This window comes from Leopardus geoffroyi, chromosome B1, assembly GCF_018350155.1.
Source record: "Leopardus geoffroyi isolate Oge1 chromosome B1, O.geoffroyi_Oge1_pat1.0, whole genome shotgun sequence".
NCBI lineage: Eukaryota > Metazoa > Chordata > Mammalia > Carnivora > Felidae > Leopardus > Leopardus geoffroyi.
This window is the reverse complement of record NC_059327.1, coordinates 6,744,031-6,815,465: the sequence shown is the minus strand read 5'-3', so window position 1 is coordinate 6,815,465 and position 71,435 is coordinate 6,744,031. Positions and strand designations below refer to the sequence as shown.

Here is a 71,435-nt window from a genome sequence, read left to right as displayed (position 1 = left end):
AGGTTCCTCCATGGTATTGAAAATATATGGATAAATCTTCATGCTGTACACCTTAAATATATAAATCTACACTTGTCAATCATACCTCAAAAAAGCTGGGAAAAACTTGTAAAAATAGCCTTGATGACCTTATTTTAGTTCCAGCTTTACCAAATCTTTGGGTGGCATGTGACTTCTTGAAAGTCTTGTTGCTGTTAGTCGACATGGTTTGATGTTCACCAGCTCAATATTTTAAATTCACTGACAGGCTCCTAGCAACTTTTCTCCATTTGCTCAGTCTCTGTGGTGTTTTTTCTGGTTGTTTAAATGGTATTCTCTTCCTTTCTCTTCTCCGATTCTGTCTTATTCTCTCATGTCCTTACTTCCATTTTCTTATCTTCTCTATCTTGTCTTCTCTTTTCATGCTACTGGCTTCCCCTAAGCATTACCACATACTCCTGAAGATTTAGACACATATTACAGAACAGTGACATGACTCATGCAGGGATTTCACATCTGAATATCAGGCCCATGTCTTCAAGGTTATATGCTTCTACCTGGAAGATGCCTAGGTTCCTGAAACTCAAGATGTTGAATCTGGTCCTCATTCTGTCCTTGTCTGAGCCTCAAAAATGAAGACACATGAAAATATCCTCCTCACTGTATTTTCTTTCTGGATTAACACCCTTTGACTTTATCCAGGAATCCAAGAATGATCATTCCAGAGCATTCATTTATTCATTAACTATAATCAATGACAGCTCGTTCACGTTCCCTTCACGTGTCCCTTCTCTTCATCCAGAGTTATTGCTCAGTTGTATTCTCTTACAGGTAAAGTCCCATGATCATTCCCTTTTAGGCTGCCCCTTCCTGTTCATCTTCTTCATTTCTTAAAGAGATGTTTCTAAGGGTAAATGAGTCTGTCCATTCCATTATCAGAGCCTCACAGTACATGGCAAGCCCCTCCTGCCCCAGCACGTGGCGCTCTGTAGGCTGCCTCTGATTCTCTTTGCCAGCCTTCAGGCACAGTCACTTTGCCTCAACATCCCTGCATGCTGAACCTGTAGTACACTGTGACCATCACATCTTGGTGTCTTTACTCGTATCCATTCATGTGTCTGAAGCCCCCTGCAGTCCTCAAATTCACTTTGCAAATCATCTTTCATTTGCAAGCGTATACAATCGTGATTTCTTGTTAAATCAATGTGGGCTTTTTTTGTACTTTGACTAATCTCACAAAAATAATTCATTCACTTCCTGTCTAACCTCGTGTTCCGAAACGTCTATGCTTTAGCTTTTCACTTATTTTGTAATATTTTTTTTTACATTTTTATTTATTTTTGAGAGACAGAGCACAAGTGGGGGAGGAGCAGAGGGAGAATGAGACACAGAATCAGAAGCAGGTTCCAGGCTCTGAGCTGTAAGCACAGACCCCGATGCAGAGCTCAAACTCACAAACTGTGAGATCATGACCTGAGCCGAAGTCGGGCGCTTCACCGACTGAGCCACCCAGGCGCCCCATGGAGGCACTCTTCTTGATTCAGCCTATCCTTAGAGTTGTCAACAAATTTAGCAAAGGATAAAAAGAGCAGCGTGTGGACAACATGGGAGATTAACATTGGAAACTCCATCAAAGCAGGAAATATGTCCCTATTTTTGTCACAGTATAGTTCCTCAGTGGACACGATAGTCCACTTGATATATTACTACCTAATATGAAATTTAGAGCAGTGCCTGGCAGTTAATATACCCTAAACAAATCCTCCTTTAATGTCAGAAGAAAGTATTTCCAAGTGCAAACATACTGATTATTTTGTCTGATATGTGTTTTCTTTTTTTTTTTTTTTAAACATTTATTTATTTTTGAGACAGAGAGAGACAGAGCATGAACGGGGGAGGGTCAGAGAGAGAGGGAGACACAGAATCTCAAACAGGCTTCAGGCTCTGAGCTGTCAGCACAGAGCCTGACGTGGGGCTCGAACTCACAGACCGTGAGATCATGACCTGAGCTGAAGTCGGCCGCTTAATTGACTGAGCCACCCAGGTTCCCCTGATATGTGTTTTCTTAACATGCTTGGTCCAATTGATAGCAGCTCATCTTGTATGACATACAAATTATTTAAACTCTTTCCACATAGTTGATTATCAGCCTCTGCAACTCTGACATATTCTTTTCAGATGCATGTATGAATACTTAAATTATAGAATTGTGAAGTATTTCTATGGACCTCAGTCATCTCATCTGAAAATGATGAGTTTGAACCTGATAACCTAAAAAAATTTTTTTTAATGTTTTATTTTTGAGAGAGAGACAGAGAGAGCAAGCACGAGTGACAGACGGGCAGAGAGGAGGGAGACACAGAATCTGAAGCAGGCTCCAAGCTCCGAGCTGTCAGCACAGAGACTGACACAGGGCTCGAACCCATAAACCACAAGATCATGAACTGAGCCGAAGTTGGATCCTTAACCGACGGAGCCACCCAGCCACCCCTGAACCTGAAAACTTTTAATTACCATCTTAGCATTAAGGATTTATGATAGCAGAGCATCTCCTTTGGTGTTACTGTCTCCATTTCCCAGCTCAACACTTTCTTCCACACAGCTTGTGGATGAGCACTCCAAAGGATATGCTCCTCCTACTTGCTTCATTTTGGGGACCAGATATATGCTTTGGCACCTATATGCTTTGGCAGATATAGGCTTTGGCAGACCAGTATTCGGTCTTCCCAGTAACCCTTCCCTGGGGACTGTAATCCTCTTTCTAAAACCCTATTCTGGGTCTATGCCATTTATGCAGAATGACCCTGTGGCCAGTTTGGCTGGGACAGTTCTAATTTCTGTCTGCTCTTGTGATACAGTTATAACAGTGCTCCATTTACTTTATTTTCCAAAAGTGTCTGTTTTGGATGAGAAAAAAAAAAAAGACATAAGATCAACCTAACCCTACTTTTACAACTATGAACATACCTCTCCCATAATGAGAGCTGTGTATCATTACTTCATTTTGACTCTGAATTCTTTTGGGAGCCAAATACTTACATGACAGATTCCCCCAAGAAACACCCTTAGCTCTAGATCTCATTGATGGGATTCCATCCTTCTCTTCCTCTGACCTCGTGAGTAGATCTAATGGTAGATGCCTCTGAAATCCAATCCTTTTAGATCTGCCTGTCTATGAATCAATTGTCATGCCTCACCAGGGTGTCCTAAGTACAGAGTAAGGATAAACAGAATGTGACTCCATCAGGCAAAGGAATTGTCTCTTTCCTATTTCACCGCATTATAATCATACTAACGAAGCTGTTGATACCAGGTTTATGAATCTTGTCTGACCTGCCAGATAGCTTTCTAGATAGCAGACCCGAGCAATTAGCCACCACCTTACCTGGGGATAAGAGTGTCAAAAAGAGGAGTGTGAAGAGAAACACATGAATTCTCGTGGCTGAACGACCAGTGAAGAAAAGAGGCATCGGCATGCTTAGAGCCTGGGGTTGCTGAGCCGGGCAGATCCATGGCTATTTATGATGCTTCCTGGGCCTGTGGTTTGTTCTTGGTTAGTAGAGCTAACAAAAAGGGAATAAGTCAGGCTCCCACAGGAAATCTCCAGGGCCAAAGTACACAAAGGTGGTGAAACTCATGGACGAGAAAGCAGAAGGTCATACTGTCCATTTCCCACACACTGAGGACATCCTCATTGTCAGCTCTGTTCTCCAGTAGGCTCCATGCATGCATGCATGTACAATCATCGATCATGCCTTATGTATCTGTGATGCATCAGGCGGTACAGCAAAACCCAGGGCTACACCAAATCCATCACAATCAGATAATGGGAGATGGAAAGTTAAGTGAGTGTGGGCAGTAGTCTAGGTAAAGGGCACAACCCAGAAGAGACGGTGGTTATTTTATATAAATCAATAGTATTAGTTTCTACCAAAGGGTAGGAGAGGGGAGGGGTAACGAGAATGTCAGGAAAGGCTTCGTAACAAAGGTGATACGGAGCATGCTTCAAAAGAGTTCTGTGTTTCATCTTCACAGCGACACTGTTATGTTGAAAGCATAACCCAAACTCTTTTTATATGTTATATCCTTTTAACTTGATTTTTAGTATGTATTTAAGTATTTGTATTCTAATTAAAACCTGGAATTGAATCTAGAAAACACGGAAGAGCATAAAAACATTAAATTGCTTGGAATTCCACTACTGAAATTCAATCATAGCTTAAGATTTTAGGAAATTTCTCCCAGTATAGGTACCCTTCGCTATCTTGGCAGAATAATCACTATGATAATTGTACTTCATTTTAAACTACATTGCACTCTGTAGATAAAAATCTACTCTGTTGGATACTATGATTTTCAGCTCCTCTGATGGTGCCCAGTGACCCCTGCCTCCTTTTCTTCATGCCTTTGTGCAATGTCCTTTCCTCAGAGGAGGCTGGACATGGGAACAGGATACCGCAGAATGGATGGGATATTGCTTTCTAGATTGGGTTACATTTTTTCCATCTTGGTTACCCTCTCTAACCCTTATTCTGGCTGATTCAGTTGCTCTGAGTAAAGCGGCTGCCATATTCTGAGCTGCCTTATGAAAAGACCCTTGTGGCAAGGGACTGATGACTCTAGCAATTAGCTAATGAAGACCTGGGGCCTGTCAACAATGACATAGGTGAGCTTGGATGCAGATTCCTCCCATGCACTCACAGTCCATCCTCCGGGTGAACCCCCAATCCGGGCCAAAAGCTGGACTGTGGGTGCATGGGGGCCTCATCAGAGCCCTTGAGCCAGAGGCACTCACCTGAGCCTCACCACATAAATAGTTTACATAGTAAATTCTTGTTTTTTCAGGCTTCTAAGTTTGGGGTAATATGTTGTGCGACAATAGATAGCTAATAATACAACAGTGCATCTGTCCTCTGGCAAAAATGCTTTCATAGGGCATGAGTTCAGGTGTGAGGATGCCATACATGTCACAGTTGTGTTTTAGGTCTTTTCCAGCCACGTGTTAAAGAGGGGGAACGTATAAAAATATGTAAAATCACCACGCAAATGACCCTATCAACCTTGTGTACAATTAGGCATCTGAGTGTGTGTGTGTGTGTGTGTGTGTGTGAGAGAGAGAGCGAGAGAGCGAGAGAGCGATGGGATGGGAGAGAGAGAGAATAAAGAAATACCACAAGGAAAAAATGATGGGTTCAGGAGTATTCCCTGTGATAAACAAGCATTGCTGTTTCTTTTTCAACTTTATGTTCGTTGTTGAAAGAAGGAAGAACAATGAATACTCCATGATAAAACTGTAAGAGACATTTTAGATCCTGCTGAAAAAAAATCATTGCTATTGGTAATAACCATAATGAGGAGGTGAGCAGAGACAATGACAGTGGTCAGTTACAAAGTCCATTTCATGTCACCAGGAGCTATACAATCACAGGGAAAGAAAGCGCACAAATACCCATTTACAGCTTTTGCTTCTTTGTTTCTTCTCTTTGCTTCATTCAGAGATTCAGACAGATCAGCGCTTATGGCCAACTGATTCTGAGCCAGCAAGAGCTATGAGTGCCAAATCCACCACATTTTTGGATTTGAACCTGGCGAATCTCACACATTTTCTGATTCCCTCCCAGTGTGGCCATTTCACTTTTGCTCGACTCCCCCTCCCTTAATCCAACCATGACTACTGTCTCACCCCCCTTCTCCCAGCACCAAACCTCACTGAGCCACTGACTATTTAAAAATATTGTCTTGTTTATTTTTTATCTTGCTAAATATTATTTTCATTCGTTCTGTACCTTTACTGCACTGCTTTATTCTTCATGTACGCCCCAGCACATACTGATTGCGGTGTAGAAGGAAACACAATTCCTGTAAGATTTTGTTGTGTTCTGTTACATATATGGACCTACCAGTGTGTCATATGTTAAATAATGGGGAAATTGACGTTTTAAGTGCTTGAAATTGTACTAAAACCCTTGGCGGATGTTTAAGTAGATATCGAAGAGGATTTTAGTGATGCGCTTCCGCTAGTGGAGAAGCAAGAAACACGAAAATTATGTTTCAGTGGATACACTGCAGAGCACAGCCGCCGTCAGAATTGTTATCACATTCAGTTGAATAACATTTTACACTCTACATTATTTTGCATCATAATCCGGTATAGTATGTAGAAATGTTGGCTTCTCTGCTAGGTAAACCAGTATAAGGAAGATTTTCATTATCATTTCCTTTCTGGTTATTAAGAAGGCTTTTAAATTATTTTATGCTTTCTTACCTTAGTGTTCATTTCGTTATTAAATTCCACTTACACTGCATGATGGTCAAATGTACTTGTCCGTGCTATTTTCACTTAGAATGATTGGGGATCTCGGGTCAGTTCTCCTTTATGTTCTGTAGAAAGAGAAATTGAGGGGCGCCCCGTTGGCTCAGTCAGTTGAGTGTACCACTCTTGATTTCAGTTCGGGTCGTGATCTCAGTTTGTGAGTTCCAGCCCCACATCTGGGCTGACAGTGTGGGGCCTGCATGGGATTCTCTCTCTCTCTCCCTCTCTCTGCTGCACCTCCCCAGCTTGCTGTCTCTCTCTCTCTCTCTCTCTCTCTCTCTCTCTATCTCTCTCTCTCAATGTAAATAAACTTTAAAAAAGAAAAGAGAAATTAAATTATATCTTACATTGATAATGTTTAGAGTTGAACATATGGTTTCTAGATTTTACTTTACAAACTGTTGTTTTAGATCCTCTGTAGTCTTAATGTATTTTTCACCTACTTGATCTATCAATTGTCAGTGATGAAATACAGCCTTCATTACGCTTTGTCTCTTTATCCGTTAGGCATGTAGACCTGTCTGACAGATTTAGAGGATGACAAGTAAGTAGCAGCAGCAACAGAAGGGCACGAGTAGTAGCCGTGACAGCAGGAGTTATAGGAGCCGGGATTCAGGTGACTGGAATATACCCGTATTTTGAACAAATTTAAAACCAGGTTGGCTGCACAGGTAAAGAAGGGCTCGAGGGAGGGCTGAGGTTACCCAGAGATGATGGCAGGCCGCAGGTGCTACCCCGCAGGGGGACACCAAAATGGAAGCAACCAAGAGCCTGCAGAGGGGTCTCCCAGCTCTCCAGCTCCTGAGGAAGGACATGCCGCCCAGATGTCGTGGGCATCCTTGGAGCTCTGAGAAGAGACTTCTCTTCCTATGGAAAGGGGACAGGAACTAGCTGTTGCTGGTGTCTCTGTGTGGGCATGACGAGGTTGGCTCTGGCCGTGCCCTAACAAGGGGGACACTGCAGCTGAGTGGTTAAGGAAGCTCTTCCCCTCTTCTCCAGGCTCCGGCCCCCTCCCCCACCCCAGTGCCTGATGTTTGTTGTGACTCAACTGGAAGCAGGTCAGCAAAGGGGTCTGGGAGGCGTAGTTTGCCAGCCACTGTCCCAGCGTCACCGGAGCACTCTGGGACACCGTGGTGCCACCGCAGAGACAGCATTCCACATTTTGAATAGTCATAATTTCCTCTGACGTGCAGATGTTTTAAGTGCTTATGTTGTACACTCATTTATAATTGCTGAGATGGCTTTTTAAGTCATCTAGGGAAACAGAGTTCCACGGCGTCACGCAAAAGACTAAGCATGGAACGGGGAGTGAATTCATCAGATTTGTTTGGACAATCAGACCTGATTCTGGTTGGGCCAGGAATCTGGTAGGCTTAGGAAACAATGGAGAAGCGAAAGCAAGGGACAAACAGTCTGTAAGAAAAACTGTTAATAATGACGCTGGAGTGTCCAAAAATTTATTTCCTGTGCTGCGTTAAAGGCTATGCCTTTAATTCAGAAGAATAGATGTGGGAGTGGGTTGGTGCCTCATACCTACTTACAGGTGATCTGGGGTCTCCTAGGGAGGCCAGGACATGCTCTTGAGGCAAGACATTGATCTTCTTCTGGTTCTTCTCATTGCCTCAAAGCCTATAGCAGTTTTTCAACCTCAGCACTGTCGACATTTGGGGACAGATAATTCTTATTTCTCTGTCTTCAAGGTCATCCCTGTCCACCGTAGGGTGTTTAGTATCATCCCTGGCCACTGGCCATTAGACGCCAGTAGCGCCTTTCTAATGGTCAGAACTACAGTGTCTCCAGACATCGCCAGTTCTGTGCTGGGGCCAAACCTTGTCCTGTCGGGACTTCTGGTTTACGACATCTAAATCCTCATGCAAGGTTTGTTTTTCTCTGGCTGTTTGGACCAATTCTTAGGGCTGAGGCTTGGCTCTAGCATTATCAGGGTGCAGCTGACTTTGAAAGAACCTAAGAAGAAAGGAAGGTTACATGAATGTATCCGGAGCGGAGCCGCACGGGATTCTTTGTCTGCTCTCCAGTTATCAGTGCACAAGGCTTTATACTTTGGACTGTGAGAGAGAATGAGGTGGGTTCTCTGCATGACTGGACCTCCTCCGGGTTGTTGTCTGCCCCTGTAGTTGAGCCAGGCCTCAAGAATCCAGGGAAGTTATGGGGATAGAAGCTGTGGTTACTCTGGAGGACCATGTTCTAGGTGGACAAATAAAACAGATTCTTATAAATGAATCCTATCGTGGCACTGCTGCTTAATGAAAAGGAGGCACAAGTCATTAGAGTTACGTAAAGGGAACAGCAAAACTCTAAGACAGGAAGACAGATGATATTTGGTCTGTTGTATTTTAAGTCAGAATTATTGGGCTATCCCTTATACGCAGTAAAATTTTATTCATTAAAATTTAGTGTCCATTTCTTTCTTTTTTAAGTTTATTTATTTATTTTTATTCATTTGTTTTAATTTTTGTTTTTTGAGAGAGAGAGAGACAGACAGACAGAGTGCAACAGGGGAAGGGGCGTAGAGAGAGGGAGACACAGAATCCAAAGCAGGCTCCAGGCTCCAAACTGTCAGCACAAAGCCTGATGTGGGGCTCAAAGTCATGAACTGTGAGATCATGACCTGTGCCATGCTTGGATGCTTAACTGACTGAAACACTCAGGTGCCCCTATTTATTTTTTTTTAGTAATCTCTGCACTCAACATGGGACTCACACTCATGACCCCGAGATCAAGAGTCACATGCTTTTCTGACTGAGCCAGCCAGGCACCCTGAAATTCAGTGTACATTTCTATGAGTTCTGAAAAATGCATGTAGTCGTGTAACCAGCATCACAATCATGCATTGGATGGCTCCCTTACCTTTCTTCCTCTCTTTGTGCAGTCAACGGCTCAGGCCTCCAGCCCTTGACCACCACTTATCTTTCTGTCCATATGGTTTTGCCTTTTCTTCTTTCTTAAGTTTTGGTAGTTTGTTTCTTTAAAGGAATTTACCCTTTTCCACCAAAGTTGTTGAATTTAATGACATAAAGCTATGCCAAATGAAACCTTCTTATTGACCCAAGACTTGTTCCTTTCTTTTATTACTGATGTTGGTCATTTGTGTATAGTTTCTCCCTTGACTTTCTCTCAGATCAGCACATCAGGGGTTTGTACATTTTATTGATCTTTCCAATGAACCAACTTTTGATTTCATCTTTGATTTCTGTTTAATACATTTTTCTTATTATCCTTATTACTCTGCTGTCTTTCTCATTTTAGATTTTCTCTTCTTTGGCAATGTGAACATATGGATACTACAATGTATTTCAAAATGCTAATTTAGCTTTATTCCACACATTCTGATATGATGTGCTTTCTTTTTTACTCAGTTCAAAATGCTTACTCATTTTTATTCAGAGTGCATTGTTTAATTTCCAAATATATGGGAATTTCCCCAATACTGAATATTGGTTTCTACTTTACTTTTGTTAGGGTTGCAGAACATACTTTGTATGATTTCGATAATTTTGTTTATCAAGACTTGTTTTGTGGTTTATATTGGTAAGTGCACACTTAAAAAGAATGTTTGGGGCACCTGGGTGGCTCAGTTGGTTGGGTGTGCAACTCTTGATTTCGGCTCAAGTCATGATCTCATGGTTTGTGAGATCGAGTCCCTTGTCGGGCTTTGTGCTGATGGCATAAAGCCTGCTTGGGATTCTCTCACCCTCTGTCTCTGCCCCTCCCCTACTCACACGCACTCTCTTTCTCTGTCTCCCAAAATTAAATAAACAAACTTAAAAAGAATGTTTATTCTGTGGTTGTGTGAAGTTTTTAAATAATATTAGTTAGATTAAGTTGGTGGTCATCTTATTCAGATCTTTGATATGCTTACTGAATGTCCTCTCGTGTTACTGATAACTGAAAAAGAAAAAATTTTATTGAGATATAATTGATACGTAACACTATATTCCCTTCAGGTGTACCACATAATGATTCAATGTTTGTCTGTACTGTGAAGTGATCACCACAGTACGTCTTATTAACATCTGTCAGCACACACAGTTACAAATGTTTCCTTGTGATGAGAACTTTTAAGTTTTACTCTTTTAGCAACTTCCAAACGTGTAGTATTATTAACTATAGTCGAGTGCTGTACATGATACCCTGAGGGCTTATTTATTTTATAACTGGGGGTTCACACCTTTTGACCCCCTTCGTCCATTTCACCACACATCCCCCAACCCCTGCCTCTGGCAACTGCCAGTCTTTCCCTATATCAATGAGTTTGTTGTGTTTTTTTTTTCTTTGAATTACACATATAAGTAAACTCAGATGGCATCTGTCTTGCTGTGTCTTTCTGAATTATTTCACTTCGTGTGTGTAATGCCATCAGGATCCATCCATATTGTCATAAATGGCAGGGTCCCCTTATTTTCGTGACTGAGTAATATTCCATTGTGTCTGTGTGTGTATGACATTGACTTCATCCATGCATCCCTGGAACCTGTGAATATGTCACCTCACATGGCAAAGGAGGTTGCACTGGAAGTTGGAAGTGAAGATCCCAGTCGGCTGATCTTAAAATAGGGAGATTACCTTAAATTATCTAGGTGGGCCCAATTTAATGACAAGCCTCCTTAAAAAAGGGAAGAGAGAGGCTGCAGGTTAGTTTTGAGTGTTAGGATGTGAGGATTAAAGCCTGGTGTTGGCTTTAAAGATGGGTGAAGCATAATGGCCCCTGATGCACAGGAACATTCCACCATTGCTGCCCTAACCACGGAGGAAGGGAGCCGTAGAGCTTCCGGAAGGGAACTCAGCCCTGCCGATACCTTGATTTTACCCCATTGAGATCCACGTTCATGGATCTCTGGTTAGATTCTGACCGACAGAGCTGTCAGATAATGAATTGTTTTTGCTTTAACAAAACAAAGATCTGTGGTAGTTTGTTAGAGCAGGCAGAGGGAGCAATGCAGTGGCTTACAGGATGGAAGGAAAGCTGAATGGCCATGCCCAGTGAAAGTGGGAACTTGAGAAATTCCATGGATCTCAGCCAGAAACACATGGACAGGCCAGGGCGCTACCTCTGGAAAGAATGTAGAAGAGGTTGTCTCGTACGTGGGTGCTGCCCTGTCTGGGGAAATTTCCCGTACGTTGCCTCTTTGTCAGGGAAGAGACGCCATGAGGCTGCATGGAAGGAGGTAACGCATTTTGCCAGTGGAAAGGGGAGCGGTGCCCCCAGATGCTGGGTTCGGGGGCAGCAGTGCCTGGCAAAAGATGGGTATGATCACAGCTCCCCCACCCAACCTGGTCACTTAACTAGAAGCTTGTCCACACCCGACAGAAAGATGGGGACCAAACAGTGATGGAGTGAAAATGTACAAGATGAACTTTTGAAGTTGGTCTTGTGCTTGCTCGTTTTGCTTTATTATTTATTGAGGACTCCATAAGAATCCCTGTGAGAAGACAGAAAGAGAGAGAGAGAGAGAACACAGAAGACAGAATAAAACGTCAAAAGAAACACAAAGCTTCAAAAAGAATTCATCTTTCCTTGGGTGTTGTAGGCTCGATGAAGGGCTCATTCCCCATGGGCAGGCAGCATGTTGGGCCATTTAAACATTGCCCGGCGTGGACTTCTGTTTCAAGGCAAAATTCCTGGCAGGAGCCATTTGGGCGCTCACAGATCTCCTTGAATTTGCCCCTGGCTGTGCAGAAAGGAGGGTTATTATAACTATTTATAAGACTCCCTGAATTAAAAACAAATTTTTTTTTTTACTATTTATTTATTTTTGAGAGAGGGGGAGGGGGGCAGAGAGATAGGGAGACACAGAATTTGAGCAGGCTCCAAGCTCCGAGCTTTTAGTACAGAGCTCAGCTCGGGACCCGAACCCATAAACTGCAAGATCATGACCTGAGCTGAAGCCCGGATGCCACCCAGGCACCCCAAAGGCATTTTTCTTACTTTCTAAAATTGTTATTAGTTCTTTGCTAGTGAATCTTGTAGATTGCACAATGTCATATCTAGCTTTTTGCTTTCTTTTTTTTTTTTTTTAATTTTTTTTTTCAACGTTTATTTATTTTTGGGACAGAGAGAGACAGAGCATGAACGAGGGAGGGGCAGAGAGAGAGGGAGACACAGAATCGGAAACAGGCTCCAGGCTCTGAGCCATCAGCCCAGAGCCCGACGCGGGGCTCGAACTCACGGACCGCGAGATCGTGACCTGGCTGAAGTCGGACGCCTAACCGACTGCGCCACCCAAGCGCCCCTGCCTCTGCTTTTCTAAACACAACACTGCTTTCCTTTCTTTTGGTTGAGTGACTGAGAACAAAACAAAAAAGAATTAGTTTTCAAAATTTGGAAGCTGTAAGACTTCATTTCCTACCTTCCATGCAACCCATCTGGTCAGTGAGGATGGCCGCTTAGTAAGTACCAACCAGACGGGTCTGTGGCAATGCCGCGTGGACATTTGAAGCTGAAGTTCCCAGCTCTGTGTGCTCCTGAGTTAATGTCCTCGGATATGGCTTCACCTCTCACCAGGTCCCGGAGTCCGAGAAAGGAGGCAGGACGGTGGAGCCCTGGCGGGGAGGAGGTGAAGACCAAGCCTTGAGTGACAGTTAGCTTCCTCCTGCAGCCGGGGGGAGGCCCTCACTTTTTTTTTTTTTTCAATATATGAAGTTTATTGTCAAATTGGTTTCCATACAACACCCAGTGCTCATCCCAAAAGGTGCCCTCCTCGATACCCATCACCCATCCTCCCCACCCTCCCACCCCCCCATCAACCCTCAGTTTGTTCTCAGTTTTTAAGAGTCTCTTATGCTGAGGCCCTCACTTTTCACAGCCTTGACTTTTCCTCTATAAAATACAAACAATAGACTAGAACATCGAGACCTTGTCAACGACAGTTAATGATTTTATGGTATCTGCACCTGTCATACATAGCTTCTCTGCTCATTGTAACAAGGATAAATGCTCTTTTGTTTTGGTAAGAAAATACTTCTGCATCGTTTAAAAGAATACTTATTCTGGGGCGCCTGGGTGGCTCAGGTCATGATCTCGCAGTTTGTGAGTTTGAGCCCCACCTCACGTTGGGCTCTGTGCTGACAGCTCAGAGCCTGGAGCCTGCTTCAGATTCTGTGTCTCCCTCTCTCTTTGCCTCCCCCTCTGTCTTAAAGATAAACATCTAAATATTTTAGATAAATAAAAGAATACTTATTCTTCCCTTTAAATAAGAGAAACATTTTCAAGTTAGTTCATAATGAGCTCAGCCAGGCTTTTACATATTAGCTCTTCACAGTGGGATGGAGTAGCTTGACCCCAGACCCAGAGGTATGATTCCAGACTGTTGTTCACGCCAAACCCTCGTGCGTGTGGAACAGTGGATATACTTCACACACATGCACACACACAGATTATTACTAAGGGCAAGATGCAACGAAAGCCCTAGAGAGACAGCCTCAGACACTCCCAGTACCATACTGCTGCCGTGATTTTCCATCCAAAGCCTGCTTCTGCAGGACGGAGGGCCTGAAGCATCCCAACCTTGTGTTGCCTTTGGCTTTTGTCACTCTTTTGGTCATGTCTTATTCCTCTCCCACCTCTCACTTAGGGAAGCTCTCCTTCATCCTGTGCCACAGCTCTGTCTTGGGGCTTGGCGACTCTCTCCTGGGCTCTACAGCCACCAAAGTGACTGGCCTGTGACTTCTTGGGAATCAGGGACTATCATATCTTCCTTGGCATGCCTGCTTCCTGGTAAGGGCCTCCCCTACTGTGGGAGCCTGACAATATCTGATACACTGGACCGGCTTCCCACCCCCAGCCTCTGCGCACCCGAATCTCGCCCCCGCTGCTTCCTCCGGAGTAGCTCTCCTGGAACCGAGTTGCAGCCACTTTATAAGCTGTACCCTCCCCACCAACCCAAAGTACTGTCTACCTGTTCGCAGTAAGCAGTCCCTTAAAACCCAGGCTTCGCTGGGCAAGTCGGGATTCACCGAGACTAGGCGTGCCTCCCATTATATTTTCTGGTGGAAATTTTGGGAAGCATCCTTTTGCAAACAGCATAAAACGCAGGAGTCAACAGTTCCCTGACGAATAAGAGGACGGCCCAGCTCCTCTTATCTGTGCCTGTTTTCCTATCCCTTCCTGATGATCCTCGAGGCCCCGAATTGTCAGGAGCAGATGACAAGACATTCCACTTGATGGAGAGCACTACGTTGCTCATGCCTCCTTGGAGCTACAGGTCCCGAGTTTTAGGGAATTTAATGATCCATTTTGGGTATCTGGCCACTTCCTTAGGTGAAAGCGAGGAGTGCCCATCCAATTACATGTCTGTGCAGGGCGCCTCACACCCGTGACCCATGTTTGCACGCTGAATGCAGGAAGATACACTCCACTGGGGTGTCGTTGCTGATGCCTGTGTTTAAGTTCAACTTTATAAGACTAGATGTCGGAAAAGGGGGGGGGGGAACTAGGGGTTGGGGTGGAGCCTCCAGGGACAGAGTCAAGCACAGGACACCAGCAGCACGAAGGAGCAAAGGACTGGACATTTCTTAGATCAGAGTAAGCCTTTCGAGGAGACCCCCTGGCTCGTCCCTCTGCCGGGGCCCCTACAGCTCTGGTGGGGCTCTTAGGCCAGTACCTTGGAATACCCTGGACTTTTGCTGCAGGTAGGTAGAGGACCTTGGAAACCAACAATTACTAGAAGAAATACCCATTTGGGGGGTTATGTGGATCTAGAAAATACTGGTAAACTTGCCTAATTAAATCCATCTTCAGCGGTGGAGCAAAGAGGGTTTCAGACGCTTGAAGCACCCTGCCTTCCCTTCATCTGACTGAGAGCTGCTAGCGGGGACTGATGAGTCAGGTGGCTGCAGGTCCCGGCCACGGGGTCCTCCGGTTTCCTGCGAGCCCGCTGCTCGGGGTTCAGGTGACGGCGATTTTGCTCCAAGTCCTGGATCCCCATAAGGTCTCAGGCACTCGACTCTTACCAAGACTTGGGCAAAGTTTCTTTTGTTACCTGGTAGAACTTGGCTCATAGACAACGGTAAAGAGGAGGGCTGGAGAGAGGAGAAAGCTTGGCTTCATTTCCGAGAGGCAGAGAGGACTTCCGTCTGCGGCTCTCCAGCACTGGCAGAATGTCTTTGTCTGGACGATAAGCACCTTCTGTACCTCATTAGGGAGATTCATGGACCCAGGTGTTCTACGCATACACAATTGCCTTCAAGGGAAGACTGGGCATCCTTGTTCCGTTGGACACTCAGTTCAGTAGCAGGACGTGGGTGCACCGTTTGATCAGAAAAGCTTATTAAATGGGGACAGAAGCTCCAAACACCTTGGCGGCAGATCAGAGTGTAGGAACAGAGCCATCTATATCAAGTTATAAGGAGAAACCAGTCGGGTTAGTCAGTGACTAGACATTTTGTCGGTGAATGCTGCCCAGGCTTTCCTAATAATAACCACCGCGCTCGCTCCTGGTCTGAATGCCCTTGGTGCCCTGCTCCTGGGACGGTGCTTACCACCCCGTGTGTTAGTCTGCTGAACACACGCATACCTCCGCCACGAAGGTGTGGGCTTCTTACTTGTGGGGATCACACTTTGCTCCTCGAAGCGTGAATCACATGGTCATTTACTTTCAAACGCTCCTCATGAAATGGAACAATGCGGGGCAGTGACATGCCACTGAACGTGGAGACACAAGGTCTGGATGCAGGTGCTGGATCTCCAGACCTGCTACTGACTAGGCGTATGGACGTTGGCAGGAAGATTGTCTTCCTCGGGTGTCCACAGCGCCCATACAGATCTGGATCTGTTGAATCCACATCGGGGGTCTCTTAATCATTATTGTGTGCGTGACTAACAGGGAAAGTTGCTGTTTAATGTGGACGTGTAGATGCACTCTCAACATTTTCAGTGTGGTAGGGTGGGGTGGAGCCTGGAAATCTGCTTGAACAAGGCTCCCCGGTAGTTACTCTGAAATTTATTCTGGAATACTCATTGGAAGGTGTCAACTTGAATATTCTCGAAGCTTCTTTGTAGCTCCAATATCAGAAAATCCTAAGTTCGCTTGTCTTAGGATAAATCTCATGTTTGGGTTTTGTGACTGACAACAGTGCAGGACCAGAGCCCTTCACCCTCCACTCAGTATTCTTCTCCTGAAGAGGTCTACGCACGGGTCTCAGTGCTCACGCATGCCCGCTGACAGCTACCCTCTCCCTCCTGTGGCTCACATGTACAACCGTGGAACACAGGGAGTGGTGCAGTCTTAGGACTCTGACTCCAACCCACCCCATATGCGTGCCTCGTCATTCACGTAGGGGAGGATGTACCATGATCGCTACCTCCTTAGTTTAATATTACTGTAACTATTAAACTCATTAGTATTTCTGTCACTTTGTTCATTATCATGATAGTTCTGATTGTTATTCACCATTAATTTTCATTAATTATTACCATTCTTACTGTGGGTCATTTTTGTGGGGTTATGCAACACTGAAGAGAGGCTGACTGTTGATTAAGGCTGCATGATTTACTGAAGATGATTTCAGACGCGCACATGCCAGCTGCAACCCTACTCTCACTCCATTGCCTGGGTGTCCTTGCACTTCCAGAGCCTCTGGAAAAATGTAGCAATACCCCTGAGGACCCAGCAACCACGTTTGCTGTCCTGTCTCCTTGTCACATCCAAGTCGGCACTAAATGCTCTAAGCTAACGCTGGGGCACAGGATCCGCTCCTGCAGGCATGGATGAGTCACGAATGACATCCATGGCATTCCCAAGACTCTTCTGTAGGCAGACAGGGTGTCCAGGGGGAGCACTCTTGATCTGCTGAACCCCTAAAAATTTGTAAGTCCCCTCACGATGCCGCACCTCTTGCTCTGGCATCGACGACCCAGGAAGATCTATCACAAAATTTTCTTCTAAGTCTACTCAGGGTCCTGGGAACTGCCCTGTTGTCCTGGGAAGGACGGACAGGGTGTCTATACCGGCATGTGCCTCCTTAGAATTTGATGTCTGCTCAGAGCCCAGAAATTGCCATTGCCACACCCGAAGAGTGTCCTAGGCCTTTCTGAACCTCTGGAAATAGTCTAAGTACCTTCAGGTGTCTTGGAAATGCAGGTACTGCCCTGGAAGGCACAGAGATGATGACCCTCTGGCCTGAGCAAGGACGGCCTTCATGAAGTAGGTCAGGGCATCCTTGAACTACTTGTGTTGGTCTGTCGCCCCCTGCTGGTCCAGGAACAGCATTGAGGACACCTTCCCACAGCCCCCCTGCAGTTGCCCTGCCTGGCCTCCCCCAAACAAGTCCCCCAGGGTTCTGTGGGGAAGAGCTGTTGGAAGGGCATCCAGGCAGCGAGAGCTGAGGCAATGCTGGGACCTAACGTAGGTATAGTCGGGGCCTCTATGTGCAGAGGGTGGGTCTGGCTCCTGCCTTCCCTGCTTGGAGCCCAGCCCTGTCATCCAGAAGGCAGAACTTCTAAAACCCGGTGGGTGTGCAGTGATGGGCAGGCCCAGGACTGAAGTCCCTCTGTTTTCCTCAGGACACCCCTCTGAACTTTGTGCACGGAGCTCCCAAGTTCACTCACATCCTTCTCCTCGGCTCTCTCTTTTCCTCTGCTGCTACTTTCTGCCTTAATTTTTTTTCTTTGTTCAGACCTTGGACTCTGGCCTCGAACTATCCCATGAGGCCAGAAACTGGTCCCTTGCCATTCATACAGGGGAGTCTGTACTCTCGCCTCCCATTACCTTAGGTTTATTGTTCTTGTCATTAGTAGTGGTGGTGTTATTATAATCATTATGTTGATTATCATTTCATTTTCATTGTTAGTCGTTATTATTCTTACGAGTATTTTCTTAGTAACAGTATTCATCTATTTTTTCTTATTGATTATGACTTTTTTAAGTTTATTTATTTATTTTGGGAGGGAGGAGGGGCAGAGAGAGAGGAAAGAGCGAGAATCCCAAGCAGGTTCTGCACTGTCATTGCAGACGTGGGGCTCAAACTCACGAACCATGACATCATGACCTGAGCTGAAGTCAGATGCTTAACTGACTGAGCCACCCAGGCGCCCCATGGGTTATAATTTTGTAGTCAACTTATAGGACACTGAGGGCTTCCTGTAGGACTTAGAAAACCCCGAAGTCACTCAGGCAGGCAGGTGGACCTTCCTGTGCCTTCCAGCGTGGTAACAGGATTTCTGGGGCCACTGAAGGGACTAGGAATGCTTCCAGGAGCTTGGGTAGTCTTTGGGTGCCCTTGTGACACCTCAGTTGAGGCGGCTGTGTGTCTGTGTGTCTGTAGGGGACCCTTGTAGTCATGTCTGGCAGCCAGATGCCCTTCCTGAATAGAGAAGCTATATGCCATGCTGTAAGATAGAATCACAATTATAATCGGTAATAACAATAATAATCGGTCATAATAAAAACCGATGCGTATCAGCAATCATGATGATAAGCATGTGATACTGACACTCATACCTATTGACTATATTGACAATAATAGTAAACCTATGGACTTGAGACACAGAGGAGAGATTTCCCTTAGTGAATGTAGGTACAGATACTGGGCCTCATGAGGTAGTTTGGAGTCCCAGGAGGCAGAGGTGACCAGCCAGAAAGAGAAGAAAATCAGCTGGAAGTAGGCGTGTGCAAACACGGGGAACCCGAAAGGAACCCCAAGCCCTGAGCATCCAGGCCAACCAACGCCCAGCAGCTTTGGGGAGAGGAGACAGCTGGCTGATGGGGCAGGGCCCCGTCCCAAGAAGGCAGGGCTCCAGACCTACATACGGCGCCCAGAAGCACGGACTCTGACAAACAATAAGCCCCTAGCATTGTGTCGTCCCAAACCATCTGGCTGCCCTTCTGCTGTCTGCTCTTCCGTGGCCCTCTATGGCTGGGACATCTGGGTACTTGAATCTCCTCCAAAGGCTGCTGGAGGGGTTGTCACCCTCCATTCTCCCCTACCTGCAGCGGCGAGACAGACAAAACCAGTGGTTCCCAGCTTTGCTAGAAGATTCTGTGTTTGCTCCAACAGGCCAGTCACCCGCTCAGTGCATTTTCGTATAGCTCCAGCCATCCCTGGACACCTGAGGAGACTTAGAAAATTTCCAGAAGCTCGGGAATTCTGGGAAGCACTCTGTGAGCATCCTTTGCCTGTGGCAGTGGATCCATGGGCCCCTGAACAGCCTTAAAATTTTTTCGGAGGCTCTGGTGAACACATGGGCCCGTTCCAGTTACAAAGGAGTGTTTCCTGGGCCCTGAGCTGATTCCCCCTGGGATCTCAGTTGGGTAACAGAAACTGTTCACGACCCATCCCTGCTGGCATAAGGCGCTTGTGGACCTGAGTTTATTTAGAGAAATTTTAGGTGGCCCAGTTGATGCAAGGAAGCCTTCTCTAGGGGCTGCAGGTCTGCATATAGAGTTGCTGGCATGTGGACAATGTGTCTAATATTTTCCAGAGCCTAAGGTAAGACGAGGGTGTCCTTTCCAAGTCCCCCCCCCCCCCCTGCTGGTATGGGCAGGTCCTTGCATCCAGAAGGAATCTGGAATATTTCAGGGGGCCCATCCTTTGAACTAGCACCAGACAAGACAGTACAGGAGCCCCGAGGTGCTGGGTGTATGTACGCCTTCGGGTTACTCTTCCAATCATCTGCAGTAGCCTGGACAGTTTTCACAAACTGAGAAGCTTTACACAACATTACATAACAATCACACAAAAGATCCATGATAACCATAATAATACATGGCGAGTAACAGTAACAATCACAGGGATGATCCTAATGACACAAGTATTAGTCATTTCAATGAAGATATGGTTAACGTAAAGAGACGGAGATTGAGCATATATTTCTCTGAGTATCTGACAACGTACTGATTGATATAGGGCCCCGTGGTGTAGTTTGGAGGCAGAGTCCTAGGACCGCACCGTGAAATGTGGTCCTGGGAGAGCAAAGAAGGGCAGTAGCAGGGAAAAGGCAACAAGCCACATGAGGCCACGCGTGAAAGCGGGGCCTCGCGCGCCACTCTGGGACGCATTACTGCCGGGCATTGATGAGGGACACTGGTCCAGATCCTGCCTGCCACAGGCCACTCAGAGGCTTTCATAGTTTTGCCACATGGATGGCGGGGCAGCGCTCCAGTGAGAGAGCATTAGCAGCCCCACATCACCCCCTCCAGGTCTCAGAAGCTCTACTTACAAGGGACATCAAGCCCCCAGCGCTCCATCAGCTCTCACCCCCGTGGCTAGCCTGCTGCCATCTGGTTTTCCCCAGCCCCATTATGGTGAAGGTATCTCCATACCAGTATTCACCAAAGCCTGGGGAGGGCATCATCCTGTACTTCTCCACCAGCAGGGGCAAAACAGGCCAGCACCCATGGTTCCGGAGCCTCCCTAGAGGACTTAGAGAATTCTGAGGTTGCTCACACGGGCAGGAAGCCCTCTCTGAGGCTTGCAGTGGAGCTCCAGCCTTACACACCTGAGGGTACTTAGAAAACTTCCAGAGGCTCACGCAGTCCTAGGACACCCTTTGTGCAAATCAAATGTGTACAGTGGTGGCTCCTTGAAGTCAGAAATGAACTTAGGAAAACCTGGGGAGTCTCTAGAGGAAGGAGAAGAACTCTACTGCCATTCCAGAGAGAAAGGAACAGTTTTGTTGCCTGAAGGACACTCCTGCGTCCAAGTTCTTGAGTTGGAGGAGCACGCAGAAGAAACAGAAACCAGACGACTGTGCCTTGGACCAGTAGAAATTCCTCCCGAACAATCCCGGCCAAAGCCTGAATCCAACCTCAGGAAAACAGAACTCCCCCTGCCTTCCAATGTTGTCATGATTCACTAGTCGAATACAGCACGGGAAATCCTGAACGGGAAAACCACCTGCTCAACCATGCAGGTATGTACAGGTGGCAATGCACGTTGGCAAGTCCCGTGTCGGGAGGAGCTCCAGGGGTAACAAGAAGAATAACAGGTCTCCAGAGGTATCCCAGTCATCTCTGTCCAAGTGTTGACACACGAGCATATGCACGCTCGCACACACACAGTTACTCGTGGATGAGGAGGTGAAGACAGAAGGTTTGTGGTTGTGCCCGCAGGTAGCGGAGACAATATTCCAGGTGAGCTCACACACAGGACGTATCTTGTGACGTGGCTTGTGGTTGTCTAGGCAGGCGGGGCGCTGTCTTTCTGCACATGTTCATGGACATCGCATGCAGCATGCAGAAGTGTTTACTGGGTATTGGGCTGTAGGTCTCCACGGCAGGATTTCTGGAGAGGAGCGGGTCTTACTTCTGGGTCTGAGGATTTTCCAGTTGTGGTGTGTGGAAAGTCAGCTGCTGATGGATGGGGGGGCGTTTCCATTTTTGTAATATGTGACCCATGTTCAGGGACCTGGAAGAACTGCATTGGGAATGGATTTGCCTGATGCGTGGGTAGGTTTTTCTTTTCACCTATTTACTAGTGGTATTTAGTGCTGTCAAAGTAAGTTCAGTTTTTGGCAGGTTGTCCAAATAAGGTCAACGGTGCGTTCTCAAGGAGCAGTGGGCTGTGCCATCTACATAGCTTCGGGCACGTTGATCACACGTTTTGTGGTTCATCTGGTGGGGATATGGGGTAAGCGTGTGCATCTGGGACTGCAGGTGTGTGCGCACGTTGCCTGGCCTTGGTCAGATTTGGGATTCATTTAATTTGGGATTAAATACATTCAAAAATGTGTTTGTGCTCTATAGAAAGATGATATTTGAATTCATAGAACTTTGTGATTAGAGAGACTACAGGGAAATGGTTTATTTAAAAATAAGGAGAAGTGATCCTCTGCCTTAATATTGGAGGTTTTTATGGAGATGTAAATGAGTCAGGAATACTTTTTCCTATGTTCTAGGCTACGTGGTATTAATATCTTATAAAGTTGTCCCAATTGCCACTTCTCACAGAAATGTTATCTGCCACCTTTCATTAGATGAATAGCAAAGATGATTACTGAGAGCTCCCCCCACCCCCACATACACACCCACCATCCCTGCAGGTGCCTGTGCTGTGAGGTGTGTCCTGAGGGACCAGGCACATTGTCCTGGCTGCAGTGACCCAAGGAGGCCATTTCTGGCCCTCCAGGGCCACTAGACTTTTCCACCTACATTTGTGGATGTAGGAACTGCTCTTGTCCTCCTGAAAAGGCTGGAGATGGTGAACTCTTGGGGCCAGGAGCTTCCTCAGAGTTGTCTGCATCAGCTTAGAGTCCAGAATCTGACATTTCTGACAACTGAGATCCAGTAACAGTGTTTTCGGCCCAACTTGACACTCTGGAAATATTCTGGATCCCTGTTGGAGAGCTGGAAAGGTGTGTGATGCCCTCGAAGGCAGCTTGGCGCTCCGCCCTCCCAGGGAAACTGCAGAATTTCCTGAGTCCTTCAGGAAACCCATGGACCTCTCACACGTGCCTGTTTCGCCCCCTGCGACACACTGAGATGCATGAACGCAGACATCTGGGATTTCCAGGCTGGAGAGGATCAGGAGACAAGCAGCCAGACATTAAGGGTAGCAGTAATGCTTGGAATTGGAGTCTGTGCGAAAATGCCGGAGCGTGATGGTGTGGGCATCCTGGTCCTTAATTTCTGTTCACGTTAACAACGACATTTGCCCGGCAATACCCACGGCTACAATTCTATTGGAAGGGTCATGGAACTTTACAAATGTCAGCTAACAAGGGCTAGAAGAGAAAAATCCAGTGCATCTACACAAATAAATAGTAAACCTCGGTGAGCCTTAATGAACCAGAGCTACATGGGCCCACAGGGAGATTTTTCAGGAACAATTGTTTGAGTCAGAAGGTAAGGTGCAGAGTGAAACATAAAGCGTATCAACAGGGGCGCCTGGGTGGCTCAGTCAGTTAAGCATCTGACTTCCACTCAGGTCATGATCTCATGGTTCGTGACTTTGAGCCCCAGATCGGGCGCTCTGCTGTCAGCACAGATCCTGCTTTGGATCGATCCTCTGTCCCCCTTTTTCTCTGCACCTCCTCCACTTGTGCACGCTCTCTCTCTCTCTCTCTCTGTCTCGCTCTCAAAAATAAACATTAAAAAAAGAAAGTGTGTAACAAATGTAATGTTTTTACTTACATAAAATGTATGTTGTTAAAAGTTTACATGCGTATATATTAACGGTTTTCAATGCTTATAAATGGTGAACAATTACTGTATATTATTTCCAGAGAATTCGATCACATGTGATTGGATCCCATAATTATAGTATATGGAAGTGAGTTAAGCAGGCTCCAAAAGGTAGAATCCTGTGTCTAAGAATATCTTATAAATTATGATAAATCTTTCCAAATTGTCCATCAAAACACATTAGTCATCAAACCGCCTTCAAAACAGCATTAACTGTGTACAATTCCCCAAAACAGTATATACAAGAGTTTGCTTCTAATTAGTTAACAAAAGACAATATTAAGAACTTTTACATTTTCCAGTTTGGTAGAGAAACTGTATCAAGTTAATATTATAATATATGTTTTCCCAACCAGCACTGAGGCTGTTTGCTTTTCATACCAAAATGATCGTTCATATTTCTTTAACTGTTAAATTTAATGTTTTATGTTCCATGACTTTTTATTTGGTTCATTTCTTTTCAATTTGATTGAGAGGAAATCCTAGTATATATTGTATACATGGCATCTTCTCCTACAGCATCCAAGCAGGTGGATGTGCCTGCGCACAAGGAAGAAATCTGTTCTGGAAGCTGTTCTCACAAGTCGGCCGCATGAGATCCCCTGCCCTATGGTGTCTCCTCTGAAATGACCTGAACTGGCTTCCTCACCTCATGGACAGAATAAAATACAGGTAAGGAACGTCACTGAAACCCCCCAGCCATGTTCCAAATACTTTAGCCAGGACCCCTCCCTCATTGTCAAGGTAGCAGACGGCAGGCCGGATGTCGGCTCTCAGGATGTTCCCCAGGCTGCCATTCCTCAGTCCCCAGGAACAAGCCAAGTCTCCTGAAATGAACTCACATCCCATCCCTCATCCTGCTGCACATAAATTGGGCCAGGACTCCAGACTCAGCATCAAGGCACCAGGTGAGAGATGTGCCCAGATCCCCATCCATCCAGACTTGACAGAATCCCTCAAATAAATGGAGTCCCAGCCCCTTCCAGACCTTCAGTGGAGTATGATCTGGGAGGGCTTTACAGACTCTCCAGTATCCCTTCAACAGAAATGGATTTAGACCCAAAGACCACGAGGACACTTGCCCAAATGCCAACCCCTGACCTCCAGGCTCTCCTTGGGAGACCTCACCTAAATACTGTCCAGGCCTGCACTGTGCCCCGTCCTCCCCTGTCCAGCTGTGTTCCAGGCCAGTTCCTCCAAACAGGCTTCCTGAGATTACACAATGAACAGTGGAGCCTCAGGTTCACAACAGCTCCCTCATTCCAGCCTCCTGAGAAGCCAGCCCCTCATGGTCAGAGTCCTCGCGTCTTAAAGAGTTCTGAGGAACGCTGTCCCTATATCCTGGCGTATCCACATGCGGCACCTTTTGGTCAACTCTGCCTCTGAGCAGAGTGACCAGGGGTGACAGAGGAGACAGCCTCCAGCCTCAGGTGTTGTGGAAGGGACTGCTGGATTGAGGATGGAGGGATGCAGGGAACACCTAAATACCTCCCAGAGTCCTATCCTTCCTCCTCTTCGTAGAAGGGACCCAAATGATGGTCCCACCCTCCGTTGGTTTGTTGGTTCACAACCTCAGGAGTTCCTGGGTAAAATTTGAAGCTGGCCTCCACACATGGAGGTCAGGGAAGGACCGAAGAAAAGAGAAGACCACTCCAGATGGGTAGGTTACAGTTTTAATAAGCAAAGGGAACTTACATGCAAGGCATGACTTGGGCAGCTGCAAAATGAATCAATCTGAATACCAGCCACCAGGATCTTTGTATAGAGGCCTTAAAGGGGTTCAGTCACATTTACCATTGGATGGTCTCAGCATGTTGCACTCTCAAAGCTGCATCCTTGAAATGGTTTCTAGTATGGGCACAGTGGGCAGAACATACATTCCAAGGACGGGGAAGGGGCGAGGAGCTTTCTACAGCCTGGGTCATGTCCTCTCGGTGACCTCCTCCAACACCCTCATGACCTCACCTAACCCTAATTGCCTCCAAGAGACCCCATCTGTAAACATCATCACACTGGAGGGCAGGGCTTCAACATAATGAGTTTGGGGAAGAGGGACACAGTTCAGTCCATAGTGCCATGTCACTGGTTGAATGTTCTAGAGCCCAAGTTAGTGGAAAAACCATGTGGTTGCTGAAGAGAGTGGAACTGGGGCATGGGGCTCTCCTAGGGAGGCCTTGGGCACACGTGCAGCGTTTCAGATGGAAACTCTGCTCGTACATGTGCCAGGTGGGGCAGAGATTGGTTCTGTGAGGGGCACAGGCCAGCCAGTGTCCTGTGCCCATGCACGGCCAATGTCACTGGGCATCACTGAGTGTCCACGAATCAGGTGAAGACTCAGCCATCAGAGCGTGCTCCTCAGCGACCCCTACACCAAATGATGCTGACCCTAGCTCTCTCTGACCACCCCGACCAGAGGAGATATGCAGGCATTTAATGAGGAACTGCAATGTAACATCAGCGTTTGGGTGAGCCAAGCCTCACATCCAGAACAGACGCAAACACCCTAAAAGGAACCCATAAAACTTGACTATGCTCTCTGGAATCCTGACACTCTTAAGACAATTCCAGAGCCAACCTTCATTCTTTCCTCCATCGGCTAAAGTCCTTCTTCCTCCATAAATACCGGAATGAAATGATCCCTGACTGAGCAGGCACTCATACTTTCTCGGGAAGAGAGCTCCTTCAAAGAGTGACTGTGAACTTCCCTCAGGAGTATGCGGGCATCCTGATCCCTTCTCTGAGGACTCCGAACAGAGACATGGCACTTAAGACGAGAACCTGGTGCCTGTGGGTGAGTCTGTGTTGCCCTGTGTGTGAGGACCTGCCCTGGAAATGACTTGAGGTCCCCCGGGACACAGAGCTCTGGGGCCTCTAAAATGTGTAACTGAGTCTGGATGTCAAGGTCAGCAGCCCATGGATTTTCATCACAAACTCACGGTTTGTGTTCTTCATCCCCCACTTTCTACCTCTGGGTTGTTCTCTTCACTTTCAACATGGCATGCTGAGAGTATTAATATACACATCCACACATGAACATATTTTCATCTTGAAAGCAATGAGACAAATGGTATTTGAGCATTCCAAAGGCCTCAGCAGAACCTCAGGACAAAAGGCTAACAAATGTCTCAACACTGGGGGGCACCATATTCAGACTTCACACATTACACCCCCTCGTGTGCTCACATCCCCACGCGGGAATCAGATTCTCCAAGCTTAAGCTCCTTCATTCCAGCACCCTAGAGCCAACAGAACAACCGCTCCATTCCACAGGAGCTCCCTACTTTGACTCATAGCACATCTCTGCTCTCAGCTGGAGGCTCCCAGATGTTAGGACATTCGGGGTACTTGACGGGCAAATGTACTAGAACCAGAGACATCCCCAGGAGGGAAGGCATCATCATCCCTGGGTTGATGTGGGCACAGGCACCCCTACACATGCATTCCAGTCTACAGGGGCCACCTACCCACCAGGCCATCAGAGTGACCCTCATCAAAATTCTATCCTACAGTCATTATGATTACATAGGGTAGTGTTTCTAAGGAATGCCTGGAAAATGGTTTTTCACTGTAATAATAATATAATGAAAACAGAAATAGAAGAAATTTTACTTCAATTCAGTCTCATTTCTTTTCTTTTCACTCCTCAGCTTTCATCGGATCTAATTCCCAGCCAGGGAAAGAGCTCAGAGGTGTGGGAAGACCTTCGTTTACTAAGACACCATCTTACGGGCTCAGCTTTTCATAAGGAGCTTCCAAATAATACACATCGACATGTGCACCCAAGAAAAATCACTTCAGTCGATTTATGGCCTCCCAAAGCACTCCGTATAAAGCAGAACACAGACGATTTGATGGAGGAGGTGGCTTGGAAGCTGGATGGCTTACACTGGTGGAACTGTATCACTTGACTTCCATGTAAAGAGAGAGGGGGATAAAGAAAGACTAAATGGGGGAGAGGTTCATGTACCGGGATTCCTTGATCCCTTCTTAATCTGTGCCCAGCTCCTCACAGGTATGAGAGGAGTGAGGTGAGTTCAGATTAAGTAATCTCTGCCCTGGAGACCAGGAGGGATCGTGGGTAGGGCTCCCCCAACTCGCTCCATATGAACTCCACAGTGTTTACTGTTGCCCTGCCTGAGAACGTTATCTTCCAGAATTTAAACCCATTTGAGCCCAAATATTTAATAATAAAAAAATGTAAAACTAGAGAAATAGGTGTTACGAGAAAACCAGAAAGGTTCTTCTCTGGAAATAATCTTTGAGAAATCCTGCAGCCTGAGTAGTTGGGATTTAGTCTTGCCAAATTCCCTCTAGCATGGACGTCAGAATTTACAAAGGAAACAGATCAAGATTTTCACTCACACACTTTCCATTAGGATTTATTAAGGGTATAAATGAGGCAACTAAACTTTGAAAATCCAGTTTCACTATGCTTTTTGGTGTTGTCAAAAAAGAGACGTTTCAGTGAGATGTATACAGAAGTAATGAAAAATTAATACTTGCCCATACTCGACACAAAACATTGGGAGACAGAAAAAAAACACAGATTAAAAAAACCCTGATTTTTCAAAATTAAAAATGCTCTTTCGAGTAGTACCTCCGGAATAAAGAAAAATGTGAAATTACAACAGATTCAGGAAATACTAACTCCGGCAACTTGCAGAATGTCCTGCACATCAGTCTTAAAGGTATGTGAATTTATAAACCTCAAGCCCTGCGCAGTAACACGAGGGCCTCAGCCGACCATCCTCACGGCCCAATCTTGGGCCCGTGTGTCCCTCTGCCTCTCTGCGAACAGGGAGGAGAAATGTTAGCTACCCTCCGCGGTGGTCCGGCTGTACCCCTGGGTTCCCACAAGTGAATTCGGGGTTCACACTCGTTCTACCGGAAAGGAAACCACAATTTGATAGGCGGAGCCGCAGACGCCCCTGCCCCGCCCACGCCGCCGCAGGGTTTACCCGCAATCCGAGCGCCTCTCGCGGGCCGCGGGACTCTGGCACGCACGAAGGGTTATTTAAGCCGTTCTCACGCTGTTGCGAAGGAAACAACTCCGCATTCGGTATTACCGGCGCGCCAACGCTAAGCTTTTACCTTAGCGTATCTGAGTCATTTAACGTGGCGTAGGGTGGGCAGCCCGGCGCCACAGGCCACCCCGCCACCTGGAGGCAAACGCCGGGACCCGAACTCCCGGCGGAAGAACTTGCAGAACGGAAACGCCCTGGGGGCGGGGCGGAGACTTGCATAAGCCACACCCAAGCCCTTCCTTCCAGGCCCCGCCCCGTCCGAGGTCCCCGTTTCCGGCCGGCCCGGATGCAGATTTCCCAAACGGAAGGGCTCTTTTCCCGGTGCGGGTTTCTGCGTTTCTAGTTGCAGCTGGCACGTTGAGGGTCTGGGTGTTGCGGCCTCCACACCCGGAGTCCGGGCCCTCGCTAACTTGACAGTCCCCGCATCCGCCAGCCCCTCCCGCGGGGAGCCCGGCCTGGTCGGAAGACGTTGTGCTGCTGCACTGGATCCGCGTCTGTTTCCGGTAAACTGGCTCCCAGGCCGTTTCGCCCGTTTTTCTGCCTCCGTTCTTTTCACCGTCTCTTCCTGGCCCCCGCGCGTGTCAAGGCCCCACTGGCGAGGTGCATTCTCGCCCTTCGCGGTACCGAGGGGGCAGCACCACGACGCCCTGCTCTCCGGACCCTGCAGACCCCAGCCCCCTCCTGAGTTCCCCTCTCCCTTCTCGCGTCTTTCTGGGGCCGGCCCTGCTGGTCCTTGGGCTCTCCACAGTCAGTTCCTCTGGGAGGCCCTGAGTCCCTTGCTGGGGCTTTCACCTGCCCCTGTCCTGTGGCACCCCTTGTTCTGTCCCGTCCCATCCTGCTGGCTGTGCCTGTCAGGTATTGTTTACATTCCCGATGAGCCACCACAAAGCGTGCTTCTGGACAGGGGCATCTTCATTCTGTTCCTGTGAATGTGAAGGTGGGGCCGGGGGATAGGGGAAAGAGAGAGACCAGGGAGAAGCAGGGAGCTACAGCCAAAGAGAGTGATGAGAAAAAGCAGCTGTGAAATTGAAGAGAGGGAAGTGGGTCCGATGGGCTTTGAAAGACCAAATACGAGTGAGAGCGTGACATGAGCTAGAAGCAGTGGAATAAATGAAAGTGGCAAAAAAAGGATCAGCAGAGAGATGGAAAAGAGCAGAAGGGAGAGGAGTCGAGCAACAGTAGCAATGGGGGCAAAAGAAGGGTAGATCCCAAATTCATTAGAATTTTGTTTTTAATTCCCAATGTATATTCCCTCTTAAATATGTCAGAGTCAGATGATGAGGTCTTAATGGTTTTAGAGTCTCTTATATGTTGAAAGTATTCTTTGGTGCTTAGTAAATAATTGTACACTATTTCAGTGTGCCCTTGATTAAGGATATTGGCAATTTTTTATATTAACAGTCAAAACCTAGTTTAACCAATTCGTCTAATATTCCACATCTTCTCTTTCTTCTTATGTGATCTTTTAACCTAGTGGGCTGTGAACTAGTTCCCAGTCGAGTGTGTATCTATTTCCTTTGTCCTTTCTCTGGAAATGACCAAGGATGGGTTGGATTGTTGTGGGACTTTGTTGAAAGATAGCCCATCTGTTCATAATTGGATAAATTACTCAGCTGCTTCTCTTGACCTTCTTCCACGGTTTTCAGTGCTACTAATTAGGTCTTCTTAATTACCTATTTTTTGGTAGTTTGATCTGATGTTCTGGAAAAGAGGAATTAAATACTTGAGATAGTGATTAAAACCATGAAAGAGAAGCAGCTCTTGCTCAGGTGTATGATATGTGATCTGTAAATTTTAGGGGCAAGCCTTACCACTGTCCCATCCAGGCATGTCTTTCCTGTGAGGAGAGTTCCGCTCTGCTGGCCTCTCCCACCGACCCCTTCACCTGCCCCAGTACACATGCAGGGAGTCACGGGGCAGTTTGATGGGAAAGGGCCCAGGCTTTTTTTTTTTGTCTTTTCTTTTTTTAAGTTTACTTATTGTGAGACAGCACATGAGCCCGTGTGAACAGGGGAGAGGCAGAGAGGGAGGGATAGAGAGAATCCCAAACAGGTTCCACGTGCTGTCAGTGCAGATCCCACACGGGGCTCCATCCTCCAAACCTCGAGATCATGACCTGAGCCGAAGTCAAGAGTTGGACGCCCGACCGACTGAGCCAGCCAGGCGCCCCCGGACCCGGGCTCTTTTAGCCAAATAGAGAACAAAAGCATCTCTCCAAGGAGGAGGAAGGAGGAGGTGCCTTGCTCTGTGAAGGGAGCCTGTAGAAGGAATTAGAGTGCTCTTTGGGGAGTTAGGGGTCCTGGAATGGGGGAGAGTTTGAGAAGCTCTGACCCTGTGCTCAGCAGGTATTAGCAGAGACTGGGGTCTTTGTCTTCAAGGGACCGTCAGTCCAGTGCATAGACTCACCACTGCCGCGGACCGTGTGGGCTTCACTGGGATAGGAGAGTGTTCTGAAGAAATGAGCAGAAAAGCCCGACTGTTGATCTTCACGGAGGAGCGTAATCCTGCCGAATCCCCGTTATTGCAGCGTGCAGCGGAGGACTGGCTTTGCCACAGAGTGAATGCCTTCTCCTGGGTGTGTGTCTGCAGTGCGGGGAGGGGCCGTGCTGTTTCGAAGCCCCGAAAGCCATCGCCACGCTCAGGAGCGAGGGAGTGACTTTCAAGACGGATCTTGGCTGAGAAAGAAGTTTTTCACGTGTTCTTTTTTAATTCCTGACCTGAGGAATCCTGTGAAATCGTGACCTGAGCCAAAATCAGGAGGTCACTTGACCAGTGAGCCACCCAGGTGCCCCTGCTTTCTTTTTTTAATTCAAGATTTTTAATCCAATCAAGATCGGAAGATACTGCAACGTGTAAGTTCTGGGAGGATCAAATAGAGAAGAGTAGTGGAAGTTATTATTATTTTATAAGTAATAACACAAAATTCATGATATGGCAGGAAATAACAGGACCCAAACATAAAGTTGGAGGTAAAGAACCTAGCTAAGATTAAAAGTTCTTCGTCACCTGTTACGGAGACGATGGCATAAACACCAGATACGAGTGCAGGAATACTTTACAGTTTAACAGTTGAGGGGCACCTGTGCGGCTCAGTTGGTTACGTGTCCCAACTTCGGTTCAGGTCATGATCTCGCGGTTTGTGGGTTCGAGCCCCACGTCGGGCTCTGTACTGACAGGTCAGAGCCTGGAGCCTGCTTCAGATTCTGTGTCTCCTTATCTCTCTCCCCCTCCCCAGCTCACACTCTGTCTTTGTCTCTCTCTCTCTCTCTCTCTCTGTCTCCCTCTCTCTCCCTCTCTCCCCCTCTCCCTCTCTCTCCCTCCCCCCTCTCAAAAATAAACATTAAAAAAATAATAAAATAAGATGAACAGTTGAAAGCATCTACCTCCGAAATTACCTACCTTATTTGTGAAATCAGTTACCAACCATCTGATGAATGAAAGAGGAAGGACAAGTCTATGGAAATTCATCTGTCATAGCTAAATTTTGAAATAGCATTTATTTTGCATGGGAGTTGGAATTTACATGCAAGACCTAACACGATTGCCAGGTATTTTTGAGAAGTGACCAAAATGACCTGAGATACAGTTGCGTATTTACTGTGCTGTCTACTGGAATTATTTCATTGTGAGAGGCAGAAATTTTCAGCCAAAAGATTTTTCTCTGCAGACATAGAGATTCCACCTAAATGTATAATTCAGTTGTGAATGAGATGGCGGTGAAAGTATTTACTGCATTGTGCTCTGTGTTAATATTTTATTTATTTTCCCATTAGCCAAAAGATAGAGTATAAGGCTGGCTTCCCATTTTAATTATAAATTAATAAATTCTTAACATGTTCTTGAAAGCCCCCTAACACTCTCCTCCTCCACCCTAGTAACATAGTTTATGTTTGCTGCATCATAATGTATTTGCAGATTTTCATATTTATTCAGCTTTCATCTTATCTTCAAGCCCAGATTTCCCCCAGGGAGTTTGAGGTTTGTGTCCATAGAATCCCAGGGTGTCTGCTTCCCTCCTGTATCTGTCTTTAGACATTTGTTGTATCAAAGCAGCATCTTAAATCTGAATTTTACTGTTAGCAGTAATCAGTCCCCCGTTCTCATGTCCTGTTTTTGACTATTTGTGTCCCCTTTCCATTTTTGTCTTTAATCTGTTTCATTATTTTGACTGCCTACTCCAAGGTTTTAGAGCTGTGCTATCCAGTAAAGTAACCACTAGTGACATGTGCTTATTAAATTTAGATTAATTACAATTAAATAACTAAACTTAAGACCCTCAGTAATGCTAGCCAGATTCCAGGTGTTCTTTTTTTTTAAGTTTTAAAATTTTTTCAAAAGTTTATTTACTTTTGAGAGAGCATGAGCGAAGGAAGGGCAGAGAGAGAGGGAGACACAGAATCCGAAGCAGGCTCCAGGCTCTGAGCTGTCGGCACAGACCCCAGCGCGGGGCTCCAACCTGCGAACCGCGAGGGCATGACCTGAGCCAGAGTTGGATGCTTATGTGACTGAGCCCCCCAGGCGCCCCAGATTTTAGGTGCCCTTTAATGACATGGATCTGATTGCTGCTGTGTGGATATTGTAGGTAACAGAGCATTTCCTTCATCACAGCAAGTTCCACCGAACTTCTTGTTCTACTCTACATCTTATGTTTTTACTGGACTTTTTTGGCTTATAAGTAATTTCTTTTCTGCTTCTCCCTATTCCCTTTACTGGGTTTCCTCGAGTAGTTTTTCATTTTATTTCTTTTCTTGAGGTAGGTGCTTATATCATTTATTTAATCTTTAATTCATTAAATATTTAAGATAAAATTTTCGGTGAATATTGCTTTAGTTTGTTCCATTGGTACATTTATATGTGTTTAGGGACATTGCAGGTTCCTTTTTTTTTTTAATGCGAGGTTTTCCTCCATCCTTGTCACAAGCCCTTTGTATTCAGGGGCCGTTGTGCACTGTAAAGGGAGATCTTCTCTTTGGGAGTGTGATGCTTTCATATATGAAATTCTAGAATAGTTATAAATTTCATTCTATTTTCACCTTTTCTGAACAGCTTTGGATGTACTGGATGTTAAAAATTATGAAAGGTTGGATTTTGATTTGTGATCAAATGAGCTGATACGTTTTTCCATTTACAGTATTAATTTGAAAGTTACAGTTGTTCTAGTTTTATACTTCTTCATATGTAAAGCTATTTTCCTGTACTCTGTGCCTTTGCTTTCCAATCTGTGTATTGCTAGAAGGTTAGAGGCAAGAAGGCAAGACTCTCTTGGTTAACCTGTAAACTGCCGTCTCCCCAGCACCTGGAATGGCTTGGCCCATCACTGGTCCTGGGATTTGAGGGAGCTCACTTAATAATATCATTTTTTCAGACTGCACTTCGGAAAGAAAAGGAAACACAGGTGAATGGGAATAGATACCAGTCATTTTTTTGACACATCTGTTGGAGAACCTGGTTTTGGAATGGAGAAAACATTCCAGACCTAAGCAGCTATGTTCAGATAGCCTGGGAAGGACTGGGAAATCTTAATGGTGAGTTAGCAGTGCTCTAAAAAATAGTGAGGTGATACTGAGGATGCAGAAGGCCTTCTTCCCGGTGACCCTTTAAGAGATCTCGAGGGAGGGGCTGAACTGTGTAATCACCCATCCTGAAGTCACCAAAGACGTGTCACTATTCCTGGTTGGGTGGGAAGTTGGTTAGTATAGTGTTGTGTGAATGAATGGATAACTTGGAAGTGTTAAATAGGTTTTATTGGTTCTAAAGTTGGCTTATATAGCTATTTTATTTATTTATTTATTTATTTATTTATTTATATTCATTTTTAATTTTTTTTTTCTAATTTTTTTTTCAACGTTTATTTTTTTGGGACAGAGAGACAGAGCATGAACGGGGGAGGGGCAGAGAGAGAGGAAGACACAGAATCGGAAACAGGCTCCAGGCTCTGAGCCGTCAGCCCAGAGCCTGACGCGGGGCTCGAACCCACGGACCGCGAGATCGTGACCTGGCTGAAGTCGGACACTTAACCGACTGCGCCACCCAGGCGCCCCGTATAGTCATTTTTGAGAGACAGAGAGAGACAGAGTGTGAGCAGGGGAAGGGCAGAGAGGGAGACACAGAATCCGAAGCAGGCTCCAGGCTCTGAGCTGTCAGCACAGAGCCTGACCCGGGGCTCGAACTTGTGAACTGCGAAATCATGACCTGAGCCGAAATCCGGAGTCGGAGGCTTAACCGACTGAGCCACCCAGCTGTTCCCGTACACGAATCTTTCTTAAATCCGTCTCTTGTGATAGTTGAGGAAGAGTTTACTTGGTTATAAGGTTAAAGGTCACAGTTGGTTCCCCATTTTGTTCAGTGAATGTCCTTTTATACCTCACTTGAGTTTTTACTATGATCCTCAAATCATTCTTCGTCTATGAATTACAGACTCTATGGGGACGGGGGCACTTTTGTTTTGTATTGTTGTATATATGTTTTTCCAAACAGTGCATTTTCACACACGAATTGCTTTTTTGTATGTTTTAATACTTCTTTATTGAAATAATTCATAAAATTATTTTTTAGTCATATTATTTCATTTGTTATCTTTACCACTAACATGGGTTTTCTAGGTTGTGGGCTTGTATTTCACAGCTTTCAATGATTTTTTATTTAATCCTTTTACCTTTTGCTCATTTTAAGCCTGTCTTATGACATTAATGAGTGACTTTTCAGCAGTGTGTCTGTTCCTTTCTCTTCTCTCCCAATGTGGTCTCTTTTAAATGATTATTTTATTTTATTTTTGAAAGTTTTGGGGTTTTGCCAAGTCATTTCCTTCTTCCCTTGTCTTGTAATCTCTTTCATCCTAATTCTGCTTTGAAGTCCTATTTTTAAGGTTTCTAATGATTTGTTGTCTATCCATTACTAAAATTATTGGATAGCTTCTAAAGATGTTTTGCTCCAAGCCACGGGATTCTTTGAATATTAATATTCCATTACTTTTTCACTCCTGCCTCTTTCTTTTTAATAGCTACTGTGTTGGTTACTTTTTTCATGTCATTTTTATGAAGTTGAATTCTTAAACCCAATGAATTCATGGTGGTAGTTTGCAGAAAAATAAATGTCGGGGTTGTGCTATAGGAGGACCTCTTCCTGGCTCAAAATAATGACTGTTTAACACAGGACATTTGGAAAGTTTGTGGGACCTAGTTGGGAGTTTTCATAATATAAGAAATAATCAGCTACTGAGCTGCTTTTTATTATGGTTCTCATTCATTCATGTCCCTCTTTGATGCCTACCACTTGGAAACACAGACAAAGCACAGTGATATGTAGGTAAAATTTTCCTTCCTACTCATAGGGCTTTCCTGTTCATATGTGTAGGGATTCCCTGGATATCCCTAAATTTCCATTGCATAAAAATTCTAAAGGTAGAACATAATTTTACATTTCAATCTAAATTTGTCTTGAAGGCAAAATCTAACATAATCCCACGGCCAGTGCGTTACTAGTTTCCTGAGATCTTCCTTCTCTCTCCTTGGACTCTCCCATATGCTCTGGATAACTCAGTTGGTAAACCATATTTATAGAGAATCTCTTGGGCATTGTGAAGTGTCCTGGATATTGGCTACCTTTCTCCAGTTATCAGATGCTTGCATTAATACAGAGTTTCTCTTTCAGATCTGAATCAAAGCTCTGTCCTCTCCACTGGGTGACTCATAGGAAAACAAGAGGATACAGTACCCAGAATCCAGCTGTCACCTCCCCAGAAATTTAAACACTTCTCCAGTTCCTCAGACCCCTCAACTCACCCCAGAAGGCAAAAGATTCAATTTATCCATCATAGTACATGCATACAACGGGCAGAGAGCAAAGCTTGGTAATCACCTTGGCATTGCCTATCTCTGTGATGCTGAAGACATTCTCATCTCTGTGCATTACAGAAAAGATTCAGATTTCCAGGTGTGGACCAGTGTGCAGGGGAGGGGTGTTCCCACTCTTCTGAAGGGCAGGTACCTTGAAGCTCAAGAGAGGTACTCAGAAGGGTATAGAGTCTCAGTCCAAGTGCCCTAAAAGGGAAAATATTGGAATAGAAGCTTAGGGCACAGTTGGAACAGGATATCCAGCCACTTTCTGGCCTCGTAGCCATGGAGAAGGACAGCAAGGGACTGGGGTGAAACTGGGGCTCTTGTCAATCTTGGAAATGAATGCCAGTTTTCTTCCTCTACAGAGTTGGTAAGCTTTGGAAGATGCTAGTGGAGCATTCTGCACTATGGAGACATGTACGTGACACCTTACAGGGTATGTATGGACTCTGGGAAAATGCTTGCGGGGATCCGCTTTATGTGGATGGCAGCTGGGATGGCAGTTCTTACACAAAACCCTTACAAAAACCATATATGATGGCTCAGTGGAGCTTTGATACTGTCCAAGAGCCCTGAACATCAGTCATTCCACTTTTTTCTTTTAATCTTTATTTATTTTCGAGAGAGAGACCGACAGTGTGCAAGTGGGGGAGGAACAGAGAGAGAGGGAGACGCAGAATCCGAACTAAACTCTAGTTGCGTGTCGCATACTTGAGGAAACTCCCAGTCACCAAACTTCCCCAATTCCTGACAAGTCTAGAACTGTACAACTCTAAAATGTCCAAGTCCAAGTCATGGATCTTTGAGGAAAGTGACTTCTCTTCACTATTCTTCCAACACAACGTTGGCCTGGACGCTGTTCCTGTCTTCATGACAGGTAGGTGGTGACCTCGTCCAGGCTGAAGGCTCTGCATTTCGTGGGAGTAGGGGACATTTCCTTGAGTGTCAGGAAAGGGGCTCATGATGGCCCTCTCTGAGGTTGATGGGTTCCACCACCTAAAACTGGTGAACTTCTCAGCAGATGGATTCCTACAGGCAGTAGTCTGTATCTTCAGAAGCTTTAGAAACTCAGTAGGAGGAGAGCGAATGGTCTCACAAGCCAAGTATTGTTTCAACTGGAAAGGATGGATTCACTGCAGCCGCTGGAGCCAAATATTCCTCCCACCACTGAAGCCTTGCCCTCTACTTGACACATCTGTGGTGGCCTCAGGCCCAGACCCCAAATCTTCAAGCTCCTGGAAGTCCATGCCCCATGTCAGAAGGGAGGATGCCAAGGCTTTTCCGCAGGAAGTTCTGCGCTACTCTGGTCCCCTTTAGTTCCAGCCCAACCTTATCCCGAAGGGTGGAAGTGATGCCACAAAAGGACTCGGTCGCATTTCTCACCACCCTTACTTACAAACCATATGCCCTTTTTATCCTTTCTCTTCCTGCAAGTGGTTATCCATCTGGGGTTCCTATTTTTCTGAGACATTTGAAACCGCGAGGACATAACTCATAAACTGTGGTCAGGCAATAGGCTTTTGAGCCAGATAAATATGAGCAAATAGTTGAGTAAATTATATGCTGTATGGTTTTTGTCAGGTCATGTGAATCCTCTGCAAGCTGGCTTTCTAAGAGGAAAAGTGAAGATAATAATGGCAAACTTACAGGGTCTGAATAAATGGCAAGATTATAAGTAAATACCCGTCACCTAATATGTGATCAATATTGATGATGTATTTGGGCAGCTACCTTCTTAGATCTTCCATGACTTCTCCATAGACTTCGTACAGAGCAGGGCTAGAAGATGTCACTGAGTTTAAGAGAATCAGTGGTCCTGGAATGGACACACCTCTGCTGGAATGGAGTCTGGGCTAGGGACCAGAGCGCTAACCATGATTATCTTTGGGGATGTGGGTTTGGGGGTTACAGAAATTTTGAAGATTTTGAAATGTTTATTTTTCATATTAAACACTTTTTAAAAAGTGTGTGTTTTAGGAATGGTAAAAAGCATGTTACTTTTAAAGTAATGTTACCAATTTTAAGTAAAATATGCAAGATTTTATATGGCAGATGACAGAGGAAAGTAGTATTCTCTCAAGATGATGCTCATGGAGGCAAGAAGCCACATTCTGTGGTCTTGTTGGAAAGGGAAACATACAGGTCAGTGGCCTCTGGAGGGTAGTAGTTAACTGACTCTCTGAAACAGACAAAGCACTGATTTATACCATTTGCTGGTTTCCTTGTATACCGTGGCAAAATTCAAGCTAACAAAGGCTTTCCATCCAGTTTCCAAACCTCTGAATATTTTATAAGCAACTCTTAGGAGCCAGTCCATGCCAGATCAAGCATAACTGCCAGAGGCATTGAAGGAATATATAAAAGAAAATTAGTAACTCTCCTTTGTTGCCCCAGGGTAGGAGTATAATGGTGGAATTTAGAAGAACAATCTCACTAGGATGCTGTGGCTTATGTTTTAAGGAAGCCAGTTAGAGTAGCTCCTCTTACCTCTGACCCAGTGACCTCTTGAATGGACCTAGCTTTTTGTAGTTGGGAAGAATAGAGTCCAGAAACATAAGCCCACTCCCTGACAAAACCAGCCCTGTCACAACTGTCACAACCGTTCTATTTGTTTGAAAAGGGAGGAGCTACAAGGGTCTTGAGTGCTGCTGTAGGTGGAGCTCGGTGACGGTGAATGAACGAAGTTCCATGATTCCACACAATCAGGACCCAAAGGAAAACCGTGGTTGTGAATGACTTTCTTTCTGCAGTATTCGTATCATTCCTCTTTGAGGGTTAAATAGATCCGGCATTGATTAAATCTTGGTGGAGTTCTGGGATGCTGCCAAGGCTGACGCCCCAGGACAGAAATCCAAAGCTTAAGTGGTCCAGCCTCTTCAACTCTTACGACATTCTACGAGAAGTTATTTTAACTTTCAGTCACTAGGTGTGAAGGATGTAAGCTGCTTTGGACATATCTACGTTCCATAGCTTGAAATTTCCCTAATGCGTAAAGAAGGTGTTTGGGGATGGGTGGATGGTAGTCCAAATCAAACTTCTATCTTAACTATAAGTCAACACTATGGTCATTTTAAATTCAGAAAAGCGAGGTTACTGGATGGACTGGCCTAAGGAAGACTAATCCATCTATTTCTGGACTTAGTTACAGAAATAGGAAACAATAGGAAAAATATATCCTAAACCCAGACAATGTCATTACCTAATCTCAAAGGAAAAATGAGCTCCAGTACCATGCGAGAGCAGAAGGGGGCTTTTTATATACTCCAAACTCCAGGAATTTTCAAAAGGAGGAGCTGTCAAAGGGAAATGTAATAAAAGTGCCAAAAGGAAAAGAGAGTTGAGTGGGCACTTGACTACCTCAAAGCCTTTCCAGTGCAGCTTGGAAGTAGGTGCCTGGAAGTGATGAGTTGAGTGGATAGTTGACATTTCTTGGATAAGTTGGCTTCCCTTTGCATCCATTTACTTCATCTATGAAGTAGGACTAGTACGGGGACCTGGCTGTCATTTAAGTCCAAAGCTGCTGATTCTGTGAGACTCCCTAAGGATGCATTCGGCACCCTTTTTTATTACCATGTTTCTGCCATGTGCTTTGTCACACCTGTGCCATAGTTCCCTCATAATGATGTGAATCATAACACTTTAATATTTTTTGAGTTTGATTCAGCACATTTAAAGTTCACAGATTCTTGCCTGGTGTGTATTAAAGCTCCAGTTAAGATTTACTTACTGATAAGCTTCCCAAGACGGCAAATAAAGGTCAGTTGCCCCAGAAATTTTATGTAGAAAAGTGTATACGTGTTGATGAGAAAGAATTGATCTAGTAATCCAACAGAGTGATCCAAGTGACTTGAATTATCTGGAATATGTAAGGGCAGTTGTTCTTGATTTTTTTTTTTTTTAATTTAAATTTTAGTTGACTTATAGTGCAATATTGGTTTCAGGAGAATTCAGTGATTCATCACTTACCTGTAACACCCAGTGCTCAGCACAAGCACCCTGCTTAATACCCATCTGTTTGTTCTCTCTCATTAGGTGTCTGTTATGGTTGGTTTCTCTCTCTTCTCCAGCCCCCCACATATGTTCTGTGTTTTGTTTCTTAAATTCCACATATGAGCAAAATCATATGGTATTTGTCTTTCACTGATTGACTTATTTCCCTTACCATAATATGTTCTAGCTCCACCCACGTCATTGCAAATGGCAAGATTTCATTCTTTTTGATGCCTGAGTTAAAGTCCATGGCATATATGTACCACCTCGTTGTTATCCATTCATCAGTCGATGGACCTTTGGGCTCTTCCCATACTTTGGCTATTATCAGTAGTGCTGCTATAACCAATGGGGTGCGTATACCCTTTCGAATCCATATTTTTGTATCCTTGGGGTAAATACCTAAGAGTGCAATTGCTGGATCAAAGGGTAGTTCTGTTTTTAGTTTGTTAGGGAACCTCAATACTGTTCTCCAGAGTGGCTGCACCAGTTTGCATTCCCACCAACAGTGCAAGAAGGTTCCCCTTTCTCCACATCCTCACCAACGACACTTGTTGGTTCTTCTGACAGGTGGGAGGGGGTATCCAATCATGGTTTTGATTTGTATTTCCCTGATGAAAACTGATGTTGAACATCTTTTCATGTGTCTGTTAGCCATCTGGATGTCTTCTTTAGAAAAGCATCTATTCATATGTCTTCTTCCCATTTACTGGCTTGTTTTTTGGGTGTTGAGTTTGGTAAGTTCTTTATAGATTTTGGATACTAACCCTTTATCAGATGTGTCATTTGCAAATGTCTTCTTCCATTCTGTAGACTGCCTTTTAGGTTTTTTTATTGTTTCCTTTGCTGTGCAGGTTTTTATCTTGATGAAGTCCCAATAGTCCATTTTTGCTTTTGTTTCCCTTCCCTTTGGTGACGTGTCTAGTAAGAAGTTGCTCTGGCCCAGGGCAGAGAACTTGCTGCATGCGTTCTCCTCTAGGATTTTGATAGTTTCCTGTCTCACATTTAGATCTTTCATCCATTTTGAATTTATTTTTGTGTGTGGTGTAAGAAATTGGTCCAGTTTCATTGTTCTGCATGTTGCCATCCAGTTTTCCCAACACCATTTGTTGAAGAGGCTTTCTTCTATTGGATATTCTTTCCTGCTTTGTGGAAGATGAGTTGACTGTACAGTTTTGGGTCCATTTCTGGATTTTCTATTCTGTTCCATTGATCTGTGTATCTGCTGTTGTGCCAGTACCATAATATCTTGATGACTGCAGCTTTGTAATACAGCTTGAAATCTGAAATCGTGATGCCTCCAGTTTTGTTTTTCTTTCTCAGGATTGCTTTTGCTATTCAGGGTCTTTGGTGGTTCCATACAAATTTTAGGACTGTTTGTTCTATCTCTGCAAAAACTTCTGGTGGTATTTTGATAGGGCTAGCATTAAATGTGTAGATTGCTTTGGATAGGATGGACATTTTGACAGTGTTTGTTCTTCCAATCTGTGAGCATGGAATGGTTTTCCATTTACTTGTGTCCTATTCAGTTTCTTTCATGAGTGTTCTACAGTTTTCAGAGTATGGATCTTTCCCTCTTTAATTAGGTTTATTCCCAGGTATCTTACTGGTTTTGGTGCAGTTGCAAATGGGATCGATTCCTTGATTTATTTTTCTGCTACTTCATTTTTTTTTTTTTTCAACGTTTATTTATTTTTGGGACAGAGAGAGACAGAGCATGAACGGGGGAGGAGCAGAGAGAGAGGGAGACACAGAATCGGAAACAGGCTCCAGGCTCCGAGCCATCAGCCCAGAGCCCGACGCGGGGCTCAAACTCCCGGACCGCGAGATCGTGACCTGGCTGAAGTCGGACGCTTAACCGACTGCGCCACCCAGGCGCCCTGCTGCTACTTCATTATTGATGTATAGAAATACAACAGATTTTATATTTACAACATTGATTTTATATCCTGTGACTTTGCTGAATTCATGTATTAGTTCTAGCAATTTTTGGTGGAGTGTTTTGGGTTTTCTCTATAGAGTATCATGTCGCCTGCAAATAGTGAAAGCTTGACTTCTTCCTTGCTGATTTAGATGCAGTTTTTTTTGGTTTGGTGTCTGATTGCTGAGGCTGAGACTTCCAGTAGTATGTTAAATAGTAATGGTGAGAGTGGATATCCTTGTCTTGTTCCAGACCATAGGGGAAAGGCTCTCTCACTTTCTCCCCACTGAGGATGATATTAGCAGTGGGTCATTCATAAATGGACGTTATGACATTCAGATATGTTCCATCTGTCCCTGCTCTGTTGAGCGTTTTTATCAAGAATTGATGCTATATTTTGTCCATTCTTTTTCTGCATCAATTGACAGGATCTTATGGTTCTTTTTTTTTTTTAATGTAGTATATCATGTTGATTGATTTGCAAATATCGAACCAGCCCTGTAGCTCAAGAATAAATCCCATTGATAATGGGATCAATGGGTGAATAATTCTATTAGTATACTGTTGAATTTATTTTGCTAGTACCTTGTTGAGGAATTTTGCATCCATGTTCATCAGGGATATTGGCCTGTAATTCTCCTTTTTAGTGGGGTCTTTGGTTTTATGATCAAGGTAATGTTGGCTTTGTAGACTAAGTTTGGAAGTTTTTCTTCTATTTCTGTTTTTTGGAACAGTTTGAGAATAGGTATAACTATTCTTTAAATTGTCTGGTAGAATTCTCCTGGGAAGCCGTCTGTCTGGCCCAGGACTCTTGGTGGTTGGAAGATTTTTGATTACTGATTCAATTTCTTTGCTGGTTATGGGTCTGTTCAAATTTTCTATTTCTTCCGGTTTCAACTTGGTAGTTTGTGAGTTTCTAGGAATTTGTCCATTTCTTCCAGATTGCCAAGTTGGCATATAATTTTTTATAGTATTCTCATGATTATTTGTATTTCCCTGGTGTTGGTTGTGATCACTCCTCTTTCATTTGGGTCCTCTCTCTTTTTGATAAGTCTGGCTAGGGTGTTCAGTTTTGTTTATTCTTTCAAAGAACCAGCATTTAGTTTCATTGATGTGTTCTGTTTTTTTGTTTTTTTCCCTATATTGTTTATTTCTGCTCTAATCTTTATTATTATCCTTCTTCTAATGGCTTTAGGTTTTATTTGCTCTTCCTCTTCTAGGTCCTTTAGATGTAAGGTTATGTTGTGTATTTGGATCCTTTTTTCTTGAAATAGGCCTGAATTGCAATATACTTCCCACTTAGGACTGCCTTTTGCTGCATCCCAAAGGTTTTGGACCCTTGTCTTTTCATTTTCACGTGCTTCCTTGTATTTTTTTTAATTTCTTCTTTAATTTCCTGGTTAACCCATTTTTTCTTTAGTAGGATGTTCTTTATTAACCTCCATGTATTGAGGGCTTTCCGAATTTTTTCTTGTGTTTGACTTCAAGTTTCATAGCATTGTGATCTGAAAATATGCATACTTTGATCGTGATCTTTTTGTACTTGTTGAAGGCTGATTTGTGACCCAGTATGTGCCATGTGAACATGTTCCATGTGCACTAGAAAAGAAGGTGTATTCTGCTTTAGGATGAAATGATTCGAATGTATCTGTTAAGTCCATCTGGTCCAGTGTGTCATTCAAAGCTATTGTTTCCTTGTTGATTTTCTGCTTAGATTTGTCCATTGCCATACGTGGGGTGTTAAAGTCTCCTTCTATTATTGTATTATTGTCAATGAGTTTCTTTATATTTGTTAGTAATTGATTTCTGTATTAGGGTGCTCTCAATTTGGGGGCCTAAACACTCAAACTGTTAGATCTTCTTGATGGATAGACTCCTTAATAATAATACAATGCCTTTCTTCATTTCTTGTTACAGTCTTTGTTTTAAAATCTAGTTTGTCTGATAGAAGTATGGCTACTCTGGCTTTCTTTTGATGTCCATTAACATGATAGATGGTTCTCCATCCTCTCACTTTCAATCTTCAGGTGTCTTTAGTCTCTTGTAGGCAGCATATAGATGGGATCTTTTTTTTTTTTTTTTTTTTTTTACCCATTCTGCTACCCTATGTCTTTTGATGGGAGCACTTAGTTGATTTACATTCAGAGTGATTATTGAAATGTATGAATTTAGTGCCATTGTGTTACCTGTAGAGTTGGTGTTTCTGGTGATGTTCTCTGGTCTTTTGTAGTCTTTGTTGCTTTGGTCTTTTTTTTTTTTTTTTTTTTTTTTTTTCTTTTTCTTTTTCCCTCCAAATGGAGTTCCCTTTAAAATTTCTTGCAGGGCTAGTTTAGTGGTCACATACTCCTTTAGTTTTTGTTTGGGAAACTCTTTATCTCTCCTCCTATTTTGAATGACAGCCTAACTAAATAAAGAATTCTTGGTTGCATATTTGCCCCATTCAGTACATTGAACATTTCCTTCCACTCCTTTCTGGCCTGCCATGTTTCTGTGGACAGATATGCTGCAAATCTGATCTGTCTTCCCTTGTAGGCTAAGGACTTTTTTTTTCCCTTGCTGCTTTCATGATTCTTATCTTTGTGTTTGTGATTTTTGACTTGACTTTTATGCCGTGGTGACGATTGGCTTTTGTTGAATCTAATGGGAGTTCTCTGTGCTTTTTGGATTTTGATATCTGTGTCCTTCCCCAGATTATGGAAGTTTTCAGCTATAATTTGTTCAAAGAAACTTCCTGCCTTTCTTTCTCTCTCTTCATCCTCTGGGACTCTTATGATGCGAATACATTTTTAGTAAGTCACTAAGTTCCTGAAATCTGCCTTTGTGGTCCATGACCTTTTTTACCTTCTTCTTTTCAGCTTCATTATTTTCCATAATTTTATCTTCTGTATCACTGATTTGCTCCTCTGCTTTGTCTATCCTCATTTTTATGGCCTCCCTTTGGGATTGTATCTCGGTTACAGCATTTTTAGTTTTGGCATGACTAGATTTTAGTTCTTTTATCTCTGCAGTAAGGTATTCTCTAGTGTCTTCTATGCTTTTTTCAAGCACAGCTAATATCCTTATAATTGTTTTAAATTCTAGTTCAGACAATTTACTTATATATGCATTGATTAAAATATCTGGCTGTCCTTTCTTCCTGTTCTTTCTTTTGAGGTGAATTCCTCGTCTTGTCATTTTGGAGAGAAATAAAAATAAAGCAAAATAAAACAAAAAGTAAAAATTGAAGACAAAAAAAATCTAAAAAATACATGAAGTTAGATCCTAGGTGTGTTCTGATCTGCTTGTTACAAGAAGCTTGATAGGAAAAAGGAAGAAAGAAAAAATCTAATAAAAATATATCCAAAATAATTTAAAAATGATAAAATAAAAAATAAGATTAAAATGCTCTTTTTGTATCAAAAAATAAAAAGAAACAAAGACAAAAACAAAAAGAAACAAACAGAAAAACCCCAAAGGATGCTAGATCTTTTTTCCTCTAGAGCTGAAGCTTTGTGCCAGTCTGATTCATAGACTTGGTGTGGGCTAGGTGTTTCTGCTGGTCTTCTGGGGAAGGGGCCTGCTGCTCTGATTTTCAGGTACAATTGCTCTCCTGGAGATGTGCCTTCAGGGTGCTGGGGGGGCAGGACTTGGTGTAGCAGCTCCGTCCTCCACTTGGTGGCGCTGTTTAGCTCACCGAGGTGGATCAAGCTGGTGGGTGCGGGAGAAAATGGTTTCTCCCCATTCTCTTGTTCTGTCAACTCAGGAGCAGGAAGTGTACACCACCCCTCTTCAGTAAGCCCTCACAGACGCGCAGCAATGCCACCTGTGTCCCTGGTTTCCGTCATATCCCCACCTTCACCCCGTGTCCAACCTGTCCACCTGCCAAATGGTGCAGCGCTGCTGTGTTTTAAATCAGGTGCGGCTGTGTTTCAAAACCCCATACTTCAGAGACCCCCACAGCACAGACCTGCACTGATCTGGGGACAGTCATGATGACTTGCGGCTGGTGGTGCCAGTTTGTCACAGAAGACAGCCACGGGATCATGTAGTGGATCAGAATTTATTGTAAATCACAACACACAGCTGGCGCCCGGGTTTGCATACCTCTCCTGGCTTCTTTGTTTGGGATGTTGCCTGCTGGGTCCTGTGTCCATTGAGAGGCCGAATCACCTCTCCCAGATGCACTCCAAGCAGCCGAACCGCTTCTCCCCATGTGATCCTGGGGATCCTCAGGCCACCCGCCGTTGGGGCTCAGCTCTGCTCTCTCACTGCTCAGCTCCCCAGGTGCGAATCTGGAAATGTCACAGACCTCCAAAACTTAGGAATATGCGCTCCACTGTTTCTGGAAAACTGGTGGTGTTGTAACCCTGTCCTTTTTCCTTGTCTGAGGTTTTGGGGAGTAATTTTCTTGAGCAGTCCCTTGCAGTGTTTTCCCTCTTACACGCCCCCCTCCCCCTTTCTTTTTCTCTCCCTCTCCCTCCTCTCCCTCCTCTCCCTCCCCTCCCTACTCCCACTGAGACCAGGGCTCCTTTCCCTGGGGAGCACCTGCAGCTCTTTTCTCCCACGAATTCTATGCAGTTCCTTCCTTCCATGGGTCATTTTTCTGGTTTTTAGATGTGCAGGTTTGTTCTCTGAGAGTTATGATTGATTTCTTGGGTATTCAGAATGATTTGATATTTATCTAGCTGTGTTCCAGGGAGGATGCATGCTTAGGGCCTCCCCACGCCTCCACCATTTTACTCCATCAGTTTCTGTATTTTCTTAAGACAATAGATTTTTGAACTCCTAAGGTATTATCATAACAGCAGTATTGGCGCAGTGATTTTTATTTATTGAAAATAAGATAATAGCAAGTACAAAATTCACATCTACTTAATTTGATCAAGGAAATTTGCTTTTCACAGAAATAACAGGCACAAAAGAAAAGTATAAATGCTGATGTATGTTTTAAAACAATTTTACGAAACCAAATTTAAAAGTTGTGTTTTTATTGAGCTCTCTAGAGAATGTTCAAGCATTTATATGTACTTGTCCGTAGCAAATGCTTTCTGGCTGAAAAGTCATCGCTATGTAATAATATTTTACTTAAGTCTTTTTGTATCCAAAAACAAAGCCCAGGAATTTCCATGGTAAAACACTTAGGAGAATCTGCTGTTGACCCAGCATTCGCTCTACAGCTGTCCCAGATAGAACTGCCTCATCATATGCACAAAGGCACCTGCACAGACTACGGACATGGGGGTCTCCAGTTTAATACTGCAGTATGGCAGGACTGTCTACAGACATGGACGGCAGATAATTCATCAGCCGGTGCCTAAGTGAGATACCTCCCCCCATCTCCCAGCCACTTTCTGAGGACCAGTTGGACACCAGCCCTGGGCCAGCCCTGTGGATCCCAGGAAGACCTTCGACCTTAAGTCTCTTCAGCTATTTCTTGTGGAGGTTGATACTTTGCAAACCAAGCTGTGAATTAGAGGAGGAAAAAACCCCCCACAAATTCCCCAAAGAGGACTTGCCATCAGCGCAGAGAGGGGGTATTCCACTGGGACGTAAGACCCCAGGATCCTGAGCCTGCGCTCTGGAGTGGAGCCTTCGTCGTCCATAAATTAGTCCCATCCCTTTGCGTTTTGTTTGAAGGCTAAAAGTGTTGTTTCTGGTAGATGGGCGGAAGGCGAGAATAGTGCCGCCAAAGCACTAAGGTTTGGTCCTGTGTTGATAGATCTAAAACAGAAGGCTTTGTTTATATGAATTGTTTTCTCACTACTTTTAACATGCATTGTATCTCTCCATATCCCATACAGTTTATGGGGACCCGGGGACAATAATGAGCCAAGCCAAGTGTTTTTGCTGTCCTCAGCTCACACAGCTCTGAGAAGGAGACAGTCAAGGTGGCAGTTGCAGGGAGGTGTCCTAAATGCCCTCCTGGGATAATGGGGAGGTTTGGCACCCACATTAGACTGAATGTTCAGGGAAGGGGATCCCATCTCCCAAAGGGAGATCTGTAATCAGATTCTTAAAGGGGAAGTTCAAGAATGCCAAGTGGGGGATGGGAAGGAAGTTCTAGTAAAAGGGCTGTGCACGGGTGAGACAGTAAAGCCAGCTGGCCTGTGGTCCATGAATGAGACAAGTGCCTGTGAGGCAGATGATTTCAGTTCAACCAGGGATGAGTGAGTGATGAATCTGGCCGTGTCTGATGGTGACCTGAATCCATATTAAGAATCTGTCTTTAGCTTATTGGCCACTGTGTCACATTTTCAGGGTTCTACTCCTGCATCAGGATCCCTGGTGTACTTGTCAAAGTGCAGACTCCCAGTGTCCACCCCAGACCAAAGGGAAGACTGTGACTGGTGTTAGTCAGGAGCCCCATAAGTTTGGTGCTGATGTCGAGCTATTGTCTTCCTCACTGCTGCACTGTGGCTATTTAATGTTTTTTAATTGTGCTCAGAAAGTGGTATCATGGCATTGTCAGCACTTTGTAGAATATAAGGTAGCTTGTTTCTTTACTGCTTCCTCTGTGTTAACAGTTCGCTGTTATTTACTGGGCTCTATGTCTATAGAAGATCAGTCTATCTGGAAGACCATGAAAAAAGACAAATACACGTGGGAGACGCCAGATGTAAAAACATGAGTTCAGGAAGCTGTGGAGAGTGGTTCACATTTGGATCCAAAACCCTCCGCGCCCCGCACTCCTGCCTACTTAGCTGCAGCTGGCCTTTACTGCTCCCGATACAAGTAATTACAGCAGTGACTCAGTGTGAAAACGTTACACTCAGCCCATTTTTACCTCTCAATAGTCCTATGAGGGAGTAAAGGCTATCTCAATTTAACCATCACCCAGCATGTGGGGGAGCCTGGCTGGGGCCCCAGCGGGCTGAGACCAGAGCCTTGGCCCTTGACCTCTGAACAGTTTGGCTCCAGCAGGACTTGGTTCGATGTCCTTTTGGCCTTAGGACACTAGCTTTTGATGGTGATGATAATGCCAGTGATACTGATGACAAGGATGAAAACGACAATTTTTTCTAAATCAAATGCTTGTATTTAAAATGTACATTGAATGATTTTTCTTCAAAAACAATCTGTTCTTTTGGATCTCGAAATTTCCGTGTATCTTAAGATATGTCCTACTTCTTTGAAACTTATTTTCAAAAACAAAGCACATCCTATTTATAGTAAAATAAGTAATGAAGCTACGTTATTTATTCTAGAAAGCCTTAATACTTTGAAGCTTGTAGGGTTTTACAGTTGTTAGGCATCAATCAACTAAATCTGATGAAGAGACCGATGCTGATTTGTTTTTCTATTTCCTGACAGTAAAATATACACACTCTAGATAGCCAAATAGGGGCGCCTGGGTGGCGCAGTCGGTTAAGCGTCCGACTTCAGCCAGGTCACGATCTCGCGGTCCGGGAGTTCGAGCCCCGCGTCGGGCTCTGGGCTGATGTCTCAGAGCCTGGAGCCTGTTTCCGATTCTGTGTCTCCCTCTCTCTCTGCCCCTCCCCCGTTCATGCTCTGTCTCTCTCTGTCCCAAAAATAAATAAACGTTGAAAAAAAAAAAAATTTTAGATAGCCAAATATATATTTTAAGCTCAAATGTTTCATTTATCTGGAGTCACCAGGATGCTCACAGCCTGAGAGATGTCACATGATGAGTCCTCTTGAAAATAAAGAGCAGCATACAGCTCTCGCTTTAGCTTCTCTCCAGTGTTGCCTGTAACAACCCAAATCCACAAGATGGATGAAGATTGCTTTTGAGACCTTTAGAAGGATGACGAATTAAACTATGTAATCTGTTGGTGAAACAAGACAACTATATCAGTGAAACACAACAGGGAGCCCAGAAGTATACCCACACAAATAAAGTCAACTGATATTTGACAAAGAAATATAATGGAGAAAAAAAGCATTTTCAACAGTGAGAGGGCAGGTAATAACTGAAATTCATATACCAAAAAAAAAAAAAAAAATCTAGACACAGACATTATACTTCTAAAAAAGTATCTCAAAATATATAACAGATCTAAATATAAAACACAAGACTATACAACTCCCAAAGGAAAAAATCAAGGTGACCTTGAGTTTGGCAATGACATTTTGGCTACAACATCAAAGGCATGATCCATGAAAGAACTGATAAGTTGAACTTGATTAAAATTAAATACTTCTGCTTCAATACTGAAGAAAATGAGAAGACAGAGCCACAAGCTGGGAGAAAATATTTGCAAAACACACATCTGATAAAGGACTTAACCATAATATAAGATATTCCTAAAACTCAACAATAAGAAAATGACCAACTCCGTTCAAAAATTGGCAAAAGTGGGGTGCCTGGGTGGCTCAGTCAGTTAAGCATCCGATTTCAGCTCGGTTCATGATCTCGCAGTTCTTGAGTTTGAGTCCCATATCAGGCTCTGTGCTGACAGCTCAGATCCTGGAGCTGCTTCAGATTCTGTGTCTCCCTCTCTCTCTGACCCTCCCCCCCCCCAGTTGCTATCTTTCTCTCAAAATAAATAAACGTTAAAAGGGGGGGGGGGACCAAAAGATCTGAACAGCCATCTCACCAAAGAAGATAGAAAATAAGCATATGAAAGTATGCTGAACATCATGTCATTAGGGAAATACAAATTAAAATAAAAACGAGAGTACCACTGCATGCCATTAGAATTCTAGGAGAAAATCCAAAATACCAACACCACCTAATGCTGGTAAAGATACACAGCAACAGGAACTCTCCTTCATTGCTGGTAGGAATGCAAACTGGTACAGCTGCTTTGGAAGATAGTGGGAGGTTTTTTTTACAAAACTAAACAGACTCTTACCATGTGATCCAGCAGTCATGTTTCTTGTTTATCCAAATGAGTTGGAATACGTAGGTCCACACAAAAACCTACACGTGGTTGTTTTAGAACGGCTTGATTTGTAATTGCCAAAACTTGGAAGGAACCAAGTTCCTTCCTTCAGTAGGTGATGGATAACTAAACCGTAGTATAGCCAAACTGTAGAAATTATTCAGTGGTAAAAAGAAATGAGCTTTTAAGCCAGTGAAAATGGAGGAGGTTTAAATGCCTGTTACTAAGTAAAAGAAACCAATCTGAAAAAGACATACTGTATGATCCCAACTATATGACATTCTGGAAAAGGTAAAACTATGAAGACAGTAAAACAATCAGTGGTGGCCAGGGATTGGGCGGTGGGCAGGGATGAATAGGCAGAGTGCAGGATTTTTAGGCCAGTGAAAATCTTCTGATGATACTGTAGCAGTGGATACATGTCATTGTATATTTTTCAAAACCAATAGAATTTACAACACCAAGAGTGAACGCTAGTATAAAACTAAGGACTTTGGGTGATAATGATGTATCACTGTAGGTTCATCAGTTGTGACAAATGTAGCACTCTGGTGGTATATTGATAGTGGGGGAGGCCGTTCTTTTGTGGGGACAGGAGGTATATGGGAACTGTATTTTATGCTCAGTTTGCAGTGAACCTAACATGAGTCTAAAAAGTATTGTTAGAAACAAAAAAAGCATCATCTTTTTTTCCTTAACGGCATCTATATGATTTACCTAATTAGAAAAAAAAGCCATGCCTCAATTAGATTTATATTGACTGTCATCCAGACTGGCCACGGTATGTCTTTTGGTTGACGTTACTGATGACGTTGTCAACTGCTTATAAAGACAGGTCACCATCGAAAGAGTGATCTGTCTAGAACTAGAAAGAAACTCTGAGGGTCTTTGTGTGGTGGCTGCATCCTCAAAGAGTTGGCTTTGTTAGCTTTTCCATCTGTTTGGGTCTGGGGAAGTACTGGAGAGAATTTATACCAGAAAAGACTGACTCCTGTATTTCAGAGGGGAATTTATAATCAGAAAACGATGGTTTATCTGACCACAGGCATTTGGAGGGAGGTTTCCTTACTGTGGGCATAGAATTTCTCTGTCTTCATAATTCAGATGTAACGATCAGAGGGGGACTTGCCTAACTCTACCATTCATAGGTGCATTTTTCCGCATTTAGACCATCGAGAGGACAGCATAAGTAAATATATAACAACAATTTCATGAGTGACCTGAAAGGGCAGTAGTTCTGTTTAAGTCAAGGCGGAGGGCAAGGGAGAGGCTTACTCCGGTTGGAGTTTAGTGAAAGTGTCTCTGTATAATTGAGATGCAGACTGAAACTGGAGGAGGAGGAGTATGGGGCAGGACGTTCGTTGTTGGAGGTGGAAATGAAGAATGACACCAGTGGCCAGTTTAGAAATAATAGCAGTGTGTTTGTCGGATGGATGAAGGCATTTACAATACCAACACTCAGATGGAGCCATTAGCTAAGATTCAGACAGAGGAGGAATACATTTGATGTTTCGAGCGGTGGAGTTACTGTCCTGGGAAATATTTCATTTTAGGTGTATGTACGTTTGCAGGCAGAGGTGATCATTCAGAAATGGAATCCAGACAAGAAATTGGTTACTTTCAATTTAGGGACAGCAACAGAAAAAATGTGGAGCAGTTGAAGAAATGCGTGAGCCTACCAGGACGTGGTATAAAAGGAGAGCAGGAGCTCACGTGAAGTGTCGAGACATTCCGACAGGATTGAGGAATTCTTTGCAGAGGACGTGGGAGAAGGACCGATTGTAGAGGAGACTTAAAGTGTCAGGTAACGGCAGCAAGAGGTTCAGAAAAGGAGGTCAGGGTTTAACTCCTCCTCATTTCCATGTAAGGATTTATTTATGGAGACAGTGATATTAACAACGTGTACTTACAAAGTAATCATTGGTGGTCTTTGTAAGTCGGAGGGAGGAGACGACGTGAGTGAGGGACACCAGCACTTCTGGTTCGGCTCTGAAGGGAGGATGGAAGGCCAGGGGCTGGAGAGAAAATCCGTCCAGAGGAGATTTTTGCTTCAAGTTACGAGAGAGATAATGAGCGTCAATGAGGAGATAGGTGATTGTGGAGAGATGGACATGTTTTGGGGAAAGGAGAGTTCATACTATAGTTCTGAACAAAACAGGAGAAAGGAATTCAGTTGGACACACTGGACTTAGAGGCAACAGGACTTCAATTTGATAGAAAAAAATAACCAGTGGACATGAATGTAGGACTTGTGGGGAAAACTGAGGCAGAATGTCACTGTATGTAAATTCATCTCTGTTATAGGTTGAATTTTGTGTTCCCAAAAGTCAAATGTTGAAGTCCCAACCCTAAGAATGTATTTGGAGATTGGGCCTCACAAGTGGTAACTAAGGGAAAATGAGGTCAGTGGGGCGGGCTCGGAGTCTGTTTGACTGGTGTCTTTGCAAGAAGAGGGACTGATGTCACCAATGTGTGCCAAGCAAGAGTGTGGAGACACAGGGAGAGGATGGCTGTGAGCACGCTGGGTGGGGAGGCCTTGGTCTCGTGCAGCGGCCAGATTCATGAGAAAATACACTTCTGTTGTTTAAGCCCCTCGGTTGGCGGTACTGTGTTACAGCAGCCTGAGCAAACCAACACAGTATTGTAGTAGGGACAAATCCTGTCTTTTGAAAGGGGAGAACGTGTAGATTTGAAGTATTTATGGAGTGTGGAAGAATGATTCACTTCTCCAAGGTAGAGATGCCGACACATTTGAAAAGCCCTAGGAGTGGTGGTGCTGGTGTTAGGCAGGGATCGGCTTCTTTGCCACGCGGGTCACATTTGGCCACAGAAAAGGCAGGCGCACGGAAGTCACCTGCTGTCGGTTCCCACGCACACAGACCTGAGTGTGGGGTGTGTTTCTTGAAAAAGTAGGAAGAGGACGTTGTAGTAACAGCGGAGGGCTTCTCATTAAGTCAGAACCGACATGATTTTCCAGGTTAAACCCTGGCATGGGGTGTGATTCTTAAGGAATTTGAGCATGGGAGACAGGCAGAGCAAGATTAAAATACAGAAGGTGTTTTGAACCTCTTCTCTTCAGGTCTTGTGTTAAATTAGTAAATCAATTAAAACCACCAGTTTATTGTGAGGATTAAATAAGTGGATCATGTAAATATCCAAGCAGAGTCACATTTGATACAAATTTCCTTTTTTTCCCTCTTTTTCTGGACCCCAGGTACAAATGGGTGAGTTATCCTATTTTTGCTTACGACACATTGTCGTCATTTTCCCATGAAATACATTTAATTATTATTGGTATTTTAGGGGCGAATTTACAGTGTATAAATGGCTTCCTCTGTCTTTCACACACATTTGTGTATATACGTAAATGTGCATGTACGTATGCGTGTATGTGTGTGTGTGATGCAGGATAGTACAGCTAATGAAGGTTCATATAGAATCGGATTTCAGGGCCTTGTGCTACCACTTAGCTACAATAATCAAAGAGTAGCTAGGTATCCTCCTGAACCCCAGCCATTCCAAGTTACCTGAAGCCCTTGACCTGGAACAGGAACGCTCTGACTCCTATACTCCTCCTTTCTGATGCAGGGGAGCAGAATGAGTGCCACTGATCTCTCCAAATGGAGTAAGTCCTTGAATTGAGTAATCCTATCATAAACTTAGTTTTTTGACATCCACATCTGGGGGCGGGGGGGCAGATCGCAGAGGTGGAGTTGAGGGAGAGCAGAAAGGCAGTGTGGCTCCAGAAGGTTGCCATGGATGCTGGACAACCACTGCTTGTGTAGCAGAATAAGGAAATCTGAGAAAGTCGAGTATTTACCTCCAGATGGAAATCAAACTCGACATGGGGCCGAAGTCCAGGATCCCCACGCTCTGGAGTCACAGAGGGAACTGAAGAACTCTGGATGCCGTGGGCTGATTGCCATATACACTCAATACTTTCAGTGGTCTTATCCCGAGACATCTATATTTGTATTTTTTTTTTTGGGGGGGGGGGGGTTGTTTTTTTGTTTTTTTAGCAACTGTAGTCCGTCTTCCTAACTCTAGACCACGGGAGAGGAGGCGAGTCCTCTGCATTTCTTGTAGAGCGCGCTGCAGGTTGGTGGGGCTGGGCGGGGAGTGTCACATCCAGGTGAAGGTTTGGGGCTTCATGACAGTTTAGACTGGACATTATGTGCAGGACTGCATCTCATGGCTTCTTTCTTCCATCCTCAGCTTTGCCTGCTTAGTGCTTGGACTGCCAGTGAGTGAGGACCCAGAGAAAGACACCTGCATCTGGGTTATTGACAATGCAGCCGCTGGTGAGTGGGGATCGCCTCTTTCCGCTTACACCCTTGTGCCATCTGAGGGGCGGGATCCTCCCATTGGCACGGATATGCCAGGGGCAGTCAGGAAGTATTCAGGGATTCGAGCTCCAGTGAAATCTCCCCAGGACTCTGGGATGGTTCTAATGGGTCAGGAACTCCTCAGTAACTAATAACCTTTCTACCTCACACTAGTTTACTCTCGCCTCCATTAAGCTTATGTATTTACAGAAAAGAAGAACGAAGTTTTCTTTCTCTAACTTAGTCCATATCCTTACCGGGAAATGATTCACTCACTCATCCCGCTGTTGGCTATAGTGGTCCTTTGTAAAGGGTTGTGATGAAGAGATGAGCCAGGAGGGCAACACTGTAGTCCAATAGGGAGGTGGGTTCTGACAGTCGTGTTACAGGTCCTGGTTGGGGTCTTCGGGTGTGAAAGGAGCACGAGAAAAGTTTAGGCCAGAAAAGGCATGAAGGGTCACTCATTCTGTCCCGTTTTAAAGTTTTGATAGAGTGTATTTGTACTTTTGGAAACTTCTTAAAAAGAGAACTAACTTTTCACTATCATTCATGTTCCCAGTCACACATTTTGCCTTACTGTAATTAACCTTTTAAGAAAATATTTCTTAGCTGCAATTAGTGTATAGCGAGTATTATTTCCATAACTGTGGCTATATACTCAGGACAAGGGAGTAGAGTACAATTTAAGATCCTGCAGAAACTTTTTAAGAATTAAATAAACCAAAACCAGTCAAGAGGCTTCTGTTATCCTTTAGCAGAAGGACCAGATAGGAGACGGTGATAACTGGTGTCTGAGGTCCCAGAGAAGATTGGGATTGGGAGTCCTCATGGCACAGGACCGGTCAGGCCAGGACTGTCCCCCAGCACAGCCGTCTCAGAGGTCCCTGGCTTTGCTGCTGAGCCTTCTGACCTTGTCCTTTATTATGAACATCTGTGTCCCATAGAGATGAGCGAGACGACACTATTTTTACCAAGTTCTTTATGAAACCTGTTCATTTTTGAAGAATGCTAGAGATGGTTTCAAGGTTCTTGGGACAATGTAAGGAGTAATAGGCAAATGGCTTATATTTAATACACGTTTGCTTAGGAAGAACTTCGTACATTAGTTTATCAAGTCTTTCAGTACTCGTAACAGTTTATTAAATGTTTACCTATGGGAATGACGTCATGGTTTAAAGAGACAAGTCACGGTTGTTTGCCTTACAGTGAGTCGGTAAAGTTACTTGAAATTACCAGAAAGTGAGTTTTAGTTATTAATTTTCAAGTGCCACATATCAGAAACCATCATTACCAGTTTTTATTTTAGACTTTGTCTTTATTGTACGTATTTACTTTTGTAAGTAGGCTTCACACCCAGTGTGGGGCTTGAACTCACAATCCAGAGGTCAAGAGTCACCTGCTGTACTGACTGAGCCAGCCAGGAGCCCCTAGAAATACCAGTTGTTGTTTTTTTTAAAGTTCCAGGTAATATTATGTCACGCTTCACGTGATACCCCCTTATAAAGAAGTTTTATTGCTTCAGACTGGATGTATCTCTGTGATGAATCTGAAAGGCAGCTGCCAATTCGGTACTGAGAATGAGCTGACGGAACCCCGCGTTCAGTTTGCTCTTCCGACACACCCGGCGCCTCCGCCCCCTTCCTCAGAGCTGTCAGCTCAACCCTCCTACTCTGGACGCCTGTTGGGAGTGCTCGGTCTAAACCGGAATATCCATGGTGTTTCAGGAATCGGTGACATTTGAAGATGTAGCTGTAGACTTCACCCAGGAAGAGTGGGCCCTACTGGATGCATCCCAGCGAAAGCTGTTCAGAGATGTGATGCTGGAAAATATACGTCATCTGGTCTCCCTGGGTGAGTCTGCCAGTACGTGTGTATCTGTATGCATGTATATGTATACAGATGGGTGGGTCGGGAGGTAGTCAGTCCATCCGTCCACAGGAATCTGGAATAGCTTCGACATACCCACTCCATACTCTTCCCTGAATCTTTCACAGACCTTCCTGGAAAAATAAGTTATTTCTTTGTATTTTGCTCCATCTAGTTTGTCACCCCACTAGAATGTAATCTTAGCCACAATTTAATGTCTTTGTTGCTACTCAGTCTCTAACACAAAGAGAACTGGGAACTCAGTATTTCTGAATGTAGAAATAAGCTGATTAAACATTTTCTAAATAATTATTCTGCTCTAGTCACTGTGGCAAGAGTTGAAAGCAGACTAATGAAAACAATAGAACTTGGTTATTCTTATAGAGCTTATGTTTGTTGGTGTCTGTTTGAAAATAATATTCAACCCACTCTGGAGATATTCAGCATGAATGCAGACTGTTTGGCGTTCTTTGAGCTTGGGCACGGACATCAGCATCCAGAGGTCTTCGCTGTTGTGAACACACTGTCTGGATGTCAGTGTTCTTTTCTATTCACGTGGTGCCTGGGGTGAACTTCAGTGTTGTCCTTGTCCTTCCTCAGTAGCCTGTCGTGGACTTGATGCTAATTACTAGCTTCGGGGAAGGAGAGGACTTTTATCAGCACAGAATTCAAAATCCATGTACTTTTCAATGACCAGGGTACCAACATTGCCAGTCAGATGTGATTTTCCAGCTGGAGCAGGGAGAAGAGCTGTGGGCTGAAGGAAGCGGATCTCTCCAAAGCCAGGGTCCAGGTGAGCCGCAGGGACCTGTGCTTAGTAGGCGACGTGCCTACTCAGTAGGGAGCATGCTCCTGGAAGTGCCGGCTGAAGGTCTTGTCCAGTGAGGGATGCTTCCTAAAATGCGAGGAAGGACACTGGGGCAGAATTCTTCAGTTACCATTATTCCTCGCATGTGACAGGCACGGTTCATGTTTCCTCCTGCCACTGTCTTTTTTTGGCTTTAGGGAGAGCATATTCATGTGCTTATCGCAGTTAAATTTTCACGCAGTAACTCACACTGCCTACCCAACTTCTCTCCTTAGAATTTTTTTATAATTCAATTTGAAGTCTTCACTTGCCAATTACTTAGTATTCCTGGAGTATTCCTTCCCTTGATTTATTTGCCCCCATCAAAGTCCCATGGGTCTTGGTGCTTTTCAACATTTTCATTCCCCTAATGCCATTCGAAATATTTGTGTTTTTTTCAATTGTTTTAGGTGGGGAAAGTGCCCTTAAAGAACAAGACATGATAGCCCCACAGCGTATCAGCAGCAAGGCCACATCTACGGTCACGCCAGAGGTGAGTTCCAGGGGTAGTCACCCAGCTCACTCAAAGACCTGGAAATAGGATGTTAGTAATTGAGCACAATAGCCTAATTTACATTAAATTGGGATTAAGCCTTTTTTTTTTTTTAGCAAAAGGTTTAATGAATCTGAGCTCAAATCCATAACCTGAGATGTTTAAGAAAAGGTTTTTAAACATTGATCCAAAGTTCATAAACACTGATCGTATGCCTAGTCTTTGAAACATGTTAAGGTCTCCAAAATCAGGTAATAAGCTCTGCGGTTGGGATGCTACAAAAGGGAAAATCTTCATGTATGCAGGGGAGTAAGCCATCACGTGTATGCAAGTAATACTGAATTCTGATTGGAGACCATCACTGAACGACTTCTATTCCTATAGAGAAGGGAACGTATGGACATAGACAAAGCTTTACCAACCTTCCACCTCTTTCCCCAAAGCAGAAGTCGCCTTCGCCAGAGGATCCCTTTGAATGCAGTGACTTGGAAGAAGATTTCACTCGCAGCTTCATGGTGACTCGGCGTCTGTTGACTCCCACAAAAAAGACCCCCTGTGTCAGTAAACAGTGTCAAAAATCCGTTAGTGAGTCGTACCTTAATCAACACAAGCACCTTCACGCTAGAGGTAAATCATGTGAGTGCCATCTGTGTGGGAAAGCCTTTAGCAACTGCTCCAGCCTGAGGCGACACGAGATGACTCACACCGGAGAGAAGCCCTACGAATGCCGTCTCTGTGGGAATGCCTTCATTCAAAGCTCTGACCTTAGAAAACACAATCTGACTCACACTGGAGAGAAACCGTACGAGTGTCACCTGTGTGGGAAAGCCTTCAGCCAGTCCTCCAACCTCAGACAGCACGAGAGAACGCACACGGGGGAGCAACCGTACGAGTGCCACCTCTGTGGGAAAGCCTTCAGTAAATGCTCTGCCCTCAGACGGCACGAGAGAACGCACACGGGGGAGAAACCGTACGAGTGCCACCTCTGTGGGAAAGCCTTCAGTCAGTGTTCCGCCCTGAGACGACACGAGGGCACCCACAACGGAGAGAAAATTAGGAATGCCTTCAGCAAATGTCCTGACCTCATGTGACCCGTGTGGCACGACTGTCACGAAGGCGGGCACCACGTCCACCACAGCGGTTAACACTGAAACGCGCCACAGGACCCGCACGTCATTCGGTCTCATTCGTTGGACTCACGCGAACTTCTCTGGGAGAAATCCGCTGTGTGCCGTCCACGCGGCAAGACCTTCGGTCAGTGCTCCGACCACAGGCGACACCAGCGCACTCACTCTGTAAATGCGAGGAAGGCACAGGTTTGCGGCCACGGCTCTCGGCACCTCCGCGCGGGAGAAGCCCGAGGTCGGTAATCACCGTGCACGCCGCTCAGCGGGCACCGGGCCTGCGCCCAAGAAAGCTCAGTGAGGTCTGAGTAGACGCTCGCCCCAGATGGAAGAGGAGAATGCTCTTGAGGAACACCAAAAGTCACACCGCGGTGAAGACTCACGGGAACCCCTTGGCTCACAGAGAAGCCCCGTGGCGTGTGTGAGGACACAGACCCTACAGTGTCACCAGCAGAGGAGAATCCAGTGGTCACTCACTTCTTAGCCAACATTAAAGTTCTTACCCTAAGGAGACCTCAGTCTTGAAACCAAAGTGGAGGTAACTTCAGCTAGATTTCGCATCAGAAAACTAAGTCGGGGGACAAAAACCCCTAAAAGAGCCTTTTGACGTAGAATTTAGCAAATATTTCAGGATTTTGAGAAAATAACTATTCATGGGGAAAATGTGTCACGTAAGTGCAAAATAGGTGATCCGGGAATACTGAATGCAGAAGTTTGTAAGAAATTAAATTTTTTCAATAGATTATTACTTGTAAATATTTAAACAATAAACCCTGTTGCCAAAAAATCTAATGTTGGTGAAGTTCTAGTTTTCTCTGCGCGGTTGTAAACAGGGGCTCGAGCCTGCGCTCCTCGGTACGTGGGTGAGACTCAGCAGGACTCCGTGTCTCCCCCTTTCTCCAGCAGTTTCTTCCACACAGATCAGGTCCACTCTTTCCAACGTGTCACCGTCCGCTGCCTCCTGCGCCCTGGTGGCACACAGCAGGGACGCTCAGCCCAGCCCGGCAGGACCCTACTGGACATTAGTGTAAGCTGCAGGGTTGTCTCCTGCCTGTGCCCCTAGGTGACCACATGGGGCCAGGGAAACAGGCAGTGGTCTTTCCAGACCAACGACATTCCTTGGAGTTTTTCCACGAAGCTTCTTTGGGGGTAGGAGTTCATCCCACAACCATACCTAACATCTGTTCAAGTGAGTCCTGAGTTATGTGCCTACCTGCGCTCCAGAGCCACGGCCGTGCACCCCCAAGCAGTCCTGCAAAGAAAACTAGTACCATAAAATCCCCTAACCTGTCAGACATCACAGAAGACTGGCATAAATGTAACGTACTCTTCTCCAAACAAAATGAAAGTTCTCACAGGGGCTGTCTCCCCAGCTTTGGTCCCAGGCCCTGGAAATGCTCTGCCCTTCAACAAACCCTAATACTGGACCTAAACCTCAAGGGGGGATGTTCTCTTCCCAAGCTGCCACAATCCTAAAATCTTAGCCTGGGACCAATTAAATGAGCACAACTCTGGGTGGAACTGATGGTTAAAAAAAATTTTTTGAGAGACAGGGAGAGAGGCCGCATGAGCGGGGGAAGAGCAGAGAGAGAGGGAGGGAGACACAGAATCCAAAGCAGGCTCCAGGCTCCGGGCTGTCAGAATAGAACCTGATGCAGGGCTCAAACTCACAAACCATGAGATCGTGACTTGAGCCAAAGTCAGACACCCAACCAGTGGAGCCACCCGGGCGCCCCAGATCATTTTTAAAAATTACCCACCAGTGATTTTACCCTGCAGCCAGGGGGAGTCATGTGCGAGGACAATAAGCAATCAATGTCCAACATCTTGGCACCCAGGCTGGAGAGGCAGGTCTGTGATCAGGCAGGGACACAGGGAGGTATGAAGGGGACAAATTAGTGATTAGAAATTCAGACCCTGGAGACAAACCTCATGGGTTTTAATTTCCACGGTCACAGCCAGTGAGATCTTGTTACTGAACCTTTCTGTGACTCACCAGTTCTAAGGCAGAACTAAGCTTACTGCTTTCATCTTCAGACTTAACTGAAAAGACTGAGAACTCGGTTCTACATACACCAAGTTGTTACTACAGGTAATGGGTATTTTGTATTTGCCAGTGACATTGCATAAGCAGAGATGTGAATTTACCCCTCTGCCCTATTTTTATATTGAAATCTTTCATAACCATTCTTAAAAATATAAACAGGTGGTATTATATTTCATCTGTTTATAACAATATGTACCTTATCCCCATGCTACAGTTGATTTTAGCTATAATCCTGAGCCCCAACTAAATTTGAGACCATTTCTGGTGGCTCGGCTGGGAGTCACACACCCTCTGCCTGTGTGTCTCCAGGAAGGAAGGAAGGGATCCATCCTGGTGCCTCCTGGGGGTGGCGCCTGTGCTAGAGTTGGGACCCCTAAGATTGACGCACACACCCCCTTCTGAGAGGATCTCATGTTCCAAGGGGCTTTATCTCTACCGACCTATGGATGGAAGTGTGCTGGGCCGCTGTACTGAGATCAAGGGACTTCAGGGCAGATAAAGGAAAATCTATGACTACAAGGTGATGGAGTGACACAACTAGCTTTGTCTGGGTGGCATGTTGACAACTTGCTGTAAGGGGAAGTCCCTCACAAGTTGACTCCTTCCAGAGGAAAACTGTGGGGCCACCACCCAGAAGGGGAGGCTGGCAACAGAGCTCCGGGCAGGGCGGGGGGAGAGCCATCTTCGCGTCCAGATAAAGTCTCGTTCGCACACGGGGAGTCCCCAGGTCACATCTACGGGGGGCTGGCAGCACTGAGAGGATTGGACGGTCCACGTTTTACCTTTATGGCTAGTGGCTAGCAGGTGCAATGTCAGTATGCACAGCACGCAGGCTCGAATGGTTACAAATCTGCTAATCCGAGCTGTTTACAACAATTGGGTATAAAAATGCGAGTTTGGCACTGGTGGGTTTTTAAGCTCATGGGCCTGGTCTGCTGCGAAGAAGTAAAAAATACGGAGACCGTCTTTGGCTCATTTATAAACGAGGTGATAATTTCAATTGATTTTTCTTCGTGTTCACTGGTTATTTCTTTTGCCTGCTCAAATCCAGGGTTGGAGCCTTTTGTCATTGTACTCTTCGGAATTGTGCTCTTCAGCTCCACAACTTCTATTTGATTCCGTCCTATAACTTCTGTCTCCTTATTGAAACTCCCAACTTGGTGAAATAACGTTCTTCTGGTTTCCTTCAATCCTTTGAGCCTCACGGAGACACCTGTTCTGAAGCTTCTGTCCAGCACGTGCACGGTCTGTGCTTCCTCAGAGACCGCATCTGTCCAATCTTCTTTTCCCGAGGGTGGGGTATACCTTCTGATTTCTTCACGGGACTCATAATTTTTGGCCAAATACTGGATATTTTGAATATTAGAAGCGGTCCTCAGAAATCAGATTCTCCTACCGTCCCAGGGTCTGTTGTTATTACGCTTGTTCAGTGATTTTCTCAACTCTTTGTAACAGCTGTTCGGCGCGTGTGGCCCTGAAGTCTGTTCCGTCAGCTCAGGGGTCACCTCGTGACTTGAGACCGATCTCCTTCAACAACCGCAGCCAAAACACCCCGGTGCAGCGCCAGTCACGGCAGACTGACTCTGTAGGCGCTCTCCTCCAGGGCTCGGGCAGGACGTCGGCCCTGGCCCACCCTTCCCTGCACCTGCTCCAGCGCTGACGGTGGACTCGCGTGGTGCCCTCACACGTTTTCCCAGCACGTGTCCAACCGCAGGCATCAGCGTGGCCTTCAGGTGTCTCGGCGCTCGGCAGGCTTCTCTCCCGGCGTCCTCCCTCGGGGGCTCCCTGGTCCGCCTGCCTCCCGCCCCTGTGCTCAATCCCTGCAAGTGCAGCTAGTAGATTTCACTGAGATGCTCTTGACTTTGCCAGCCAGGAGGGTCCTTCAGCCCCCAGAAAGTTCTAAGGCCGTCGCAAAAGGAGAGCCCGTCCCTCCTGGAGCCCCCAGACGGGTCCGAACGCACAACTACGATTCCCTGAGAAGGACGTTTGCGTTGCCCTGGCACCAGAAGGCTGCGTCGGGAACGTGGGCCACTCACGGCTGCCACAAAGCTGGGGAGTGCGGCACAGTGGGTGGGCAAGTTAGAACATCACACTGCTGTTTTACTGAAATCAAATAGCTTTTGTTCTTCACGAAGCATCCCCCCAATTATTTGAACTATCAATAGCTCATTCTCCAACTTAATTTTGCAATTTTTGTTTTCCTAGTCCAGTTCTGTCTCCCCTGGCATTTGAAGATTTTAACTTACCTCTACTCTCTAAAAAATCTTACTAACATTAGGTAAATATGTAGAAGGAATGCTATCTGTTGTGTCCAAATTCCGAATAACCAACAATTTATCCTCAAGGATTCAGTTTCATTTTATTACTTCCTGAAGACCCTAACTAACTGCCTTGTGTTTAGAGACAACACACATCATCATGGTATAACATATTTAAATACCCCTACCTTTATTTTCTAGACACACTACAACATAAAAAGTTATGAGCGTGCATTTCTCTGGGGAAAACTTAATCTATGGCCTATAAGAAAGAATTATGGGAAATACCCTGCTGCCACGGTTTTGGATTTTTGTTTTTTGTTTTCCCAGGACAAAAATTTAGTAGAACCCTAAACCTACTCCATATTTTAGTTACCTCCATTTCCAAAACTAGAATACAAACTCCCAGAGGAACTTAACATTGTTTTCTCCTGGTATATTTTACTAACACCCAGAAGGAGAACTCAATTCAAGACTCAGAGCTTTGGCAAGGCTGTTTTCCACATTACACAAATATTCTTGTGGTTAATACCTTTCAAACACTGCTCACATGTCACTCCATAAAGCCGGTCTTAATTCTATCAGCCCAAGTTAGGTCCTGGACCCTGAGACCTTTCACAATACTTGGCTTTCATGTCTCTAGTACAGGTTTTATTTCAGTGTATCACTTCTCTGGAGAATTCTCCTTGAGTGTTCATTTATTCATCAAAACCGTGTACATGAAACATACCAGGCATTGGTCTGAGAGCTCAGGATGCAGAGATGAACACAGAATTATTTCTGACTTCAGAGTCTGGTGGGTGTTATATCCAGATCTTAGCTTGAGAAGCAGCAGTACAAGGCAGAGGTTACAGGAACATATTTAGAACCAGACATTGTCTGAAGACCACGTCTACCATTTAGGAGCTGTGGGGCTTTGAGTAAATCATTTAACCATTTACTAATTGTGGATAATATTTCATAGGCTTTTTTGAGAACAGAATGAGTTAAATCATGTAACGCATTTACAAACATGGCTGGTCTAGAAGAACTCCATGAATATATATTTTTAAAAATTGAGATGTTTCCTTGGAAAGCTTTCTTAAATGTCTCCACATTGTTCAAAATACCACGCTAATACCATGCTAAAGCAACACATTATGCTAATTATAAATTTCTATGCAACTAATCACTGTAGTATGGTATTCTGAACATACACATTTGATACATGTCACTAATTTGATCGATACCATTAATGTGTGAAGGAAGCACCCTGACTGCATTTGGCTTGATCCCCAATCTTGTGTGTTTGTCAAGTAGTCTTCAAACCCATGAGAACATCCCACCTGCTCACCGATTTCACACACAAAAAATGGGGACCTTTTGTTTGTACACTATTTAAAAAGACTACCCTACTTAAATGCACAGAATAAATTTTGCATACAAATAATGAGCTGAGCAGAGCACAGATCTCCCATAACCATGGGGTGTGGGGAGACAGGGTGGTAACAGCTTCCACCCTTTCATACAACTGCCAGAGTTACTCCGTTGTCATGGCTCATGCCAGGTAGGCTTTTATATCAAAACCATCTTTCATTAACTTCTTCATAATAAGAACATTTCCAGCTTTTCTTTCATATCAGTAAAGTCAAACTATTTTGACTGTTGATATTTTATGATTATAGGAATATACCTTATAATCTAGTATATTGTTCATAATGAATGACTTCTGTTGCAGAATGGAAAAGCATGAAATGTATTTTGCTTCCTGTGTCCTTTTTTTTATATCTTTCTAATGTTTGATTATTTTTGAGAGAGAGAGAGAGAGAGAGACAGACAGACAGACAGTGTGAGTGGAGGAGGGGCAGAATTGGAAGCAGGCTCCAGCCTCTGAGCTGGCAGCACAGAGCCTGAGGCGGGGCTCCAACCCATGCACTTTGAGATCATGACCTGAGCTGAAGTCGGACACTCAACTGACTGAGTCACCCAGGTGCCCGTGCTTCACATGTTCTTAACAGTATTTGAGGCCTACTGTGATTTCCTCATTAGAAATTCCATTTGAATTTTGTTAAACATAACAGGCAAATCTTTTTGCCTACTTACTAGGCAAATCTTTTTGCCTACTTAATAGTAGCTTGTAAGGCCAACTATAGTTACAACCATTTCTAGGGTTGGGCCTCCAATAACGATATGAGGTATTTCTTTCCCCCCCAAAAATAACAGCATCTGAAAGCTTTTACAAAATAGTCTGCCATTTTTACTTTTTGTTACTCTACAAACCACCATCTACGAAACTCAGATGAAATGTTTTTAAAACTCTCCTGTTTGGGTAAGCACTACGAAAAGCTATCAGATCTTCATGGTGCTACATTCTGTTTCCACTCTTACAAACCTTAACAAGTTTCTTAGTTGGATAGTTGGATAGATTTGACTGTGCTAAAAGTGTGTATGGAAACACACAAGAACAAGAATCCTTTGGAGTAAGGAAGCCAATTACAGTGAATCAATTCACCATTAGAAGTGCTATGAAATCAGCCTTTGGAAATGTTGAGACAAGATATGACAGAGAATTTTAAAATCTGAATGCTGACCCTCTTAGAAAAGCTATTTTTAGAGAGTAAGACACATAAACTCAACTATACCAGAACCACACACACACACACACAAACATATGCAATACACAATCATATATTAGTTCTATTTACCCATCTATGTCAAAATTCTTCCAAATTAAAAAAATAGAGAATATGACTAGTACACTGTCAATTGCGAGTTATTAATAGTAGGAATAATCAAACATGTAAGTAAGTGTTAGAAAATTATAATGGTGTTTTTAATAAACTTTTAATTTTGGAATAGATTGTATTCAGAATAAATTTACAGAAAATTGCAAAAATATAAAGATATTTCCCATATACCTAAGACCCAGTTCCCTCTCTTATCATCTTGCACCACTATGCCATTTTTGACTCAATTTATGAATATGTCATCAACTAAACTCGATACGTCATTCCGACTTCTGTAGGTTTATCTTTACTGTTCAGACTCCCATCTAGTATATCACATCATATTTATTCATCATGTCTCCTTAGGATCCTCTTGGCTATGACATTTTCTTAGATTTTGGTTTTTGATGACTTTGACAGTCTTTAGAACTACCATTCAGGTTTATCTGATTTTTCCCCCATGATTAGAATGTCTGTGGTTTTTGGTATTGAGAGGAAGATAACAGAGGTAAATAGCCATTTTGATTACTTCTTTATCAAGGCTCTATGCTTTCAAAATGACTTAATAGTGCTGTCAGATTTCTCCACTGGGAATTTACTTGTTTTCCCGTCCTTACTATTCATACTCTTTGGAAGGAAGTCACTGTATACAGCCCACATTTAAGGAATGGGAGTTATGTTCCATCTCCTCGAAGAACAAAGTTATGAATCAGTTACTTTGTTTTTTTTCTCTTGGTATGAGTACTATCTATTCTTTCCCATTCGTGTATACACATCAATTCATATCTATAGATTTTAAACTTTGAATCAGAATTCAATTCTACTTTATTTTGTTGTCCAAAGTATTTCAACTTTGGCATTAGGAGATCTTTAATTTGGCTGTTTTCCTTTCGCTTAACCTCATCTTTATTTTTCGTTTTCTTAACTAACTTCCTTTTTAGAAACTCAAGGTTCTTCAGGATTGTCTGTACATTTCCTGCCCAGTCCTAATATCAGCCATTTCTCTGAGGAGCCCTGGTTCATCCTATTGGAGACCAGTATTAAACCCAGGTTCTAGAGCTAAATGTGCTTGTTGCTACGAAGTGCCATTGCTTCTTGACCCTCTCAGTGGACAGTGCAAGGAACTGTGTGTGTGCACGCGCTAACCTACGAATATACACCCAACTATAAATATTTATGAAAGCCATCTGTATCTGTGCTAAGCTAAGCACTAGTTCATAGTGATGTATCCAACATGGATTATTCTAACCTCCTTTCCATGCTTATCTCTAACTTCCTACCCTAAAAGTGAGGTACCTGGCTCCTGCTATCCGCCATCCTTTTTTAATTGTTAAATTCCAGTTCACGTGTATAGTAGTTTCAGAATTGTTAACTAGTACCTCCCTGGGAAAGAACTTTATCAAGTTGCGTACGCTGTTTATGTAACAATTCCTTTTGGTTTTGGTCTTACAGACTCCACTCATTCCAAGTTACTTAGGCCAGCCCCATCCTTCCTCCACCTACAGTTTCTTTGTTTCATACTTTTTAGTAAATTCATTGTGTAACATTCTTATTCCATTTTAGGATTAAGCTAGTTCCCAAAGGATTATTTTCAAATTTAAACTCATTTAAGATTCACCATTTTTGCTGTAAAATTGTAAGGGATTTGACAAATGCATAGGGGCAGGTAACCACCATTAAAGAGTCATTTAGAACGTTTCACTTATTCAATCTTCTCCTTTCACAGATGCCGGGAATCTACTCATCTATTTAGCATTTCTATAGTTTTGCATCTTCTCCAAAATCATACATAAAGAGATAATACAGTAATGGTCATTTTCAGACTGGCTTCTTCTACTGACAAATATGCATGTAACCTTCATCCATGTCTTCATGTGGCTTCATACTTCATTGTTTTTTCATCACTGGATACTATTCCATTTCACGGTTGTACGTTTTGGTTATATATTCACCCACTGAAGGACGTGTCGGCTCCTTCCAGTTTGGGGCCATCATGATAAAGTTGCTATAAATATTGGTGTGCTGTTATGGTGTGGGTATAAGTTTTCAGTCCAGATGGATAAATATCTAGAAATACAATTATTATGAGACGAGACCATGTTTGCATTGTAAGAAACCTGCCAGACTGTCTTCTAAGGTATCTGTGTCACATTCCTTCCCACCACAGGTCCTCGTGGTTCCTCAGGCTGGTCAGCAGAATGTTTTGTGAATTTTTCTAAATTTTAGCATCATCTTAATGTGCAGTAGTAAGTGGTAACTCACTTAATTTGCTTTTCCCTAAAAGTGAGTGGTGTTGAGGATGTTTCTGTATATTAATTTGCTATCTAAGTTCTGTATTGGTATCTCTCCTCAGAACTCTACTCATTTTTACTTTTTTTTAAATTTTCTTCTTTTTAGGTGTTATGAGTCTTTACCATATTTTCCATACAAATCCTTTCTTCTGGTATCTGTTATGCAAAGATCTCCTTGTCTGCAGAAGCCTTTCCATTCTTTTAGCAGAATCTTCTGCAGAGTAACATTATAACTTTGATGAAACTCGCCATTATCGATGTTTCTCTTTCATGGATCATGCTTTTGGTGTTGTATACAAAACTTACCTCTATGCCCAAGTTCAAGTAGGTATTTTCTTATTCCAGAATTTTTTAAGTTTGCATTTTGCTTTTAAATTTATGTAAGTTCTAGCGTGTGGTGGGTTTTCTGTTCATTTCTCCACGCAGGGGAACAGTCGCTGCAGCTGTTACTGAAAAGAATCCCTCCCCCCACCCCCCCCCCCACCCCCCGCACCGCTGTGCTCCGAAGGCCAAGCTTGGGTGACTATATTTGAATGGGTCTATTTTCAGGCCCTCAATTCTGTCCCATTTACCTATGGGTCTGTTCTGTCGCCAATGTCGTTCTCTAATCGCGATGGCCCTTTGGGTTAATTTTTGGAATGAGCGGAAGGGGGTGAGGAATCTTCGACTTTTTCTCCCTAAGCGTGCAAGCTATTCTAACGTTGGAAACGGTTTTAAAAATCTACAACTTACCGGGATTCTGATTCAGATGGCATTGAATCTACTGACACATTTGGGGAGATGTGTCATGTTAACAATACTGTATTTGCCTATCATGAACATGATTTGTGAAAACTCTCTCTGAGGGGCACCTGGGTGGCTTGGCCAGTTAAGTGACGCTTGATTTCGGCTCAGGTCATCGAGGTCACAGCCTGCTAGGGATTCTCAGCCTCCCTCTCCGCCCCTCCCCCGCCCGTGCTGTTTCTCTCTCAAAATAAATAGATAAAAAAAATTTTTTTTAACACTCTCTTTTATATCCTTTCATGGTGTTTCCGTTTTAGGCATGCAAATTTGTATTCATTTTGTTATATTTGAGATCTAAGCATTTCACTTATTTGTGCCGTAGAGTCTGAATACACAATTGTCAGCAAATTTAAAATTCCTTGACAAAATAAAAGACGTTGCACCCGCCTGAGGAAAATTTTCTCCACGACCCACAAGAACCCGGAGGGCAAAACGACCAAAACTGCGTCATTACTGGGCACGCGGTCACCACACTGGGGGGAACCCAGAGCCTCCTTCCGTCTCTTCCAACAGGAGCTGACTTACTCCCTTGTTACGTAGCTGATAACCTCATGTACTTAATAATCCAAAGGCAGGCCCTGCTTACACTGGAGGCCAATCAAGATGAATGTCATCATGGCTCCCTTCTTTAACAAGGGCTCTTCCATCCAATTAAGCAAATCATTTAGATACGGCCTTTATCTCAGCACAGATTTAAGCCATTATTTACACTGAAAACCGTGGTATCAGGTTTAAGGCACCTACTTTGTAAACTCCCCGTATCTTTCCCCTGTGCTTTAATGTGTAGGACACACGAGGGGTTAAAACGTTTACACCTTGCACCAAGCACCTCGGGCGCTCACCCCCAGCGAAGGCGGCAGGGTCCTCGTCCCGCCTGGGGGGTCCCGGGGCTGCGCACCCTCTCCCCACCGTGCATGTGTGCACCCCGGAGCCGCACCAGGGCCCCTACTTCCCCCGAAACAATCCCGAATCCCTGCACCTGCCCACAGCATGCTGTGACTTCCACCCAAAGGCCCTGGATGAACGGGCACGCCCGGAAAATACGTCCTGGGAAAAGCCTCCACGCCGGACGGTGCGGATAAACAACGAGCTTCTCTCTCGCTATTTAAGAGAAACATCCCGCAACAGCCCCCTCCCACCAGTGCGGCCGCACAGAGACGTCACTCACGGCAGATACCGTCCCTCGTAGTCCTTGGTGTCGCCTAGTCCATAGCCCCCGGGAGGGAACGCGTCCCCGGGCTAGCGTCTAGGGCAGGGGCGCGATGCGCAGATGCGCATGCGTTCCACGCGAGCCAGAGGCAGCGGGTCGGCGCGCCCCCTGCCGGCCTTCAGGGCGCAGCGCAGGAAGCTCTGCGCTCATGGGATGGACAACAGCACCCCTGGTGATCGTTGGTTATTGGTTACCTAAACGCAATCGGCTATTCCCTGTCACTTATGCAGGTGTTCACACTAGAGCCCAGATGCTGAAGAATAAACCGGCACTGCTTTCCCAGTAGAGAAGCTGCCTTATCACAGCATACACACCTGACTCGCATCAATGCTACATTGCGGCGCCACAGGGGTCAGAAGCTGCCTTTTTTGTGTGTCCAGAAGCAACTTTGACGAAGTAGAATGGAGTGATTCATTGGCTTGACTTCTATTATTGTTGCACTTGTGGCATATTTATGTTAT

The 71,435-nt window shown here is 44.5% G+C and overlaps 2 protein-coding genes and 1 long non-coding RNA gene across 11 annotated transcripts; 1 reads left to right on the top strand and 2 right to left on the bottom strand.

The window, feature by feature from the left end:
* Positions 1-11,577: 11,577 nt before the first annotated feature.
* DEFB108B (defensin beta 108B) lies at positions 11,578-15,581 on the bottom strand. Its single transcript, XM_045448884.1, has 2 exons — positions 15,292-15,581; positions 11,578-11,982 (listed from the first exon to the last, which is right to left on the bottom strand). Exons 1-2 carry the CDS (start codon positions 15,308-15,310, stop codon positions 11,819-11,821), a joined length of 183 nt encoding a protein of 60 aa, XP_045304840.1. The 5' UTR covers positions 15,311-15,581; the 3' UTR covers positions 11,578-11,818.
* Positions 15,582-28,719: 13,138 nt separating this feature from the next.
* On the top strand, positions 28,720-60,472 carry LOC123584369 (zinc finger protein 705A-like). 9 transcript variants are annotated; one of them, XM_045452225.1, is made up of 10 exons: positions 28,733-28,957; positions 36,105-36,386; positions 36,655-36,725; positions 54,240-54,249; positions 54,614-54,650; positions 55,241-55,326; positions 57,075-57,201; positions 57,914-58,009; positions 58,474-58,556; positions 59,000-60,472. In XM_045452225.1, the coding sequence occupies exons 6-10, from the start codon at positions 55,315-55,317 to the stop codon at positions 59,645-59,647; spliced, it is 966 nt and encodes a 321-aa protein (XP_045308181.1). In that variant the 5' UTR covers positions 28,733-28,957; positions 36,105-36,386; positions 36,655-36,725; positions 54,240-54,249; positions 54,614-54,650; positions 55,241-55,314; the 3' UTR covers positions 59,648-60,472. The 9 variants fall into 9 exon arrangements, with proteins under 9 accessions (XP_045308161.1, XP_045308192.1, XP_045308193.1 ...); XM_045452231.1 differs by lacking the exon at positions 54,240-54,249 and adding an exon at positions 52,655-52,829; XM_045452237.1 differs by lacking the exon at positions 54,240-54,249 and having other exon boundaries at positions 28,729-28,957; positions 59,003-60,472.
* On the bottom strand, positions 41,709-53,822 carry LOC123584408. Its single transcript, XR_006705394.1, has 3 exons — positions 53,707-53,822; positions 49,058-49,063; positions 41,709-41,721 (listed from the first exon to the last, which is right to left on the bottom strand). It is a non-coding gene; the product is annotated as an uncharacterized LOC123584408 (long non-coding RNA).
* Positions 60,473-71,435: the final 10,963 nt, after the last annotated feature.

What these genes read in the sequence shown, in the direction of transcription:
- LOC123584369 (XM_045452205.1), top strand. An exon ending in TCTCCAAAGCCAGGGTCCAG is followed by an intron (nt 58,010 to 58,473) that starts GTGAGCCGCAGG and finishes CAATTGTTTTAG; the next exon opens with GTGGGGAAAGTGCCCTTAAA. An exon ending in CATCTACGGTCACGCCAGAG is followed by an intron (nt 58,557 to 58,999) that starts GTGAGTTCCAGG and finishes CTTTCCCCAAAG; the next exon opens with CAGAAGTCGCCTTCGCCAGA.